This window comes from Vombatus ursinus, unplaced genomic scaffold, assembly GCF_900497805.2.
Source record: "Vombatus ursinus unplaced genomic scaffold, bare-nosed wombat genome assembly UNPS02014198.1, whole genome shotgun sequence".
In the NCBI taxonomy this organism is placed as follows: Eukaryota; Metazoa; Chordata; class Mammalia; order Diprotodontia; family Vombatidae; genus Vombatus; species Vombatus ursinus.
Window position 1 is genome coordinate 217,879 of NW_020953976.1, and position 66,987 is coordinate 284,865.

The 66,987-nt window shown below is 55.8% G+C and overlaps 6 protein-coding genes across 7 annotated transcripts in view; 1 reads left to right on the forward strand and 5 right to left on the reverse strand.

Moving 5' to 3' along the window:
* Positions 1-12,277, reverse strand: part of SULT2B1 (sulfotransferase family 2B member 1) — a 23,574-nt gene extending 11,297 nt beyond the window's left edge. The window contains exon 1 of the mRNA XM_027860594.1: positions 12,090-12,277. Within this exon, the coding sequence (XP_027716395.1) occupies positions 12,090-12,148 (59 nt within the window). The 5' untranslated portion in view covers positions 12,149-12,277. The remainder of the gene's footprint in view (positions 1-12,089) is intronic.
* Positions 12,278-28,181: 15,904 nt separating this feature from the next.
* LMTK3 (lemur tyrosine kinase 3) lies at positions 28,182-42,046 on the forward strand. Its single transcript, XM_027860564.1, is given in 16 exon segments — positions 28,182-28,266; positions 29,294-29,427; positions 29,597-29,747; positions 30,012-30,088; positions 30,855-30,973; positions 31,426-31,513; positions 31,824-31,972; positions 32,366-32,450; positions 32,692-32,813; positions 32,897-33,046; positions 33,477-34,497; positions 34,500-35,874; positions 39,963-40,375; positions 40,746-40,875; positions 40,967-41,107; positions 41,943-42,046. Coding segments are annotated over 16 exon segments (4,242 nt in total). The 5' UTR covers positions 28,182-28,196; the 3' UTR covers positions 41,960-42,046.
* A 1,509-nt stretch (positions 42,047-43,555) lies between these two features.
* On the reverse strand, positions 43,556-48,454 carry CYTH2 (cytohesin 2). Of its 2 annotated transcripts, none has more exons than XM_027860588.1 (12): positions 48,361-48,454; positions 47,416-47,563; positions 46,980-47,046; positions 46,769-46,887; positions 46,596-46,676; positions 46,370-46,482; positions 45,993-46,141; positions 45,623-45,734; positions 44,841-44,917; positions 44,644-44,715; positions 43,979-44,133; positions 43,556-43,895 (listed from the first exon to the last, which is right to left on the reverse strand). In XM_027860588.1, exons 1-12 carry the CDS (start codon positions 48,377-48,379, stop codon positions 43,808-43,810), a joined length of 1,200 nt encoding a protein of 399 aa, XP_027716389.1. In that variant the 5' UTR covers positions 48,380-48,454; the 3' UTR covers positions 43,556-43,807. The 2 variants fall into 2 exon arrangements, with proteins under 2 accessions (XP_027716389.1, XP_027716390.1); XM_027860589.1 differs by having other exon boundaries at positions 44,841-44,919; positions 45,622-45,734; positions 47,416-47,554; positions 48,361-48,437.
* A 2,816-nt stretch (positions 48,455-51,270) lies between these two features.
* Positions 51,271-54,311, reverse strand: KCNJ14 (potassium voltage-gated channel subfamily J member 14). Its single transcript, XM_027860587.1, has 2 exons — positions 53,601-54,311; positions 51,271-52,497 (listed from the first exon to the last, which is right to left on the reverse strand). The coding sequence occupies exons 1-2, from the start codon at positions 54,309-54,311 to the stop codon at positions 51,895-51,897; spliced, it is 1,314 nt and encodes a 437-aa protein (XP_027716388.1). The 3' UTR covers positions 51,271-51,894.
* Positions 54,312-56,619: 2,308 nt separating this feature from the next.
* Positions 56,620-60,253, reverse strand: GRWD1 (glutamate rich WD repeat containing 1). Its single transcript, XM_027860556.1, has 7 exons — positions 60,091-60,253; positions 59,834-59,951; positions 59,455-59,614; positions 59,132-59,345; positions 58,848-58,990; positions 58,258-58,458; positions 56,620-57,316 (listed from the first exon to the last, which is right to left on the reverse strand). Exons 1-7 carry the CDS (start codon positions 60,251-60,253, stop codon positions 56,996-56,998), a joined length of 1,320 nt encoding a protein of 439 aa, XP_027716357.1. The 3' UTR covers positions 56,620-56,995.
* A 1,930-nt stretch (positions 60,254-62,183) lies between these two features.
* The window catches only part of GRIN2D (glutamate ionotropic receptor NMDA type subunit 2D), a 23,859-nt gene continuing 19,055 nt past the window's right edge, over positions 62,184-66,987 (reverse strand). Inside the window, exons 8-13 of the mRNA XM_027860576.1 lie at positions 66,339-66,464; positions 65,811-66,040; positions 65,542-65,702; positions 64,889-65,076; positions 64,495-64,727; positions 62,184-64,401 (exon numbers count right to left, since the gene is read on the reverse strand). Coding sequence (XP_027716377.1) covers positions 63,121-64,401; positions 64,495-64,727; positions 64,889-65,076; positions 65,542-65,702; positions 65,811-66,040; positions 66,339-66,464 — 2,219 coding nt within the window. The 3' untranslated portion in view covers positions 62,184-63,120. The remainder of the gene's footprint in view (positions 64,402-64,494; positions 64,728-64,888; positions 65,077-65,541; positions 65,703-65,810; positions 66,041-66,338; positions 66,465-66,987) is intronic.

Consider the following 66,987-nt stretch of genomic DNA (forward strand, 5'->3'; position numbering starts at 1 on the left):
GAAGCAAGACCAGGCAATGCAAGACGACTCTGCGGGCGTGCCTTATATTCAGTCTTATACAAGTAGCATCAGAAGTACTAAAAACCACAATTAGCTGAGGATGACAAGGGAAGCTAAGTGTAATTTTTAAAAATCTTTTTTTTTTCTAAAGCTACATTGATAGAAAAAAAAAGGAACTTTGCTTATGGTAGATGGGACTGCTTAATTCTTTATTTTTTATTCTTGCAAAGGAGAATGACCTTAGCATTGGAAATAACAGAAAAAAAGGCCTAACAGGGAGGTGACACCACAGAAGTGAGGAGATAGCAAGAGAATCCTTGGTTGTCCTTGAGGAACTCAAATCACAGCCGTGATGAATTACACCCCCTCACTCACCATTCACACTGGTGGGTGTATTTGGGGAACCATTGATGGTGATAGTTGAAAGATCAAGGGAAACCAAAGAGAAACAAGGAGGTTGGAGAAGGGCAGATGTCCCAGTTTCCAAAGAGGGAAGAGAACAGAACTGTAGGCCAGTGAACTTGACTTTGAATTCTGACAAAATTCTAGAAGGGTTCATTAAAGAGACTGTTGGGAAGGGAAACAGTGATTCCAAAGGCCCAGCCTTGCTTCATCAAGCACAGGTTATGCTGGACCAACCCCGTTTCCTTTTTGGGAATTATTAACCTGGTAAATGAGGAGAGTGTTATGGATGCAGTTCATCCAGATTTTAATAAAGCTTTTGAGAAAGTGTCTCCCACCTATTCTTGTGGAGAAGATGGAGAAAAGTGGACTAGTTAATAATAGATCCAGGAGTGGTTGGATAACCAGATTCAAAGAGCACTCTTAATGGTTAATCGTCTGCATGGCAAGAACACTCTAGGGGAGTGCCCTGGGGACGTGTACTGGTCTCTGTGCTGTTTAACAGGTTTATTGACGACTTGGGCCGAGGCACAAATGGAGCGCACATCATATTGACAGATGGCACAAAATTGGAAGGGATATTTAGCAGAGTGGATGACAGAGTCAGGATTCAAAAGGATCTAAAGATGAAATTCAATAGAAATCAGCAAAGATTACAAAGTAGGAAGAAGCAGCATAGCCCAGCTACAAAGCTTAAGGAAAATTGCCTGACCAAGACTGAGAAATTCAAGGAGATTGGATGGAAAATCTCCCCTCAATGAGTCATATTTCTAGCCCAGGTCAGCAAAAGGATGTAACCAGAGGCCTGGGGTTAGTGGGAAGGGAGTCCAGTCAGGAAGGCCCAGGTAGAGCCTCCTTCCAGCTTGGGCACTGGGCTCTGATCACTAACCCAGCATAAAGGGACCTAAGGCTGTGCAGCTGGGTCCTCCGACCCAGAAGTCTGACGTGGACTGAGGAAAAGGTCACAGATGAGCACAATCAGGCCTAAAACTAAGCATGGAACAAAGACCAGGAAAAGGAGGCAGCTGCTGCTGTTTGGCTATGACCTCTCATGGAGCTTGCACATTCAGTCTGGCAGCCTCGAGCTGAGTGCGCAGGGCAGCTAGCAGAGACCAAGGCCAGCTTGTGTTCTATCACTCAGCCCCTGAAACCCTTCTAGCTAGCCGGCAGGGCCTGGCCTGGGGCCAGCAGCATCTATGGGTGCTCCAACTCTGGGCCAGGCTAGAGAAGTTTCAACCAAACCCAAACTTGGGTGAGGAGCCTGCAAAATTCAGCCTAGGAAGATAGTGATCAAACATCTCCCTATATAAGACTGCTTAGGCTACACTGAAAGCTTGTAGGGGCTGAGCCGCTCCTTATATCCTCGAGGAACAGAGAACTCAATACCCAGCAGGACCCATCGAGACCCAGGCATCCCTTCCATAAGAGTGCAGAGCCTAGCCCTAACCCAAACTCTCAATTCTGGAATTAAAGATAAAAGAATGAGAAAACAAACAACCACGGTAAGACACCCACAATAAGATCCATTATGGAGCCAGGAGCTCCCAATCAATGAAATGAGATCTCCTGTGGAAAGAATTTGAAAAGAAAGAAGAACTCTAGAGGTAAGTCTTGGAAGAATGAACAGATGAACACAAAAGGTACAAAACCTAACCTACAATAGATTCTGTGAAAATTAGGATGAATAAAACACAAATGAATGACTTCATGGAACTAGAATATATGTTAGAAGATGACCAAAAGACTTAAAATAAGAAAAGAAAAAGAAATATAAGATACTTCTTATCAAAACAATTGACTTGGGAAACAGGTCACTGAGGGGAAAAAAATCTAAGAACCATTGGATTACATGAAAGCCAAGACCAAAAAAATTAGTTTGGATGCCGTATTTTAAGAGATCATAAATAAAAACTTCCCGGGCCTATTAGAAGCAGAAAGCAAAATGAAAATCGAATTCACTGATCACCTCCTGAAAAAAAAAGTCTAAAACGAAAAGTGCCCAGAATGTCATAGCCAAAATCTAGAGTTTCCAAGTCAAAGAAAAAATTGATGCAGGCATCCTGAAAAAAAACAAAATAGGTCAAACATTGTGGAGCTGTCTTCAGAATCGCACAAGATTTGGCAGCTTCTATACTAAAAGAGAGAAGAAAAACAATATTCCAAAAGGCAAAATAAATAGATTTAGAACAAAGGCCAGAAAAATAGAAAAGGTAAATACATTGGAGCAAATAGAAGGGATTAAACAGGAACGACGCATTTACATATGACCCTGGGCATTTACTTAATGTTTCTCAGTGTCAATTTCTTCATCTGTAAAATGGGGGAAATACTATTACCTTCTTCACAGAGTTTTTGTGATGATCAAATGAGGTAAAATGTAAAACTTTGCAAACCTTAAAGTGCTATGTAAATGTTAGTTATCATTGTTATTATTATTCAATAGGGACAGAAGAAACAAGTGCCTTCACTGACATTTTTATGTCCCAGTTCTCAGCCTGTCAATTTCCACTAGAAACGTTAAAGACTGACCCACACCAATACAGTCCGCCAGTGAGCTGAAAAGGCTACACTCCATTTATTTTATTAGAGCTATTGAATTAATAAATAAAACTAAGAAATTTTTTGAAGCATCAATAAAATAGATAAATCATTAGCTAATTTGATTTTTAAAAGGAGGAAAACCGAATTACCAAAATGAAAATAAGAGAATTAACAATGCTGTCCACAGACAGCTGGTGACATAGTAGATAAGAGTGCTAGTCCTGCAGTCAGAAAGAAGACCTGAGCTAAAATCCAGCCTCAAATACTTAATAGCTATGTGACCCTGGGCAAGTCACTTAATGTCTGTGTCAGTTTACTCAACTCTAAAATGAGAGTAAAAAATAGCACCTATCTCCCAAGATTGTTGTGGGGATCAAACAAAATAATATTTCTAAAAAGCACTTAGCACACTTCCTGGCACATAGTAGGCGCTATATAAATGCTTATTCCCACAACACATGAAGAGGAAATAAAGGAAAATATTAGAAACTATTTTTACCCAATTATATATCAATAAAATCAACAACTTAAATGAAATGAATAAAGATATCAAAATATATGTTACAAAAATATAAAATACCCGAAATAGCAGAACAAAAAAAAAGAGCATTTAAATAATCAATTTTAGAGGGGTGGGGGAGGTAACCAATTCACAAGTAAACTCCCAAAAAAGAAATCTCAGGACTAAATGAGTTTACGAATGAATTATTAAATATTTACAGAAAAATCAATTCCAACATTACAGAAACTATTTGCAAAAATGAGAACAAAAAGGACCAAATTACTTTCAAAAGGCAAGTAAGAATCCTGCTATGTAAACCAGGGTGAGCCAAAGCAGAGAGACTATAAACCAATAGCCCTAATGCAAAAAAATAAATATACATACATATATGTACACATATATGTATGTGTGTGTGTGTATATATGTATACATATAATCAAAGAGGCTTCAGAAGCATATCAAAAAGATAATATAACATAATAAAGTTGGATTTATACCAGAAATGCAGAGTTGGTTCAATATTAGGAAAGCTATAAACATAAAAGACTACATTAAAATAAGAACAACAAAAATCATATGATTCTATCAAAAGATGCAGGGGAAAAAAAGCTTCTGACAAAATATGAGTTTAATACCCATTTCTTTTCAGAACATAAAAATGCACTAGAATAAATATATCTTTCCTTAATAGAGTGAGTAGTAGCTATTAAAAACTGAGCCAATATAGAACCGGGATAAACTAGAAGCCTTTCCAATAAGATCAGGGGTAAAGCAAAGATGTCTATCATCACTACTGTTATTTGATACAATACTAAAAGTGCTAGCTATAGCAATAAGACAAGAAAAAGAAATTGAGGGAATAACCACAGGCAAAGGGGAACATAGTCACTTTTTGTAGATGATATGATGACTTAGATAACCCTAGAGAATCAAATTAAAAAATTGTTGAAATAATAACCAGCAATATTGAAGGATACAAAATAAATCTGCACATATCATCAGCACTTCTGTATATTGTCAACAAAACCCAGGAGGAAGGGATTAGAAAGAGAAATTCCATTTCAAATAACTATAGAATTTATTCTTTTTAAAAATTTGGTTCTACTCACCAAAACATACAGGGATGATAATGAAAACAATTAGAAACCTCTTTTTAGGGTAATAAAATCCAACCCAAATAACTGGAGAAATAGTAATTGTTCATGTAAACTGAGACAATATAATAAAAATGATAATACCATCTAAATTAATGTACTTATTCATTGCTAAGCCAATCAAACTCCAAATGATTATTTGACAGAACTAGAAAATACAATAAAATCCATATGGAAGCAAAAATATTCAAGATACTCAAGGTAAATAATGAAATACTCAAGGCAAATAATGAAAAAAATGGGAATGAAGGGTTTTTAGGTCTCAAACTATACTGCAAAGCAATAACCAAAATTATTTGGTACTGGTAAAAAATATAGGAAGACGGACAGTGGAACAGAGGCAGACAGCATATAGAAGCAAATAAACCTAGTAACCTTGTGTCTGATGAACCCAAAGAACCCAGGTCTTGAGGTAAAGACCAACCGACAGAAACTGCTGGGAAGACTGGTGAGCAGTCTGGCAGAAATTAGGATTAAATCAACACCTCACACCACATACAAGACAATCTACAAATAGATTAATGACCTAGATATGAAAGATCACATCACATGCAAATTAGAGGAACAAGGAAGAAACTACCTTTCAGATCTATGGATAGAAGAAGCATTTGTGACCAAACAAGGGATAGAGATAATCACAGAAGATAAAATAGTTTTGATTATGTAACATAGAATTTTTTTTTTGCACAAATAAAAACAATTCATTTAAAAATAGAAAGGAAACAGTTAACTGGGGGAAAATTTTTTTTAGTTTCCCTAAGCTGAAAAAAAAGGTCTCATTTCTAAGATAAAAATAAGGAGCTTGTTTAATAATGAGTCATCCCCCAATTAATAAATACTCTAAGGATATCAAAAGGTAGTTTGCTAAAGAAGAAACTCAAAAGTATCAATAGCTATATTAAAATGCTCAAAATTACTAATAATTGGATGCAAATTAAAGTAACTGTGAGAAACTCTCACCCATCAGATTGGCAATGATGACAAAAAAAAAAAGGAAAATGACAATATTGAAGGGGCTATGGGAACAGGTACTTTAATGCACTATTGATAGAGCTATGAATTGGTCCTCACATTCTGGAAAGCAATGTGGAACCAGGCTCTGCAAAGTCACTAAACTTTGCATACCCTTTGACCCAACAATACTACTATAGGTCTATATCCCAATTCAATTTTTAAAAAAAAGAGGAAAAGGATCCATATATACAAAAACATTTATAGCAACTCTTTCTTGTAGTGGTAAAGAACTAGAAATGGGGTGCCCATCTAGTGGAGAATGGTTGAATAAATTGTTGGAATAATAATATGCTGTAAAAAATTATTCAAGGAGTGATTTCAGAGAAACCAGGGAAGACTTGTATGAACTGACGCAAAGTGAAGTAGGTAGAACCAGGAGAACAATTTATACAATAACAACAGCACTCTAGAGACAAACAGATGACTTGGAAAGACTTAGGAACTTCGATTAATGTAATGACCGAGGTGATGTGACAGAGAGGAGACACACATTTCTCAATATGGCCAACACATGATTTTGTTTTGCTTGACTGTATATTGGTTAGAAAGGTTTTGTTTTCTTTCTTTTTGGAGGGGTGGGAGATGGGAGGGAGAGAAAATAAATTTTTGTTAATAAAAAAAAAGTTCGAACAAAAAGAGAAACTCAATAGGGATAAATTTAAAGCCTCGAACATGGGTACCAATAAATCAGCTCCACAAGGATAAAATGTTCTGAAAGAGATCTGGAGTTTTTAGTGGACCACAAGCTCCACATGAGTCAGCAGTGTGATATGGTAGCCAAAAAAAGAAAAGCTACCATAACCTTAGGCTGCACTAAAAGGGCCATCCATAGCTTCCAAGAACAGGGAGGTGACAGTCCCATTGTGCTCTGTGTTTTTCAGACCTTATTTGGAGTATTGTAGTCAATTCTAGGCTGCATGGTTGAAGAAAGACATGTGTAAGCTGGGGAGTTCCAGAAGTAGGAAACCAGGATAGTGAAGGGCCTTAAGCCCTTGTCTTATGGGGACGGGGAAGGAATTGGGCATGTTTAGCCTGAAGAAGATTAGACTGGGGAGGGCTGGGGGGCATGAACAGTTATTGAATAAGGGAGGTAATACACCAGAAGGAACTGGAGGGAGTTGACAAGAGAAAAAAATCAGGCTGGCTGTCAGGAAAAACTTCAGAATAATCAGGACAGTCCCAAGTGGAACGGGCCACTAGGGGGTGCCATGGTGCACAGAGCGCTGGGCCCAGTGTCAGGTCTTGAGTTCAAATCCAGCTTCAGACCCTTACTAGCTGTGTGACCCTGCGTAGGTCACTTAACCTGCTTACCTCAGTTCCCTCATCTGTCAAATGAGCTGGAGAAGGAAAAGGCAAACTATTCCAGTATCTTTGCCAAGGAAACCCCAAATGGGGTCACGGAGAGTTGGACGCTACTGAAAAATGACTGAACAACAAGAAAAGTAGGACATCTTCCCTCCTTGTAGAGGCTGGACCTGCACTTTTCAGATACACTAGAGTTGGTATTCCTTTGCTGTACGGGTCTGCTGAGGTCCCTCCTGACTCCCAAATTCTGTGATTGTGGGAGAGAAGGGGCGCCTTGGATGACAGACCCAGATTTCAAAATCATCATTTCCAGAAGCCAAAAGGACCTTGGATATAAACAAATGTTTGTTGAATTGAACCAAATTAAGCTGGAGGGAATCCTCTTGGTGTATTTAGATGGAGGAGCAAGGCCCAGAGAGGGGAGAGATCTTGCTGAGAGTAACACAGCAAGCGTAGAATGTCAAGGGCTTTTCCAGACCTGAATTCAACCTTTTCATTTGACAGAGGAGGAAACCGAGGTCTGTAGAAGCCCAAGGCCTTGTCCGTAGTCACACAAATGACAGGGCTGGAAGCATAGCCACAGACATCTACAGCAATTAGGACAGGCTAGGGCAGATGGTTCCCCAAGGTCCAGTGTTCTGCACCTGGCCCCTCCCCCACTCCAGGCCCCTAATGCTTGAAAGAGGAGTATTTAGGCCAAAACTGAAGTCTGACTTCACACACCAGTAACCTCTCCGAAGCAGGAGAGGCTGGAAGCAGAAATAGCTTCAAAACAGATTCACTGACAGACAACAGACCCAAAGTGGGTTATTAAAGGAGACCGTGCAGGGGCCGGCGCTCCCTTCCTGCCTCTCCCCTGGGCCTGGCTCTGGGCTCCTGGGCCCACGGGACCCCTTCCCACTCCTTGCCCTGGGCCTGGGGTGGCTGAAAGCCCTGGTCTCTGTGTGCAGATGGGCCAGGGGCCAGGGGCCAGGGAAAGAGGTTACAGGAACCCCAACAGGCAGCGTCTGGCTCTGCTCTGGACCTTCCAGTGTCTATGGGAAAAGCAGAGGGCCCCAGCCCCTGATCTGCAAGCCAGGACACCAGACTAGATAAACCCTGGGGTCTTTTCCAGCTCTGACCTGACAACAGTGTGATGCTATTGGCCGGTCTAGAAGAGCTCTCATCCCCACGCCCTCCTTTAAGGCCAGTGCCTAGCTGATGCAGCCCCCTCTTCCCATAACCCCACAGGGGCCTGAGGATGCTGGTGGCCTTCTGACCTCCAAAGCAGAAGACCTCAGAAGCCTGGGCTCAGATCCTGGCTCTGCTGTTTCTGACCTGGGTGACTTTGGGTGAGCTAGTTCCCTCTCTGGCCATCCTCCGTCCAAGGAGGGGGGCAGACTAAACTCTCTTCGGTCTCTTCCAATGCTAATTCCTAACACTGAGATTTCAAGCATCCAAGGGAGCCACCACGGCCCCGGCCGGGGGGGGGGGGGTGCAGTATGGATAGAGCACCAGACCTGGAGTCAGGACGACCTGAGTTCAAATCTGACCTTAGACACTTACTAGTTTTGTGACCCTGAGCAGGTCATTTCACCTCTGTTTTCCTCAGTTTCCTTATCTGTAAAATGGGGATAAAAATAGCACCTACCTCCCACGGCTGTGAGGATCACATGAGCTAATAATTAATAAAGTGCTAAATAAATATTATTCAGAGGAAGGATGATATTACTGTGCTTGGAACCAGGGCTTGGCACAGTCAGCTCTAGTGGGGGGAAAGTCAGAGCAGGCAGATTCCAACTCAGTATAAAGGCATGTCTCCTAGCAATCACCTGGAGACTGTGAGATGCAGGGTTTGTCCCAGAAGAGGTTGAGTGACCTCTTGCTGGAGGACATTTCAGAGCAAGCTTTTGGGACTGGAGGACTAAAGCCCTTGGTCTTTTCTGAGCTACACCTTGCACCTCTGAACTTCCAAGGTAAATATAACAATGCCACGTTGTTGAGGGTTAGCTGCTGTCCCTTTGGCCTAGGACAACAAGAGATCAAATGCCCCTGGGTCCCACGAAACAAAATAACCTAAGAGCAACACAAGTAACCTAGAAGGGGGTTAGTGAAAGACAGCAGGAGCTTGCTGGATTGAGTAGACTTCTGTACAAGAAAGCTCCCTTGTGGGGGTCGGCCCCCTCTGCGGCAGGAGTACAGGAGCTGTCCTGGGCTGTAGTGCTGAGCCTGTTCCTCAGTGTGACCTTGGATTGCTCCCTTTCTCCAAATGGGCTCACGAAGAGTCAGACTGAAAAACGATCGAGCTGGGGAAGGTCTTTGCCTCCTCCCATGTAGAATGAGAGGATTGGACTCTACGGGTGAGCTTGGGTCCACCCCTAGGTGGACTGAATGAGCTCGTGGAATACACCCAGAGAACAAAGGTAACTGGGTGAGAGGTTCTTCAAACAAGCTTGATCCCCTAAGCCATCTCTTGGGCTTCAAAATTTGAGCTCACAGGACTGCCATGGGTGGCCTGGTGGAAATCAGTCAAGGTACCCAACCAGCATTGCTGCTGCTGCTGTTCAGTTGTGTCTGACTCTCCGTGATCCCATTTGGGGCTTTCTTGGCAAAGATATTGGAGTGGTTCGCCATTTCCTCCTCCAGCTCCCTTCACAGATTAAGGAAACTGAGGCAAACAGGGTGAGGTGACTTGCCCAGGGTCACACAACTAGACGTGTCTGAGGCCAGATTTGAACTCAGGAAGATGAGGTCTTCCTGACTTCAGGCCCAGCGCTCTATCCACTAAGCCACCTCGCTGCCCACGAGTATGGCAAGGGCCCACAGATTTAGTCTTAGCAGAGCGACTAAACTGCAGAAGTCTGGAAGGCACATTGATCATCTGGAGGGCAGTAAAGATGGTGAGAGGGAGGCCTAATGCTCTATGGTCATTGAAGGAACTTGGAGGAGGGAAGAGCTTGTGTGGGTTTGGGAAGACCAATTAAAGCACTCAAGGACTTTCTGAGATGCCAAGTGAAAAGGAGATGAGAGGACCATCTTTTACCTTTCTTTGTATCCCCAGCACCTTCCACAGGGCCTGGCACACAGTAGGTGCTTCATAAATGCTTGTTGGCTGACTGACTGAGAGCTGGAGGGGGGAGGGAAACTACGAGATTACAAGTTAATAGAGAGATTTAAGGGAGGAATAAAAAAAAGTCACAGGGACAGTGTGGGGAAGGAATCAGAGATGCCAAAGGAAAGGATCACAGGTGGGAACCAGAGATCACGGGAAGGAAGAAATGACAGTAGATAGAGATCAGAATGAAGAATGGGAGGTGACGAAGTGATCAGTGTGGAACCATGAGCCATGTAAGGAGTGGGACACTTGGAAAGGCTAACAGCGCATGGCAGATTCTCGTGGAGATCTGGGAGAGACCGCAGGCAGGTGGAAACCCCTGGGAGATCTGAGATAACAAAGAGAAGGGAGTGGGCTGGGCCTGGGGAGGGAGGGAGGGAGGGAGGGAAGAACCGGAGATACCAGAGAGATCAGGGCAGGGATCACCTTAACAAATCAGGAGATAAGGAAAAGAAGCGGGGGAGGTCTCCACTGTCCTGAGGAGATCTGGGGAATGTTGGTGAAGGCTCCCATCCCAGGACTGCTGCCACTCTTTCCTCCAGTTACTTTGTGTCTATGCCCTACATGATGTATGCCTGTCCTTCTTCCTGTGCCCAGAGTGAAAGCTTTCTGAGGGCAGACAGGGGTTTTCTTTGTGTATTCTCAGTGCCCAAGCCCAAAGCAGGCATTTAATAAATGTTTATTACTTGAAGAGCCCCTGGGGAAGAATTCAGAGACCAGAGAAGGAATCAGGGCTTACAAAGAGATCAGAAGGTGATGGCAGAGATTGGAGAGTGAAATCAGATATAGTGAAAGGTCAGGGAGAAACAATAATCAGAGCTCACGGAGAAGACTGATCTCAAGAATCAGAAATCATGGAAAGATCATGATTGGGAGAAATCAGGTGATGGTGTTGGTGGGGGGGGGAAGGGAAGTGGACAGAATCAGATATGGAGACAGAAGGGGAAAAGGATGTGCCACAAGTGATCAAGAAGAGGGCTCAGCAGTCATGGAGACTCTCAGAGCTGAATGGAGTGGCTGGAAATCAGGAGGACCTGGGTTCAAATCCTGCTTCGGACACCAGTTACCATCTGGTGTGACCTTCCTTCACCTTCCTGCCACCTGTACAATGACAGAGATGGCCTGTGAAGTCCCTGCTCTCTCTCAATCCCTAAACCCAAGATCTCGGATCCTTCCCAAGATCTCCTCCTTCCTCGGAAGGAACTAGATCATGGGGACACAGAGGAGAAGAATCAGAGATGACAGAATAAAAAGGTTGAGAAATCAGAGACCTTTGCCCAGAGATAAAGAAAAGGTCAGAGGGAGCAAAGAGAAATCATGGAGAGACTGGAAGAGACATGGGAAACATTCAATCTCCTGGGGGTGATCAGAGATCACGGAGAGACTGGGGAAGACTCCGAAAAGTCAGAGGGTTGTGGAAGAGCACCAGGACCCTCATCTGGCTACTTTCTTGGACAACGTTGGACCAGGTACCTGGACTTCCAAAGCCTCAGTTTCCTCATTTGTTTTGACCTGGATTCTCCCTAAAGATCCACTCCAGCTCAAAATCCCGTGATTTTCTAGAAGCTGAAGGAGCTGTGGTGGGAGGAGCGAAGGGGCTGGGGGGAGATAGGAGGCAGACAAGGGGCCTTGGGATTTGGTGACCTATAGACGTAGACTTAGTAAAAGTCAAGAGATTGAAGGAACGAGAGATTCAACTCGATTCAGGCAACAAATAATGGGGAGGCACCCACTAGGTGCTTCTTGGTCCCCCTGGGTACCAGGGAACTGGAGACCCTCGGGGAGAAAGAAGGGAAGGACCCTGAGATCTTCGGAAGAAGAGAGCAGGCCGTGGGGAGGAGAGAGAGGGATAGGCACAGAGAAGTCGGGCCAGACTTGGGAATGAAGAGTGTGGTGAGCCCTGCGGGAACCCCAAGACAGGCATGCATTGTCCTCGGGAGGCCAGTGGGATGAAGTGAGCAGTGTGGGTGGGAACCCCAGCAGGGGGAGGGAAGCCAAGAGCTTTGAGCTGCTGGACGGCACCTCTTTCCTCGGGCCCCCAGCCCAGCCTCCTCTCCCTCCCCTCCCCAGCTCTCACCTCAACTCAGTGATCACCTCCTGCAAGTCAGGCATCTGGGGTGCCATAATTCCTTCCATGGTGGAGGGGGGTCCCAGCTGACTGACAGAGGGAGGCGGTGGGACAGCCAGCGCTCAGCACGTCTGCTGTTCCCCAGGAGGGCCAAGTGCAGGATGCCTCCCTCTCGCCTGGCAGTCCACTACTGCTTGAACTCAGGTTGGGCGGGGTAAAGCTCAGCCGGTTCCTCTGGCTGCTACCCACGCCATGCCCCGCCCCTGGGCACCTCTGGGGAGGGGTTGGGGCTGGGTATCTCTGAACTGTGCAGAGGCAGGGATGGAAAGGGAGATGGGCATAAGCACCCAGCCTCCAAGCCCCTTTCCCTCCTAGGACCCCAGGCCTCCCCTCTCCTCAGAGACCTCAGAAAGACAGGTCCTCCAACCCCCTCCCCACTCAGGGCCCCAGGGGTCCAGCCCGCTCCTCTCCTGAGTGCTCAGCATCTGCCCTTCCCTGCCCTAGACCCTGCTCGAGTTAGCCTACCCTTTCCAAAGTCATCCCACCTTTGGAGGGAATGCACCTTAAGCAGCTAGGGTAATGTACTGGAACTGGAGTCAAGAAGACCTGAGTTCAAATCTGACCTCAGATGCTCTGTGACTCTGGACACAGTCTGCCTCAGTTTCCCCATCTGCCAAGTGGATATGACAATAGAATCTACCTCCCAAGGTTGCTGGGAGAATAAGATGAGATAATACTTGTTAAGTACTCTGTGTAAATGCTACTATTACGGAGGAATCTCTGAGACCTCTGGTAGACATTTTGGGGAGAGGGGCTTCTGGGATCCTGAGGAATCAAAGGGGGCACTGTGGGTAATGGAGGAAGGACCCAGGTGTCAGGACGCCAGGCAGCAAACGCTTCCCTCCCTGCCCCGGGGCCTGGGCCCAGTGCCCCGCTCCTTCTCAGTTAGTCAGCTGGCCCTCCCGGTCTATTTCCCTGTTCTCTGACTCTATCATCCTTCCTTCAGGTCTCCTCCCCATCCTCCCCCAGTCAGGAATCTCCCGACGATGAGGGTAGGAGGAGGAAACTGAGGTACAGGGAGTGCATAGGTCTGTGTCGCCAAAGGAAGCTATGGACCTCACCGACTCCAAATCCCCAGCTCCCTGAGGGAGCCTGAAGACCTCTCTCTAAGAGAGTGGAAGAACTTGGATCCCCAAAGGAAATGGGAGGGGGGTGGTTGGAATTGGGAGCTGGAAGGCGGGGCTGCCAGGGTGGAGAAAGAGGAGGGGGCAGAGTGGGGGAGCCAGGCTGAGGAAATAGAGAACCTGGGCTCCCCAGAGGAGGCGCGTTAGGGTGGGGACAGGCTGCGGGCAGGCCCTCCAGCCCCGAACCCCCCCCACCCCCGTGTCCCAGGGAACACATCACCTCCACCCTTTGCGCCCTGAGGGCCAGCGCTAGACGAGGTTGTGCAAAGACCCAGCGAGCACAGTCAGCCCTCCCAGCCGCTGGGGGAGGGGAGCCCGGACACCGGGGCATCTGGTTCTTCAGCACCCCCTCCCCCAGTCTTGGATCCCCAAGGGAACAAATGTGTGGAGTCATTCCCCCCACTCAGCGCTTAGACCTTCAGATCAGGTCACAGGTCCAGGCTTGCCTCCGGCCGCATCCTCGGGCCTCTGCCCTACAAGCCACTAATCGTCCAGTCCATCCCGGGATGCAGAAGGTGGGCTGGGGCCAGGGATCGGCAGGTTCCTGGGTCCCTGCCAGGGCTGGCACCCAGCATCTCCAGGATTTGGGGGAGGTGCTATGGGGTCCAGATGCCCCAGTGAGTGCCCAGGTTGGGGAGGCCTGAAGGTAGGCCTCCTCCACCCTGGCAGGAGGTCCTAATCGGCAAGGGCATCAAGGGGTGTGGGCCCTCGCAGAAACCTTGCATCCAGATCCCCACCCCTATTACTCCATACTCCATGGGGATCCTGCCTCAGGCCCGATACTGGGCCTGCCCCAAGCCGCACCCCAGATGCTGCTCTGCCTGCTGGATGCCTGGACAGAGGGCTCCCGAGGGTGGGGTGGGGAGTGGTGCTGAGGAGGGGCTGGCACACAGCTTCCCAAAGGGAAGGAAAGCCTGTTCTGTTTTGTCACTTCCGCTGTCCCTGTCCCTCTCCCCACACCCTCACCAACAATGGGGAGACCTCATCCTTCCATCCTGTCCTAGCCTCCTGTCCCAGCCTTCTGTCACCAGAGTCTTCCAACCTTCTCCTGAACAGGAAGCCACCCCCAGCCTGGGAGTCAGGGGTCTGGGCTTGGATCTGCGGCCTCGGCAAGCCCCTTCCTCCTTGGGGTCCCCTAGAAAGGGAGGTGCCTGGCCTCGGTTATGTCAAAGGCTGCTCCCTGGGGAGATGCCACGTTTGGCCCTGGGTCACCTCGGCGCTAATGATCTGCCCGGCTACCAAATGACCCTGCCACTGTTCATTCATTCATTCATTCATTCATCCAAGGTTGTTGAAGGTTTTACTAAAGCACCCACTATGTGCCAGTCTTCCCTTCCATCTCTGTATCCCACCATTCCTGACTCAGAGGAGGTCCCTAAGAGATGTCTGTCAATCAACCGCAGGGTTTGGAGTCCAAAGACCTAGCTCGGGGTCCTGCCTCCGCTACTCGTAAGTTGCATGAACAAGTCAGTCTCTTTTGCTACGTGTGCCTTAGTTTCCTCATCTGTAAAGTGCCGCCATCGGAGACTGTCAACTACCAAATCCTACAGTCTCGCCATATTTTGTGTCTCCTTCTCTCCAGTTCTCTCTCAGACCTGCCCTGGTCTCTGTCTTTCTAGGCCTATGATCTGGTATCTTTGCCTACATAGCACAGCCAGGCTTTACACAGCCGAAAAGGGCCCTGGAGACCTGGGGGGGGGGGGGCTTTGCAGACTGCCCCTCTCCCCCTCCCTTCTCCTTTCACTGCCTGAGTTTCTTGGGGGAGGGGAGAAAGCCGGGGGCTTGGGTTTGGCTCCCAGCCCTCCCCTCTGCTCCTTGGGTGACCTTGGGCAGAGCTGGCCAGGCCCTCCAAATGAACGGGTTTGATGGGAGGATTCCTGTCAGCTCCAAATCTGATAATAGCTGCCATTCATACAGCATACAGAGTGTTACAGACATGACCTCATCTAAGACTCACAACGCTCCTGGGAGATGGGTGCTATGATCATCATCCGGGTGTTAAAGACGAGGAAACCGAGGCTCCAAGGCTTCCAAGGTCACATGGTTAGGAAAGGTGAAGCCCAGCTGGGGAGTGTGAGGGAGCTTGGTCCATCTGCCTCCTGTCAGCCTGACTTTCCACATCACCCCAGAAGCAAAGGCCTGAGTCCTTTGAAAGCTCCTATTTTATGAGTGGGGGGCTCTCTGGAGGCCCGGAGAGGGGCAGGCCCTGAACCCCAGGTCCCAGAGCGAGGCCCAGAGCAGAGCCTACCCCATCATGGCAACCCAACCAGCCAGAATGCCACTCCTGTTGTGGGCCAAGCCCTCTGTCATGGCCCCAGGAAGCAATGGCCCAGCCTGGGGCCTTATTTGAGGGGGAGGGGCAGTTTACAAGGGAGAAGGACCCAAATGGGGGGGGCCGGCTCTGCCCCCTCTTTTCATCTCTGGGTGGGGAGACTTTACGGCTAACCCCCTCCCCCCAGCACTCCTTTCTGGCCCCATTCCCATTTCTGTTGCAATGTGAGGCTTGGGGACTGCTTTGGTGACCAGCCCAGGCAGGGACAGAGGAGGAGAGTAAGGTTCCCAGAGGCACCCTGCCATGGCCCTGGCCACACACACACAGACACAGATACACATGAAGAGATTTACCTTTGCCCCTTTTTTGCCAAAAGGAATTTGGCTCCTTGTTTACAGTTCCCAGAAAAACCTTAAAACTTTGAGATTCCTTGTAGACTCACGTTATCTCTCTTAATTTGAAATCTTATTCAAATGTGCTTTCCTTCCCGGCCCCAAAAAGAACCTGGCTTCTGTTTGTCTCTCTTTATCTCCATTTGAAAGGAAACTTCCCCCCTTTCAGCTCCCTTCAGTATCTATTCTCATTGTTTATTACCTTCCAAACGGACCCAACCAACCCCCTTCCTCTGGCCCCTCTTAATCCTAGCCAGGCGCCACAAGGTCCAGGACCCAGGTGTTCTGCTCATCCCAGCTTACTAAGCCACTCCCATCCAGATCTCCTTAGGCCCCTCCTCCCGTCACCCCAAACTACTTGGCCACTCCCAAGATCCCTCCCCCCAATCTTTCTGTACTTAAGACTAGCCTTTCCCCCATTCTGATGCTGAGCTGTCCTCAAGCCTAGAGGCTGAGGCTCTTGCCTGCTCGTCCTCACGGGATTCATGTGGCCTATCCACCCCAGGCCCCACTCAGACGCTGAGCTTTCCTCACACCCAAGAGGTTGAGACTGCCTCAAGCCCCACCTGACCACCTTAACCCCCATTTAGATCACTGATGTTTGGGTTTCTTGGAAGTCTGGCCTATATGCATTATCTCTAATAAACTTTTTCTCTGTCTGGAAGAAGATCTGAGTTGAATTTATTCAGCCAGATCCATACCATGATCTGGGCTTTTTCCCGCGATCTTGTGCTGCCTCTGTGCATCTAGGAGCACCCCAAAACCCCCACTCTCTTCATATGGTTCCCTGACCGGGAAAATTGCCCATCTCAGACTTCTATGGCCATAACAGTACGTAAATCCCCCTCTCCCCAGTTCCCCATTGTGTGTAACGGGGAGGGGGATTTTCTAAGCAGCTAGCTAGCCTTGCCGTGGAACTGCTTTTCGGACCTGACCTCTTGGGTTCTGCTGGAACCTCCGCCTGTGATGCTCTCAGGCTTCCCGTCCAAGTGTTTCTGTGTGAACGCTAGGACCTAGGTATACCATCCCTGGCACAGTGGACAGACCCCCTGTCAGGAAGCGTATGGTCCGGTTCTCTCGGCACTAGGGAATTGAGAAACTGTTGGATTTTTTTTTCCTTTTCTCTTTTTTTTTCTTTTTTTTTTCTCTTTTTCTTTTTCCCTAAGCCCACCATGGGTCAATCTTCTTCAATTCCCAAGAATTCACCTTTGGGCTGCCTTTTACAAAATTGGAAAAATTTTAGCTTTTCTAAAGGACTTAAAAAGAAAAAGCTGGTGTATTTTTGCAACACCATTTGGCCTCAGTATCACCTGGAAAATTATGAGGCATGGCCCCTTTTTGGGACATTACAGGTAAGGACCCTCTCAGAGTTAGAAAAATATTGTCACAGAGAAAGAAAATGGGTGGAGATTTCATATTTAATGGCGTTCGTTGAACTGTCACGAGACCCCGTTCTCAGAAAAGACTGTAAGATGCTCGTAGCTGGAGCCACCCCACTAATGGGGAGTGGGGATCAAATAGACCTTTGGGACGATCCCCTTCTTGTGCTCCTAGGGCTGCGGCACCTCCCCTCCCTCTTCCCAACCTCCATCAGAACCACCCCCCCAGCACCTATCTCCACCCCCTTCTCCTCTGGCCTCCCCGGCTGTACCGGACCCCTCCTTCTGCTCCCCATTCTCCCGTGATCGCTCCCCCATTTCCCTGTTCTCCCCTGCCACCCCTTGCTTCCCATGTCCCCACTTCCTTGCCCGTTTCTTTCCCATGCTTTTCTTTTCCTTTTCCTCTGGCTCCCCCATTTCCTCCCCAGACCCCTGCTCTACAGGCCGCCCCCACCCAAGCCTTCAGCAAAGGCCTCGCTCCGGTCTCATCTTCCAAAGAGACCCCTGCTCAAGTTCCGGACAAGATTTCTCCTCCCCAGACCTCTACTTCTGACGGGACCCCAGCTAAGGCTGCAGGTAACAGTCTGGCATTGGCGTCTCCTCCCCTGACCCCTCCCCCTCCTCCAGCGTCAGGTAAACTCTGCCTTTGCCAGCCAGACCCCTCGGCCTTGCCAGTCCAGCCGGCACTCCCCGGTCCCTCACTCCCGAGAAATGGGACTTCTTCTCCCCCTCCCCCTCAAGCCCCTGCTCCAGCAGGCCCTTCAAGGCTCTTTTCTTTAAGGGAAGTACATGCCTCGCCTGACGGGACACTTAGGAGGCACATTCCATCCTCTATCTCAGACCTGAAGCAGATTAAGGAAAGGCTGGTCGGTACTCTGAAGATCCCACTAAATTCACTGAGGGCTTCGGGGATGTGTCCCTGCAATTCGAACTTTCTTGGGGTGATCTGCATGTCCTCTTCTCCACCTGTTGTACCACTGAGGAGAGGAAGAGAATCTGGGAACAAGCTCAGAAATTTGGGGATCGTTTTGCTAGCAATGAACCTACAAAACAGCCCCCAGGAACAGCTGCTGTTCCCGCTGGTGATCCGGGGTGGGAATATCAGAAGAGTGAGGAGAGGGGAAAGAGTGATACGTGATAGTTTGCCTGTTAGAAGGCCTGAAAACAGCATTTCAAAGGCAAGTAAACTTTCAGAAGATTAATGGAATTACTCAGGGAGAAAAGGAAAACCCTGCCCTTTTCCAAAATAGGCTAGTAGAAGCCATTAAAAAGTATACAAATTTAGATCCTGACTCTACTGAAATGGCAGCTGTCCTTAGCATGTATTTCATTAACCAGTCTGCCCCAGATATGAGGAGGAAACTACAGAAATTGGCAATGGGACCCCAAACACCTCAGGCCCAGTTATTGGAGACCGCATTTGGAGTCTTTAACAACAGAAACCTAATGACAGTAAAGGAGAAAGAATGCAGTCAGGGGGTTAGAGACAAAGAACACGCTGCTGCCATGGTTAGGAAAAGACCCAAGGATTCTCCTGGCAACTTGGGCAGTGGGAAAACCTGCTTTCAATGCCACCAGGAGGCTCACTGGTCCAAGGAGTGCCCCTCCAGGGAGCCCCCTTGGAGGAAGCCCCCAAGCCGGACACCTCCAGGACCTTGCCCAAGATGTGACCAGGAGGGACATTGGAAGAAGGATTGACCCTGAGGTAGGAGAAGTGGTAGAGCAGCCCCCCAGTGCCCTGTCCTCCAGTCTTCTCAAGACTGGGGAGGACAGGGGAACCTGGGTCAGGGCAACAATCCCACTTTTTCCATCTCTCTCGCCAATCCCTGGGCAGGAATCAAGGCTGAAGGTAAGGTTACCCACTTTATCACGGCTATGTTCTTTGCTTTAACCAATTGCCCCTTGACCCATCCGGTCATGGGCTATGAAGGGAGAACTAAGGGATGTCTCCAGACATACCCTCTCCCCTTCCTATTTGAAAATCTGTTGTTTAAACACTCCTTTCTTATGCTCTCCTCTTTGGGAGGGAACCTGATGGAGAATTTGGGGAAATTTTCTGTAGTTAAGCCTCCTATCTCCCTTTTCCCTCTGTGTACTAGACTTCCCCATGTTCCCCTGGAAGTGTGGGAGACCATTTGGGATCAGGGAACTCCTGGGTGAGCTACTCTTGCCACACTCGCCGTTGTTCACCTCTGAGACCCTAACCATCGCTGTATTTGTAGCCCCACCCAGGAGGTTTCTTTGTCCACTGCCTCAGGAGTGCTTAATTTCTTGGGAACTCAAGGCTATAGGGTCTCTTTGAACAAAATCCAGATAGCATGCCAGTCTGTTAAGTATCTGGGACATGAATTAACACCCACCTCTCGCTCTCTAACCTCAGAGAGGAAGAAGACAATTCTGTCTATCCCTGTCCCAGCCACTAAGAGACAACTTAGAACTTTTCTAGGCATGGCTAGATTTTGCAGACTCTGGATATGTAGTAATAGTTTTATTGTTAAGCATGCTCCTCTGGGCCCAGACTCACTCCCTCAGGAGTGGGGCTCAGACCAGGCAAAAGCTTTCATGATTTTAAAATCTAAATTGACCACCACACCCCAAACCTAGTCTTTGGGACCTGACCGTAGCCAGATTGCTTGTTTTACTCTTTCTGTATTTACACCTTGCTTCTCTGCAGAGGAATATTCCCTTACTTGGGGGACAAGCTCTAAGCCGCTAGACAAGTTACCGCCCCTGTGAAGGAAGGGACTGTAAGAGTTTTTACTGATGTTTTGACTTGCACTTCAGTCTGTACAGATAGCATTAGTGACAAGAATTTTGGGGAAAAGGTGAAAATGAGTGCCAACAAGTGGCAAGATCCCAGAACTACTGTCTTGGTCACCCAATATTTGACACCCTACAATGGGGTGTGCACCCTCCGATTTTTAGCACCCCCTTTCTCCATTTTCAATGCCACACAGCCCACAGTCTCTAACTTAAGGGCAAAACATGGATTTTGGGGAAATGTCCTCTGGTCTCTTAAAAAGGGAGCAGACTATCTGATGCCCTGGTATAACCTACAACACAAACATATTCTCTCTAACCTTATAGAGACTATTTACCAGTTGGCAAATGTGACAGCTTATGGTCTCTGGGAAATCCAGCAATCTTTAGATTCCTTAGCAAAAGTAGTTCTAGATAATAGAATAGCCCTAAACTACTTGCTTGCCTCTTGTGCTTTAGCAAACACATTTTGTTGCATGTATAACAACAACTCTGGGCAGGTAGAGTTCTGCACTGCTCATATGTTGGAAAAAGCTAGTTGGATGCAAGAAATTCACAATAATCTTAGTGCTCCAAAATCATCTTTTTCATGAGAGTCCTGGCTCCTTTCTATTTTGGCCCCTATTTTTACTACCCTACTAATTAACACCTCTCTTGTGTTTGTTACTAAATATTCTTGCTAGATTTCTTTCTCCTAGGGTAGGAGCCATCAAATTCTAGATGACCGCTCAGGCTGTGTACCTGAACCTGGTATCAGCCGGGTTTTGAAGTTTCACCCCTCCAACGGGACCCAGAGAGGCAGGGACAGCTCTACGCCCTTTGCCAGCAGGAAGCAGTTTCAGAAGCCGAGACCTTCGCCCCTTATCCCAAAGGAATTTGGGTTCCTATTTGTTTGAGGGGGAAATGAAGAGGTTTACCTTTGCCCCTTTTTTGCCGAAAGGAATTTGGCTCCTTGTTTACAGTTCCCAGAAAAACCTTAAAACTTTGAGATTCCTTGTAGACTCACTTTATCTCTCTCAATTTGAAATCTTATTCAAATGTGCTTTCCTTCCTGGCCCCAAAAAGAACCTGGCTTCTGTTTGTCTCTCTTTATCTACATTTGAAAGGAAACTTCCCCCCTTTCAGCTCCCTTCAGTATCTATTCTCATTGTGTATTACCTTCCAAACAGATCCAACCAACCCCCTTCCTCTGGCCACCCTTAATCCTAGCTAGGCGCCATGAGGTCCAGGACCCAGGAGTTCTGTTCACCCCAGCTTACTAGCCACTCCCATCCAGATCTCCTTAGACCCCTCCCGCTGTCACCCCAAACTACTGTGGCCTATCCACCCCAGCCCCCACTCAGACGCTGAGCTTTCCTCACGCCCAAGAGGTTGAGACTGCCTCACACCCCACCTGACCACCTTAACCCCCATTTAGATCACTGATGTTTGGGTTTCTTGGAAGTCTGGCCTATATGCATTATCTTTAATAAACTTTTTCTCTGTCTGGAAGAAGATCTGAGTTGAATTCATTCAGGCAGATCCATGCCACGATCTGGGCTTTTTCCCGCGATCTTGGGGTGCCTCTGTGCATCTAGGAGCACCCCAAAACCCCCACCCTCTTCACACACACACACTTAACACACACTCGCACTAGAGTACACACTCCTACACAGACACACACGAGTGCACACAGACACACATGCAGACACACACATGCATACACTCACACCTACCCACACTCACACATGTGCACACAGAAACACATGCACTCACACACACACACACACACACACTCACACCCAGGGAGGGCAGCTGCTGAGGCTCTTTGCCTCTGTGCTGGCTCCCCAGGAGCTCTGGGCCTGGGGCCTCCAGGTGAGGGCTGCTCCCCTGTCCAGTCTGTGGCCCCTGAGTCCCTACTTTGAGCCTCCAGCTCTTGGCTCTCTCTCCTTCTGCTTCTTGGGATCTCTGTCTCCTAGGCTGAAACATCCGCCGCCTAAGGGCCATCCTAGTGCCTACAACTCTGCTCTCGGTCTCAGGACCGGGAGCATTCACCAAGGCTGACTGCAGGACACAGTATACAGGATACGTGCTATTATAGAGATCATCTCATCTGGCCCTCACAACAATCCTGTGATCTAGATGCTGTTATTATCCCTGTTGAACAGATGGGTAAACTGAGGCAGGCAGAGGTGAAGGGACTTGGCCAGGGTCACACAGCTATTACCTGTGTGAGTCTGAATTTGACCTCAGGTCTTCCTGGCTCTGGACTGGTGCTCTATCCAGTGTGCCACCTTGCTCAATTACTTGGGAACAGATCCCAGATTGTGGTGACACCTTTCGGGGACCCCAGGCAAGTACCTTCCCTTCTCTGGGGCCTCTGTTTCCTCCTTTCCAAATTTTGGAAGGTTTGGTTTCTGAGGGCCCAGCGCTCCATCCTCTGGGTGCTGTGGCACCAGCCGGACTTTGGCATTTACTAGCTGGATTACCACGGGCAAGGCAGTTAATCTCCTTTATCTGGAAAAAATGAGGCGGAGGAGCAGCTTCAGACTTGGTCCCCAGGGCCCTTCCACATTATCCTACCTGGAAGGGCTCCACCCTCCACCCTCCCTGCCTCCATCTCCTCCCCCTAGACTTGGGACACTGGGGTTGGGTTGGAAGAATCTGAAGTCTTGGAGAGACTAGTGGCAGTGTGGAGAGAGTGCTGAACAGTCAGAAGGGCCTGAGATTGAATTCTGCTTTAGCTGAGTCACTCAATCTCACTCTGACTCAATTTCCTCATTTGTAAAATGAGAATCATGCCAGCACTTTTTTTTGCAAGGCTTAAAGCCCTCTCTATAAATACTGGCTATTATTATTAATCTTTTCCTCATTGTCTCCATTTTTCCCCCTTTGTCTCTCCTGCCTCTCCCTAATTCCTTCCCTCCCTCTCTTCCTCCCCCTCCTTCTCTTCCTTCTCCTCTCTCCCCCTCCCTTCCTCTCTCCCCCTCTCTTCCCCTCTCTCTCTGTTTCTGTCTCCCCCTCTCCCTCCCTCCCTCTCTCTCTTCCTGCCCCTGTCTCTGTCTTTCTCTCTCTCTCCTTCCCTCCCTTCCCTCCTCTCCGTCTGTCTCTTCCTCCCTCCCTCCCCCCTCTCTGTCTCTGTCTCTCCCCCTCTCTCTTCTTCTCCCTCTGTCTCTGTCTCTCCGGATTTCTCTGTCTTGGCTTCTCTCTGTCCTGCTCTAAGTGTCCATCGGTCTTTGCTCTCCTCAGTATCTCGTCTCTGTCACCCCTCCTCTCAATGTCTTCTCTGGCCTCTCTCCATTTCTGTCTCTCCCTTCATCTCCCAGGGTCTCTCTCTGGGCCTCTCGCCTTCTGTTCTTTCTCTCTCTGTCTCTCCTGCTCACAGGCTCTCACAGAACCCCCGCCACTCATGGGTCCTGCGGGGTCTAGGTGTAGTGGCAGAGGGGGTGGGGGCCTCAGGGAGGAGGGCTCTCCGCTGCATTGACAGGAGCCTGCCCGGTGACCGGTGACGTCATAGAGCCTTAGCTGGGCCTGATTGGTCCCAGCTCCTGCAGCGAACAGAAGGCAGGCAGCCCGGGGCAAGGTTGCGGATTTGGCCGGCGCCAGTCACTCCCCTCCAAAGAGCCCCGGGCCCCGAGGAGACCAGGGAGCTCTGGGTGGCGGGAGGTGGGAGGGCAGTGGGGGGAAGGAAGTGTCTTAGCTCATCTGGTCCAGGGACCTTTTTTTCAGATGTGACAATTGAGTCCCAGCCACGAGAAGGGACTTTCCCAAGGTCACATGGTGATTCTAGAATGATAGACTGCTAGCTCTGCCAGAGAGCTTTGAATTCCTTTAGAAGGAGAAAATCCCATCAATTAATCAATAAACATTTATTAAGAGCCTACTCTGTTCCCCCACAGGCTAGCAGGAAGAGCCTGCTGAGTGCTGCAGGGCGAGAGCATTGGAGACCCAGCTCTTGGTATACCTTATTTCACACAACAGAAATCCCTTTCAATTTCTGAGCCTCAGTTTCCCTCTCCTCAAAATAAGGGTATTGGACTCATCGGTCTCCAGAGGATTCCTAAAGGTCTTCCCAGTCCTAACTCCTAGAAACTTACGCCATTCTCAGATTTGTTGAACCCCAGTATTAGTAGGTTTTGAGAGCCGGAGGAAAGCAGCAGTCCACCTGGGCTGCCCACCTCTTGCTTCTGCTCTGGATATCCCTGAGGGTTGCCTAACTTAGCGTCTCCCAGCTGTCACCTTTGCGGAGGTCCCTTTCAGAGCCCAGACCCCCATCTTCCATTCCTCTCCCAGGCTCGGTGGTCCCCAGGAGGCATCTCTGCTGAGGTCCATCACACAAACAGTCCTCCTCCTCCCCCTCCTCCCCCTCCAGCTTCCCATTTCCTCTGGGATTTGGGTGTCTAAAACTCAGAATCACAGGCTCTCCTGTGTCCCCTAAGGGGAGCTGAGACTTCTGCTTGAGAGGCATGACTTTGGGGCAAAACTGGCCCACTCAGAGGGCCTCAGAGACCCGAGGAGCCTCCTTTCAGCCTGGAAGGCTCAGCCTCCTGACCGTGGAGCCCAAATGAGAAGCGCCCAGGCCGTGTCCAGCCTTGGTCTTGCCCTCGGAGGAGGCACTTTGCAGCAGCTCTCAGTGTGAATTCTTCCTGACATCCAGCCCAAATCTGCCTAACTTTTCCACTTTCTCCCCTTGACTTCTGGGCCTGTCTGTGAGGACCGGAGAGCAGTCTGATCCCTTCAGATAAGAGGTTCCACGGAGTGATGTTTCGACTTTAGAAGGTAGTCATGTGGGCCAGTGTCCGCTCAGAGGGAGGCTTCCAGCTTGGCAAGTCAAGTCAAGAAGCATTCAGTTTAGCTCCTACTGAGTGCTAGGCACTAGGCTAATCCCCTCAAGAAGCTCCCAGTATAACTGGGGAGATAATCAGCCAACAGCTATGAACAGAAGACACAGACAGAATAGATCACAGATAATCAGAGGGAAGGCACTAGAATTGAGGGGGATCAGAAAAGGCTTCCTGCAGAAGTCCTGGGGATGGGCACAGCCAGAGCGAATGCCTAGAGACAGGAGACGGAGACTCCTGTGCAAGGAAGAGCCAGGAGGCCACAGCCACTGAACCACAGAATACCTGGGGGAGGGCAAAGTGTGAAATTGGAAAAGGACTCTTCCAAGGCTGTTTCACAAAGAGGCTAAAGTTCTTCCTCTCGCATTGTGCCACTTGTCAGGAGCCATCAACCTGCTTCTGATTGGGTACTCTGAGCTCAAGGGAACTAAGTCCCTTTCTCTCTCTGCCTCAGTTTCTCCATCTGTAAAGTGAGTGGATGAAATTCCATGAAATTCCTTTAGGTCCTGCCCAGCTCTGGAACTCTGTGCTTTCTGAATTCACACAAGGAGCCACCATCTTCATCAGACTGGAGGCCAGGAGTCTCCACTTCCATCAGACTTTTCAACCTCCTTCCACCCTACCCCGACTGGCTCCAGTTTCTCCAGATAGCCTACAGCCCATCCTCCCTCCCCACCCCAACCTTGCCTACTCACTGTGCCTCAGTTTCTGCAACGAGGTCTTAGGGTCCCAGGTATCTCATTCACCCCTTGCAATCCCTCACGGAAGCTTTGGACTCTTTGACCAGGATTTTAGCTGGAAGTTTCACCAAGGAAAGCAGAAGGAATCTCTATTTAGGTGTGTGCAAGTGAATGATGAGTGAATTTCTGAGGGATGTGTGTGTATTTATTGTTCAAGTATTTGAGTACCTACAGTGTTACCTGGGTCTGAGGGTGTGATTTAACCAATCAACCAATCAATAAACATTTATTAAGCACCTACTTTGTGCTAGGGATTGTGCTAAGAGACAAAAATGGTCCTACCCTCAAGGACCTTACAATCTAATGGGAGAGACAACAGGCAAACAAAAATAGGTAAAGCAAGTTATATAAATAATAAATAGGAAATAATTAATAGAGAGAAGGCATTGGGATTAAGAGGGTTGGGGAAGGCTTCCTGTAGAAGGTGAGTTTTCATTTGGGACTTAAAGGAAGCCAGGGAAGTCAGTAGTCAGAACAGCCAGGAGGCCAATGTCACTGCATCCAAGATTAAGTGTTGGAGAGTAAGATGTAAGAAAAATGGAAAGGTGGGAGTGGGGGAGGTTATGAGGGGCTTTGAATGTCAAACATAGCATTCTGCATTTGATCTTAGAGGTGACTGAGAGCCACTGGAGTTTCTTGATTAGGGGGTGACATGGTTGGACCTTCGATTTAGGAAAGTCAACATAGTGGCTGAATGGAGGACAGATTGGGACGAGGGAGAAAATGCAAGCAGGCAGACCCTCCCAGCGGATGTTGCAAATAACCCCAGCAGGAGGTGATGAGGGTCTGCACCAGGGTGGAGGCAGTGTCAGAGGAGAGAAGGAGATGTATACAAGAGATGTTACAAAGGTGAAATCGACAGGCTCGGGCACCATATTGGATCTGGGGGTGAGAGTGAGGAGTCCAGGATGACTCCTAGGTGGGGGCCTGAGGGACTGGGAAGGTAGGTGTCCTCCCCAGTAATAGGGAAGATAGGAGGTAGGGGAGGGTTTAGGGGAAAGAGAATGAGTTCTGTTTTAGACATATTGAGTTTAAGGGTCTACTGGACATCCAGTTCAAGTCATCTGAAAGGGTTAGGGTTAGGGTTAGGGTTAGGCGATTGGAGATTCACATTGGAAGTGTGAAATTGGAGGTCCATCAGCAGAGAGATTGGGGCAGGATGGGTAGATTTGAGAATTATGAGCAGAGATGATAATTAAATCCTTGGGAGTGATGAGATCACCAAGGGAAATAGTGTAGAGGAAGAAGAGAAATGGACCCAGGAGGCAGAGCCTTGAGTTAAAGGGCACGTCTGCCTCCATGTGTGATACATGAGTATGTATGTCTGTGATGTGTGCAAGGAGTGGGAAACGTTTTCTACTGGATTATGCTTATACATATAGATCTGTGATGTGAGCACATATATGCTTGTGTGTGTGAATATGGGGGCATATGGAAAATATTTGTGCTGAGTCTGTGGGATCTGGGTGTCTGGTGCGTGTGTGTGTGTGTGTGTGTGTGTGTGTGTGTATGTGAAAGAAAGAGAGAGAAGAGAGAGAAGAAAAGAGGAGAGAGAGGAAGAAAGGAAGAAAAAGAGAGAAAAAAGGAAGGAAGGAGAGAGAGAGGAGAGGAGAGGGAGAAGAAAGAAAGACAGAGAGAGAGGAAAAAGAGAGGAAGAAAATGGAGAGAGAGAGGAGGGAAGGAGAGGAGAGGGAGAAGAAATACAGAGAGAGAGAGGAAAATGGAGAGGGAGGGAGAGAGAGAGAGAGAGTCTGAAGCATGTGTTTGGGCTACGTCTGTGAGAAGTGAGTACGTGCATGATGTGGGAATGAGTATTACTCTATGGTATATCTCTATGACATGTAAGGATGCACATAAAGGCCTTCAGTCTATATGCTATGTGGGAATGTGCATGTCTTGTGTATGTCTGTATGGTGTGTGCATATGTCTGAATGCATGTCTGTCTGGAACGTGTGCATGTGCCTAAGCGTGCATTCTCAGGATGGCTGGTGTGTAATGCAGGATGTGTGTATGAGTGGTGCGTGGATCTGCATCTCCCTCTCTTCTGTATCTATCATTCTCTTCCCCTCCCCGCCCTGGTTGCTGATGCTACCCAGAGCTGGTTGCCATGACAACTCCTCCATCCTCCCTCCATCCTCCCGCCTCCTACCCTTCTCCTGACAGGCTCTCAGCTTCCCCAATCCGGGCTGCCGTCGGGGGCGGGGCCCCCATCCATCTGCCCCCCACCCCCCCACAATCCCACCCTCTCTCCCCCCCACCCCAACCACCCCAGCTCCCTGGCTCCTCTCCTCCGTAGGTCTCTCCCTCCCCCTCATCCGGCTGTCCCTACAGAGAGGGGGGGCCTGTGGCGGCCTGGGCTCATACATCGAGCCCTCCCTCCCCCAGTCCGGTCCCTCCTGTCCCCCTCCCCTGGGCCAGGGGGAGGTCAGGGACGCCTGAGTCCCCATGGCTGGGGGCTGAGGGACCCGTCTCCCCCCCTCCCCTTCCTCCCTCCCCAGAGCTCCGGGGACCCCCCTCCCTCCCCAGCCACCACCACCTCCTCCTCCTCCTCCCTTCCATCTTAGACAAGATGCCTTCCCCCAGCCCCCTCGTTCTCCTGGCTCTCTCTGCTTCCTGCCTGGCCACCCCGGCCCACCCCGGTGAGTCTACTCAGCTGTCCCCTGGCCCCTTCCCCATGGATCTATTTGTTTCCACCCAGCCGTTCATCCCCCAGCTCCTTCTCCCTCACCTGTTTGTCTTGGAGCCAGGGGCCTGGGGTGTGCGGGTAGAGCCTAAGGGGTGGGGGTGGGGTGGGGGGCCCAGCCTTCGGGAGGGTTCAAGTTGGGGGGGCTTTCTTGATAATCTAGAGGTCACAGAAAGCCACCGGCCCAGCTGCCCTAATGCAGAGGCCTTCAAAGGCAGGGTCCAGGACCTGGGGAGGAGATGTCTTAATTTGGATGGAGATGGGCCTGGCCTGCTCCCCTCTTCCCTCTCCCCGTCCGTCCTCTCTTGCCTACCCCAACACAAATAGACACCAGACTAGAGTCTGAGGGAGGATGGGACCTGGGACCTAGGATGGGGAATCTGAATGAAGATGAGGGCCCCCCCCCCACCCCAGTGCTGCCCCCAACCCATTCACCTGGGGAGGCTTGAAACTACAATTCCCATGATGCCTGATGCCTTACTTATGCTCTGCTGACTGGTTACTGGCTCCACGGTACCATGGGAGTTGTAGTCCCCAGATGGACATCAGCTGGGAGGGTGGGAAAGTGGACACAAGATGAAGGGGACAGGGTCCGAGGTGTGAAGGGGCTAGCCTTGACCCCTCCCTGTCCCTCACTAGTCCCCTTCCCCAGAACGTGCCAGCTTCAGCGGGAGAACTGGTGTGTTGGGGGGGAGGGGGAGGCAGGGAAGACCCCTTGCCCCACGGATCCAACTGGGGATCTGTTCGTCTCTGAAACCTGCCACCTGATGAGACCCCAGACCCCGGCTCCCACAGTACCCCTGGCTATTCTGCTGAAGGGCCACTGGCCCCACTGCAGTATGGGAGTTGTAGTTTGTACCTGGGCAGCAGCTGGAGGAGGGTAGTACCAGTGGAAGGAGAAACGTGTCCCCTACCCACCCCTCCGTGGCCGGGGAGCTCTGGCTTCTGACCTTTTCCTTCCTCCTCTCCCCCTTCTGTCCCAGATGGACTGCTCCCAGGCCAGGGTCCCTTGGCTCCGCCCTATGCTGTGGTTCTCATCTCCTGCTCTGGACTCTTGGCCTTTGTCTTCCTCCTCCTCACCTGTCTCTGCTGCAAACGGGGGGATGTTGGCTTCAAGGTGAAGAGGGTGGGGTGCAGAGGCCCCCTGCCCTGCCTTGAGGACCTGAGAGCCTGCGGAAGGGCGCGAGGGTGCTCCTCCTGGAAGAGGGTGGAAGTATCCCGAGGTGGGCAGTGCGGGATCCCTCAGGGCCCCATGCTTACCTCTGTCCTATGCCCTCGGACCCCAGGAGTTTGAGAACCCGGAGGGAGAAGAGTGCTCGGGAGAGTACACCCCCCCCGCGGAGGAGACTTCTTCCTCTCAGTCACTGCCCGATGTCTACATCCTTCCGCTGGCCGAGGTCTCCTTGCCGATGCCCGCTCCCCAGCCTGCCCGGTCAGGTAACACAAAGAAGGAAGGCGATGGAATAGTGCCCAGTGCCTAAGGCTAGAGCCGAGGCCAGCCAGCAGCTGAAGCTGCGGCCGGTCGGGGAGCCAGGGCTGGATTTGGCCCGATAGGAGAGCCTGGGGCTGGCCGGGGAGGGATCAGGAAGATCCTGGAACAGCACAGCTGCTCCTCGGGATTTCTCCTCTTCAGCGGGGTGGGAGGTAAGCAGGGAAGTCCTGGGGGAGTCTGGAGCCCCTCATTCGCTGCCTTTACCTTAGACCTGGGCACCCCTCTGGGCCTGAGCCGTCAGCACCTCAGCTACCTGCAGGAGATCGGCAGCGGCTGGTTTGGGAAAGTGAGTGAGGCCGGCGAGGGCTGGGGTGGGGGTCCCTCCGAGCCCCCTCTGCTCACTCTCCTCTGGCCCGGCATCCAGCTCCTCGCCATCCCGCCTCTCACCACTTACCATCTCTGTCCTGCTGTGCACCTCCGCCTCCCTCCACCCCTCTGTCCCCCATCTCTCCGTGACCCCCATTTCTGATCCCTGTATCTCTCACTTCCCAATCTCTATCCACCTAGCAGGATCACAGGACTTTAGAGCTGGAAAGGCCGATCTAATCCAACCCCTTAATTTTACAAAAGAGGACCTGAGGCCCAGAGAGGTCAAGGAATGTGCCCCATCTCCTGCCTCCTGACCCAGGGCCCTTCCCAGCCTTCCCATTGTCTCTCTGTCCCCCCCCCTTCCCAGGTCAGGGTCCAGCTTCCTTCTCCTGTTCTTCCTCTTCCCTTCCGCTCATCCCATCCCTCCATCCCCTCATCTGTCCGTCAGCTCCTCCCTCCATCCCTCCATCGGCTGCTCTGTCTCGCTGCCCAGCTGTCCACACGTCCGTGTGCCCATCCCTCCATCCGTCCCTCCGTCCATCTGCCTCTCTGCTCGTGAGTCTTTGGCTGGGTGGTGGGAAATGGGGTGGGTCAGTAAATCTTGAGTGCCCACTATGTGCACGGGCATGGGAATGGCATGAGACACGGGGCCGTGAAATTAAGGGGTTTCATGATGGCAGGGGGAGGGGCTGTGGGAGAGGAGAAAGGGAACCTAGGGTGATGGCCACCTCCATCCCACCCAGGTCATTCTAGGGGAGATCTTCGCAGATTTCAGTCCAGCCCAGGTGGTGGTGAAGGAGCTGAGGGTCAGTGCTGGACCACTGGAGCAGCGGAAGTTTCTCTCAGAGGCTCAGCCTTACAGGTAACACGGCTTGAGGGGCCAGGTTCTGGATTCCATGGCTTATGGTGACCAGGGAGCTGAATGTTGGGGATGCTAAGGGCCCTGAGCAGGCAGGGGTTAGGGGGAAGTCCACTGCCCTTCGGAGGGCGGGAGACTCAGTCACACAGGGCAGAGAGCTAGGTGGTTGGGTTCCTGGCTGTGGACAGGGGCTGGACATTTGGATCTGGTCAAGGAATGAGAGCCAGTATCTGGATCCTTGAAATGTTAAGTCTCAGACCTAGAGCTCCAGAGGTCTGGGATGGGGGGGGCGGGCGAGAATTATGTGTACCCTGACCTGCCCCACATCCCACACTGGGCCAGGGCAGGTACATTCAGGCTTTTGTATGCTGGAAGTGGGGCCAAGGGAGCTGCCTGCTGGCCCCAGGGGCTGGTGAGAGCCTCGGGTGCCCCCTGACCCACGGTCTGACCCCTAGGAGCCTGCATCACCCCAACGTCCTCCAGTGCCTGGGGCTGTGTGCCGAGACCCTCCCCTTCCTTCTCATTATGGAGTTCTGCCAGCTGGTGGGTTCCCCTCTTGTATCTCCATTGAGGCCATGCTGTAGAAACTTGGGGGTCCCTGGGGGTGATGACCGACGTCATCCCCCTTCTTGGTACAGAGCAGGAGCCTGGGACCCAGAAAAGTTGGGAGACTGGTCTGTGGTCACACAGCTCCCTCCTCAACTTTCAAAGCATGCAGTTGGCTGACAGTGGGGAGGCGGGCAGGGGCTCTCACTGTCCAGGGACCAGGGCATCTCTCACAGAGATGATTGGAGGGATCTCTGGGGGGGCAGGGGGAACCGGGCTGACCCTGACCCCTTTTCCTATTCACCAGGGAGATCTGAAGCGCTACCTGAGGGCCCAGAGGCCCCCAGAGGGCCTCTCCCCCGAGCTACCTCCCAGAGACCTGCGCACCCTGCAGAGAATGGGCTTGGAGATCGCCCGAGGGCTGGCTCACCTGCATGCCCACAACTACGTGCACAGGTGAGGGGAGCGGGAATGGGAGGGGTAGGCAGGAGAGCCGGGGAACACGGGGTGGGGGGTGGGGGAAGAGAAGAGCGGAGGCAGGAGAGCAGAGGAACATGGGAGGGGGAGGAGTGAGGGTCTAGAGGAGGGGTGAGACTGGATGGAGGCATTGGTTTCAAATTATGTCTTTGATAATAACTAATTGTGTGACCTCAGGCAAGTCCCTTTACCTGGGGCCTCAGTTTCCTCCTTTGTCAAAAGAGGAGGTTGACCTGGGAGGTCTCCAGAGCTCCCCAGGATCTAGGGAGGGATCAGGGGCTTGGGGGGCTGACTCAGGTAGAGATTGGGGGAGGGGTTACGGGGAGGGTGGGGAAGGGGCTTCCTTATTCCTTTCTCCCTTCCCCTTCCCAGTGACCTGGCCTTGAGGAACTGCCTCGTGACCTCCGACCTCACGGTGCGAATTGGGGACTATGGTCTCTCTCACAGCAATTACAAGGTGTGTGGGGGCATGAGGATTTGGGGGATCCCAATCAGGCCCGATCGGGAGCCTGACTTGGGGTCTTGTTTCTTAGCACAGTGCTTGGTACATAGTAGGAGCTTAATAAATGCTGGTTGACTGTCTGACTGACTGACTGTGACCTTGGGCAAGGCCCTTCAGGGCTCCCGGGACTCAGTTTGTTTATCTGTGAAATGGGAGACTTGGACTTGGTGTTCTTGAAGTCCCCCTCCCTCTCCAGGAAGACTATTACCTGACCCCTGAACGCTTGTGGATCCCGTTGAGGTGGGCCGCCCCCGAGCTTCTGGGGGAGATCCACGGGACCTTCATGGTGGTGGACCAGACCAAGGAAAGCAACGTCTGGTGAGCGGCCAGCGGGCGGGCAGGGAGGGGGTGCCCGGCACCCCTTCCGGCCCCTGCTGACCTCGGCCCCGCCACCCCCCCAGGTCATTGGGGGTGACGCTGTGGGAGCTGTTTGAGTTTGGGGCACAGCCCTACCGCCACCTGTCTGATGAGGAGGTGCTGGCTTTCGTGATCCGGCAGCAGCACGTCAAGCTGGCTCAGCCCCGGCTAAAACTGCCCTATGGAGACTACTGGTGAGTAGGGGCCCGGGAGAGCCCAGGGCTCAGCCCCTGTGTCCAGTGACTTAGGAGACCTGACCGTCTGATCTGCAGACCCTCCCTGGGAGGGGGTGCCCTCACACTCCCCCCTCTCTCATCCTCCCCCTTTCTCCTCTTGGCCTTCCCTCTCTCCTGATTCCCAGGTCCCCTGTCTGACCCTGAGCCTCTCTGGCTCTGCCTCTGCCTCTGCGTTAGTTTCCCTGGGTCCCCTCTCTGAGCCGTTCATCTCTCTGGCTCTGATTCTGTTTCCTGGTTTCCCTCTCTGGCTCTGCCTTGGTTTCCCTGGGTCCCCTCTCTGACTTGCTCATCTCTTTGACTCTGCTTCGGTTTCCCTTTCTGATCTGCTCATCTCTCTGGCTCTGCCTCCGTCTCCCGTCTACCTGGGTCTCCACTGGCCCCTTCCCAGGTATGATGTCCTCCAGTCTTGCTGGCGTCCCCCTGCCCAGCGACCCTCAGCCTCTGACTTGCAGCTGCAGCTAACCTACCTTCTCTCTGAACGGCCCCCTAGACCTCCGCCGCCCCCGCCGCCCCCCCCACCCCGGGACGCGCCCTTCCCCTGGCCCTGGCCGGCCCCCCCTGCCCCGCCGAGGCCCACAGCCCTCTCCTCACCCTTCCCCCTCCTCGATGGCTTCCCGGGGTCTGATCCTGACGACGTCCTCACCGTCACTGAGAGCAGCCGCGGCCTCAACCTCGAGTGCCTGTGGGAAAAGGCAAGGCGGGGGGCCGGCCGTGGCGGGGGTGGCGGGGCGGCTGCCTGGCAGCCAGCCTCTGCCCCCCCTGCTCCCCAGGCTGTCCCCTCGAACCCTTTCTATGAGGCCCTGGCCACCCCCAGTGTCCTGCCGGTTATCAGTGCCCGGAGCCCCTCCGTAGGCAGCGAGTACTATATCCGCCTGGAGGATCACGGCTCCCCCCCAGAGCCCCTCTTCCCCAATGACTGGGACCCCTTGGATCCGGGCGTCCCGGCCCCCCAGACCAACCCAGCCCCTGCTGAGGTCCCCCAGCTCGTGTCGGAGACCTGGGCCTCCCCTCTTTTCCCCCCTCCACGGTCATTCCCCCCGAAGGCATCAGGTAGCTTCCTGCTCAGTGGTTGGGACCCCGAGGGCCGGGGAGCAGGAGAGACCCTAGCTGGGGACCCTGCAGAAGTGCTGGGGGAGCGAGGCACAGCCCCCTGGGGGGAGGAGGAGGAGGAGGAGGAAGGGGAAGAGAGCTCCCTGGGGGAGGGGAGCAGCAGCGGGGGGCGCCGAAGCCGCCGGGGCCCTCTCCCCTGCCCTCTCTGCAGCCATGAGGGGCCTTGCTCCTGCCTCCCACTCCAGCGGGGGGAGATGGTGTCTGGCTGGGGGGGCCATCCGGCCCTGGGCTGCCCCAACCCCCCCGAGGATGACTCCTCGCTGAGGGCTGAGCGGGGGTCATTAACTGACCTCCCCCGCCCCCCCCCCCCTCCGCGCCCCCCCCCGCGTTCCTGGCCCCCCTAGGGGGGGCGGCGGCCCCCCCGCCCCCCGGGGGGGGGCCCCCCCCGCCCCCCCCCCCCCTGCCGCCGCCACCTCCCGCCCTGCCCCCTCCTCCTGCTCGGGCTCTCCCAGACCCAGCAGAATCACCCGATGCCCCCTCGGGACTTGGCAGCCCAGGATCCGGCCTCTCGTCTCCGGGCCCCAAGCCGGGGGACAGCGGCTACGAGACGGAGACCCCCTTCTCCCCCGAGGGGGCGTTCCCAGGTGGGGGGGCGGCCGAGGAGGAGGGGGTCCCTCGGCCCCGGGCTCCCCCCGAGCCACCCGACCCGGGAGCCCCCAGGCCACCCCCCGACCCGGGCCCTCTCCCAGGCTTCCTGGTGCAGGTGAGCACAGAGCAGCTCCTGCTGTCCTTGAGGGAAGACGTGACCCGCAACGTGCTGGGGGAGAGGGCAGCCCCAGCAAAGGCAGGGAGGGTCCTTCAGGGCCCCCAGACTGTAGGCCAGGCAGTCCCAGGAAACACGGAGAAAGTCCTGGGCCATGCAGGAAAGGCAGCCCCAGGCAGCAGGGAGACGACGCCAGAGAACGGGGAGCAGAGGCCCCCCGGGAGCGAAGACACAGTGCCGGAGAGTGGGCGCCAGAGGCCCCCCGGGAGCTGGGAGACACTGCTGGAGAACGGGGGCCGGACACCCCCAGGAAGCAGAGAGACAGTGGTGGAGAATGGGGTGCAGGGACCCCCCAGGAGCGGGGAGAAACCGCAGGAGAATGGGGTGCAGAGGCCCCCAGGGAACAGGGAGAAAGTGCTGGAGAATGGGGGACAGAGACCCCCAGGGAATGGGAAGAAAATCCCCGAGTGTGGGGAGCCAGCCCCAGGGATCCAGGAGGAGAGAGCCCTAGGGAATGGGGAGAGGTTCCTGGAGAATGGGGATCAGCAAGTCCCAGGGAGCCCGGCCAGGGCCCCGGGGAACGGCGAGCCAGTCCCCAGGAGTGGAGGGCAGGCTCGAGGGAGCGGGAAGAGAGCCCCACCCGGGCCTGGGAGACTGGGCCCCGAGAATGGGCTCCAAGCTCTGGGGGGCCAAGGGAAGGCCCCAGACGCAGGACCCGCAGGCGGCGGGGGCGGAGGAGCCGCGCCCCCCGGCGAGACGAGGCCGGAGCTGCGGAGGCCGGAGCCAGCTCTTCCCCTGCCCCGGGAGCCAGCGGCACCCGCGGGAGACGCCGGGGACCCAGGCGCCCCGGCCGACGGCGCCGTGGAAACCGGCGGCGACGGGGACCCCCCCACTCTGGGGAGGAAGGGCCCCGAGATGCCTCGGCTCTTCCTGGATTTGGGCCCGCCGCCGGGGAGCAGCGCACAGATCAAAGGTGAGTGGGGGGGGGTGACCTTCGATGCGCTTGGCATGGCCCATCTGTTAGAGACGCCCAGACTCTCCCAGCTGGAGGGAAAGGGTCTCAGAAGGCCCCTTACCTGGCCATTGTCCTGACAAGGTGGTCCTGCATTCTTGGCTTGAAGGCCACCCACTGGGGGAAAGGGCCTCTGTCCAGTCCAGCCGTCAGGGCTCCGATGGACTGGAGAGGTCGAGGAGACCACCCTCCCCTTTACAGAGGACAGTCGCAGGCTAAGGGACTTGCCAGCTAGCATGAGAGAAGGCAGCGGGTGTGGCCACTCTGCCTTTCCTTGTGCCCCTCCTCAGCTGCTCTCCCCTCTCTCTTGTTCTGCCCCAAGGGGCCAAGAAGAACAAGTGGGACCTGGGCTCCCGGGGTGGCGGGGAGCAGTCCCCGAGGTCCTTTCCACTGTAGCTGGGAAGGACTTGGAGGTTCCTGGGATCAGAGATTCTCAGCCAGAGCTGGGCAGAGGGAATTAGGTCAACACCCTCCTTTTACAGATGAGGAAACTAAGGCCCAGGCAGTGAACTAACTCTTCCCAAGGCTGGTTCTTTGGCAGAAGGCATGGATGTGGAGAAGGCTGTAGGGGGCTTGCTGGACACCAGGGAGGAAGTGAGGCTAGTGGGGTTCCCCAAGGATCAACAGCAGGGCAGCTCTGATAGAGGCAGTTACTATAGCAGATGAAAGAGGGTCCAGAAGCATCTGAAGAGGCTGGATCAATAGGCCAAATCCACTAAGATGAAATTTCATAAACCGATAAAATCAACTTCCTATTTACATCGTGGGGAAGGCAAAGCTAGACACAATTCCCGTGACCAAAATCTGAAGGTTATAGTGGACCGCAAGCTTGGTGTGCATCGGTAAGGCTAGAGGCAATTGAGCAGGCATTTATGAAGTATTTCCCACCTGCCAGACACCGGGAGATGCCAGGACAGAAAGGAAATAGGCCCTGCTCGCCCAAAGGGGTCTCTGCTCTGTAGGGAGGGACTGTGCATCTGGGTGGCAGTGTCTAGGCATACGGGCATGCATGTGGACGCTTCTAAGCATAAGTGCATGGAATAGAGGTTGTAAGTGCAAATAATGTATCTGTAATGTAATGCACACGTGTGTGCAACACACATGTAAACATCCATGTAAGTGTGATTTACCTGTAAGCATGTACACGTGTGGTGATAGACATATAAGCACATATAAAATGCAAATAAGTACACATATGCTTACAAGTGTATATAATAGACATGTAAGTTGATACACACACATAAGCACACATGATATACATGTAAGTAGATATACATATAAGTGCATATGTGTATATAATATACATGTAAGTAAATATAAATACAAGTAATATACATGTAGGTAGCTGTGCACATACAAGCACACATGATATACACATAAGTTATATAGCATATATAACAGAATATATAACATTACATATAAGTGCATATCTATAGCAACATATATAAGTGTATATATGCAAAAAGTGTATGTAATATACATAAGTAGATGTAAATATAAGTAACGTACATGTAAGTAGATATACACACATTATATACAAATAAATACATACATGCATATAAATGTATATGATATACATGTAAGGAGATATAACTATACTATACACATAAGTAGATACACACTCTAAATACATGTAATATATATATATAATCACTGTATATAATGTATATAATATATGCACTCATACATACCACTCACACATGCAGATAAGTAACTCCAAGATAATTTGTGAGGAAGGCACGAGTAGAAAAGGCTTCATTAGGGATAAAGTGATGGAACTAAACTTTGGAAGGAAACTTAGGAATTCTAAGATGCAGAGATGAGAGGAGAGTGCATTCCGGGCATGAGGAACAGCCTAGGCAAAGACAAAGTGGTGGGAGATTGAATGTCTTGTGTGAAGAATGGTAAGAAGGCCACGTTGGCTGGGCCATCGAGTGTGTGAGGGAGAGTGATGTATGATGAGGCTGGAAGGGTAGCTTGGGGTCAGGTATTTGATCATAGTACCTGGCACATAAGAACAGATTGATAAATGGTAGTTGACTGACTGACTGATCTTAGAGGTAATCGGCAGATGTTGGCATTTAGTGAGTTGCAGAAGACCAGCTAATCAATGAGGAGACCATCGCAGTGGTCCAGGGGAGAAGTGTTGAGAGACATGGCCTCAGGTGGTGGCTCTGTGAGGGGGGAGATGAGGATACATAGGGGTTTGTTGGGGCAGGTTAAAAAGGACAAGATTTGGTGACCTATTGGATGGGAGCAGGGCAGGGAGTTAAAGTAGGGCGTCAAGAATGACTATTAGGATGGTAGAAGGGAACTTAGAGACCATTAAGTCCATTTTCTTCATTTTACATATGAGTAAACTGAGGCACGCAGAGGTTAAGTGACTTACCTAGGGTCACATAGCTAGTAAGTGTCTGAGGTGAGATTTGAACTCAGATCATATGGACTCCCCAGTCCAGTGCCTCTCAGGAACAGTTCCTGAGGTTGTAAACCTGGGTACCTGGAAGGATGTTAGCACCCTCCTTGGAAAAAAGGAAAATTAGGAGAAGGGCAGGTTGAGGGGGGTAGTTGAGGTTGAGATTCCTAGGGAAGGGAGATCCAGTTCAAAATGTCTAACAGACAGTTGTCGCTGTGGGGCTGGCTATATGAATCAGGGCGTCCTCCGAGAGATGGTGACTGCTTGGTGGGAGCTAACGACATCGTTAAGCAAGAGTCTAGAGAGGGACAGGGAGAGTCCAGGAAGGAACATCACCAGTTAAGGGGGGGTGAGATGGATGATGAGCCAGCAGAGGAGAACCAGGAGAGAGTTGTCATGGGGGAATGGTTGGGGCCTGGGGGTGGGGGGGAGCGCTGCCCTTGGGTAGGTGGGAAGGGAATAAGCCTTATTAAGCACCCCAAGTATTGGGCCAACAACCATTTGATCTTCACAACAACCTGGGCGGTCGATACTATTATCCCCATTTTACAGATAAGGAAACTGAGGCAGATAGAGGTTAAGTGACTTGCCTGGGGGTCACACAGCTAGGAAGTGTCTGAGGCTGGATATGAACTCAGGTCTTCCTGACTCCAAAGAGTTCTCTGCACTGTATTACTCTACCTAGTACTGTGTCCATTTCTGAATGAATGCTACCATTTGGAAATGACATAGACCAATGGGAGAGTATTGACAAGAGGGTCACCAGAATAATGAGCGGGGCCCTGTTGGGGGGTTGGTTACAGAAGCTGGGGGGGAGGGGCATAAGAACTATTTTCCAGTGTCTGAAGAGCTGTTGTGTGAAAGATATTGGATCTGTTCTCCTTGACCCCAGTGTGGATGGCAGTGCTGGGCCTGGAGTCAGGAAGACCAGAATCTGAATCCTGCTTAGCTTACTAAGTGACTGAGGAAGTCATTTCACCTCTGCCTTAGTTTCCTCATCTGTAAAATGGGGGTGATAATAATAGCTCCTTCCTGCCTCACAGGATTGGTATGAGGATCAAATCTGTCAGTCTACAAGGCAGTCAGCAAGCATTTCTTAAGCATCTACTATATGCCAGGCACTGTGCCAAGGTCTGGAGCTGCACATTAAAGCAGAAAGTCAAGGTCTCCCGTCAAATGCTATTGTGTGTGTAAACCTTCGATGTTAGCAGCATTATTCATGGCTAGCCCCGGGAGCCTTGGGTAGGAGTGCAAGCCTTAGGATCCCTTCGCAAGGAGAGCTGCCTGCCCCAGAGTGGGTGAGCTCTGTCGGGGTGGGGAGGGAGCTTTGCTCTGAGAGAAGATGGGCTAGCTGGCCCCCAGGTCTTTCCAGATCGGAACCAGGGTAACGTGTGTGGAAGGGGCAGTGGGAAGAAAGCTTGGAGTCAAATCCTGGGCCTCAATTTCCTCCTGTGTAAAATGAGGGGATTGGACGGGCTTATCTCTGAGGGTCCCAGAAGCCCGACTGGGGTCGGGATGCGGGGACGTGTGTGTGTGTGGGGGGCGGGGAAGGTCGGTCACAGGGGTATCTCTGTCTAGTTCTCTATCTCCCTCTCTCTGGCCCCCCCCCCCCCCCCCCCCCCCCCCCCCCCAGCCAAGCTGTCTCGCCTGTCGCTGGCCCTGCCTCCGCTCTCTCTTACCCCGTTCCCGGGGCCGGGCCCTCGACGGCCTCCCTGGGAGGCTGGGGACGCCGGGGTCCCTGGCGCGGAGTCCGGCGGCCCGGGGGCCTTGGGGCTGGTGGAGGACGGGGAGGACGAGGAGGAGGAGGAGGACGACGGGGCGGCCGCGGGGGAGGGCGAGGAGGCGGCGGCCCGGGGCCCTGGGAGGGGCCGGGCAGCCCCGGTGCCCATCGTGGTGAGCAGTGCCGACGGGGACCGGAGCCGGCCACTCCGGGGGCTCCTCAAATCGCCCCGAGGGGCCGACGAGGCCGAGGAGAGCTTGGAGCTGGACCGGAAGCGCAAGATGGTCTCCTTTCATGGGGACGTGACCGTCTACCTCTTCGACCAGGTGTGCCCCGAGGGGGAGGAGTCAGGGAGGAGTCCGAGGGCCGGCTGGGCGGGAAGGGCGAGGGGTCGACCTGGCGCAGGGCTTGTAGTCCCGGCCCCGGGGTTCAAATGCCTTCCACCCCATACTTATTTGTCTGATCCTGCGCTTAAGCTCTCTGCCTCAGTGGCCTCATCTGTATAGCGAAGGTGTTGCCTCGGATGCCCCCTGAGATCCCTTCCCCGCTGAATAACTGGGGAAGGGGTGGTGGCCTTGGCTATGCCTAGGGTTGGGAAAGTTGGGGAGGGTGCCCCGTGTTAGGCAGGAGGGGTGGTGTGTGCGGTTCCGCTGAGGACGGATGTCCCTCTGACCCGGGCCCGCATGCCTATTCCAGGAGACCCCGACCAACGAGCTGAGCGTCCAGGCTCCCCCCGAGGGGGACCCGGACCCTTCGACACCCCCAGCCCCGCCGACACCTCCCCATCCCCCCAGCCCTGGAGATGGCTTCCCCGACAGCGGCTTCGGTGAGGGGGAGAAGACAATTGGCGGGTGGGGGAAACGGGTGGGGTCGAGCCTGAGAGTTTGAGAAGACTAGATCTCTTCTCCAAAATTTAGGAGGCAGTTTCGAGTGGGGGGAGGATTTCCCCCTGCTCCCCCCACCAGGCCCCCCACTCTGCTTCTCCCGCTTCTCCGTCTCACCTGCACTGGAGACCCCAGGGCCGCCGGCCAGGCCCCCCGACGCCGTCTGCCCCGCAGGTACTTTCTGCTCCGGGACGTGCTGTAGACATGGACGGCCACACAAGCAGCATGGGAATGAGGAGAGCAGAGTGGGAGGGCCAGTCTGGCCAGAGCTCACGGAGTAGCGGGCCCTGACCGGGCCTGTGGCTGGCCGAGGGCCTTGATTTTGAGCCTGAAGAATGTCTTGGAGCGGAGGATTGCTGGGCTTGGGGGTGCAGCATGGCTGGGCTAGCTGGGGAAGGATGGGACAGAGCAGTGAGTGTGGAGATGGGGCCGTCCAGGTGAGAAGAGGAAGGAAGGGAGGGTAGGGAGCTGGAGACTAGAGGAAAATCAGCAGGACACCTCAGCTGGCTGGATGTGGGTGAGAGGGTGTGGAAGGAAGAGTCAAAGGTGACGCTGGAACTCACCGAGGAACCACCATGGAGCCTCAGAATGGAAGGGGACCTTACAGATCCAGCTGGGGACGCTGAGGCCCAGAGAGCATAAAATCCTGTGTGCCTTCACAAGCATCAGGGGACAGCCCGGATGGGAGGCAGCGTGGCAGGGCTGGAGGCTCCTCGGGGCAGGGTCCCGAGTTCCCCCGGGTGGGGTGGCCATAAGGAGATAGGGGTGGAGGCCTGGAGCTCGGGAGGAGTCAGGACTGGAGGTATGGGAGGTATCTGGAGTCACGGGGGGAGAGCGCCAGCATGGGGCCAACGGGCTGAGTCTGGGGCCCTGGAGAGATGGCACCAGCTGTCTGGGTGACTTTGAACGTCTTTGACTTCGTCTGAGCCAGTAGGCTGGTTGTCCTCTGCTTCTCTGGCCCAGTTCTCGCCTCCCTCGGTCACCCATCCTTCATCCCTCTTGCCTTCAGGCCCCGTGGAGAACTGATGCCTCGAGGCCCTCACCTAGCGGGCCCCCACCCACCAGGCCCCCCTGAAGAGGGGGTGAGAGGAGACGGAGACAGAGTCACTGAGTTGGGAGAGGCTCCCGAGGCTGGACCCCAGCCCTCATCACCTGGATGCCAATCGGGAGGCCGGGGCCCACTCCCCCCCAGCCCTCCAGAACTTGTTCCCCCACCCAGTGTGCCTCAGCCCCCTGGAGCTGAGTGAGAGGAGGAGGATACCCAGCCCCATCCCCCAGCCCTCAGGACTCACCTGCATCTGGGGTCTGGTCCCAGCTCCACCCCAGGGATAACAGACTGACCCAATGGGGCACCTCAGGACTTGGGGGACTACCCAGCCCTACCTCCCCTCGGGGCACGGAGGGGCCTAGGCCCCTGCTCCCCCCTTGCCTCATTCCTCCCCCCTCCCCCGGCCCAAGGCCAGAGATGTCCGTTTTCATGTTATTTAAACACAGACTTTTTGGAGATTAGGCTGAGCTTGTGTGTGTGGGGAGCTGATGTGGGAGGCGGGGGGCGGGGTGGGCTGAGTGATCGTCTGTCCTTGTCCCCATCTGGGGTTCACGACTCTCCCTGTCCATTCACTCCTGGATGCCATCTGTGTCCCTGCTCTCTCCTCAATTCAGCGTGCCACCATTTTGCTCAGGTCTCCCCACAGTTTGACAAATATTCACTAAGCGCCTAGTGTTCAAAGTACCAGTCTTGGGGCTAGAACCAAGCAGTCCTTGCCCTCAACACGCTTGCTCTCCCTGGGCCTTGGAGCTGAGGGCACTCTGGTGAAGAGTCTCTGACTCTGCCACTGGGCGCCCGTGGGCCCTGCATCCTGCGTGTGTGCTCATGCCTGGGTCTCTCCGGTCTATGATGAGGCCGCCCCAGAACTCAGGGGACCCAGCTCTGAGAGCTACTGCCCTTTCTCCCACTTTGCCAAAGCCCTTCCCAGTGACCTGCCTGGTCCCCGGGGTGGCTTCCTCAGCTGGAGAATCAGAAGCCGCTGAGACAAGGTGTGAAGCCCCCCTCCCCCAGCTTCCGGGAATCCTCCCTCTTCCTCTCTTGGCGGGTGGGCGTCTCCAGGGCCTCACGTATTGAAAAGGGCGCTATGCTTAGGTGAGGGGCTGCCCGTCTGAAGGCACTGGGGCCCTGCACGAGGGGAAGCCATGGGACAGGAACCCAAGTGAGCACACGGGGCAGTGGTGTGGACTCCTGGCTGACCTGGGAAGTCCCCCAACACACGCCCATGAGCTGCCTTCTCTTCCTCCTTGGAGAAGGGTGTTAGAACCCAGGGAGAGCACAAGGCCCCAGCCCCTGGACTGTGGCTGGGAGGCTGGTCCACCTCCACAAGGTGCCTCCTGCCCCCCGAGGCCCAGATCTGGCGCAGAGGCTGCTGGGAGGCAGAGGCTGGCCAAGTGTTCAGGCGGGCCTGGACTGCTGCAGTGCCAGAGGGCACAGGGGCAGCCATTGCTGGGCCTGCTCCCGCCCCACAAAGCTGGGTCACAAAGCTGGGCTCTCCTGCAGCCAGCTCCTGGCCCTTCCCCATCGCGCTGGCGCAGGCTGGGTTCCAGCTTAGACAAGAACAATAATGACCATTGCCATATTAATAATAATAATAATGATAATAAGGAATTAATTACAAAGAAATGAAGAGAAACCACGAGTAGAAAATTCTCCTTTGCCCCAAGAGAGGGCGTTGGGGCACCCAGGGGTCCGGCCCCTCAGCCCCCAATAAATAAGTAGAAGGCAGGGCCTGGGGCCGGGTCGGGGCAGTGGGGTTATTGCCTATGGGGAAGACCGGGGGTCAGCACGGGGACAGGCAGGGGGGCTGGGCCAGGCCCCTGCCCACATCAAGCCTGCTCCTGTTTCTTCTTCACGGAGATCCTCTTCTTTCGGGCCGCCAGCATCTCATAGAAGGGATCCACGCTGACGGCAGCCCTGAGGAGGGGCAGGCAGAGATCAGCAGGGGCCAGAGGGGCCTGCCCCGCCCCCCTCCAGCCCTCCCCACCAGGGACCCTCACTTGATGGATTTAATCCACTCATCCTTCTCCTCCTGCGTTGGGGCAGAGATGCGGTAGACCATGTGGTTGCCCTCCACCACGCGCCCATCAGCCTCCGTCTTACAGGCCTTAATGAGCTGCCCCTTGTTGTTTGGGATGTAGAGCTCAAAGCAGTTCTGGGGGAGAGAGAGGGCTCAGGTTAGCCCCAGGAGCAGAAGGGGGACCCAGAGGGGCAGGAGTAGCCAGGGGGAGGCCCTCAGAGGGGTGGGGAGGAGGGACCGGGAGCCAGAGGGACACACTCAGAGGGGCAGGGGGGGGAGGGACCCAGAGGGGCAGGGGGGAAGGACCCACAGGAGCACAGAAGGAGACACCCAGGCGGGGGGAGGGACCCAGAGGGGCATACTCAGAGGGGCGGGGAGGAGGGACCCAGAGGAACACAGAAGGAGACACCCAGGCGGGGGAAGGACCCAGAGGATCACAGAAGGAGACACCCAGGTGGCGGCGGGGGACCCAGAGGGGCATACTCAGAGGGGCAGGGGGGAAGGACCCAGAGGAGCACATAAGGAGACACCCAGGCTGGGAAGGGGGACCCAGAGGGTCACAGAAGGAGACACCCAGGCCGGGGGGGGGGGGGGGGGCCCGGAGGGCTGGAGAGACAGAAAGCAGGGAGGCTGATGGGTGCTCACCGGCTTTCGAGGGTCCTCTACCTCCCGGATACTCAGATTCTCCAAGGGGATGATTCCCCGGGGCTCCTTGTCCTGTGGGCCAGAGGAGTCTCAGCCCCGGGGCACCGGGCAGCCACCTTGGCCTCAGATGCCTCCTTCTTCTCTCGGCTCCCACCCGCAGGGTCCCCAGCGTCCCTCCCCCCAGATGGCGCCCTCACCGTCGTGTACTCAAAGTAGTAGAGACAGTTGTCAGTGAGGATGAACCAGCGCCGTTTCCAGGTCTTCACCCGGCCCCCTGTAAGGGAAGGAGGGGGCGGGGGCGGGCTCAGCAGGGGGGGCCAGGCCGGGCCCGAGGACGGGGGCTGGAGGGGTCTGGACAGGCATAGGTACAGGCAAAGGGCAGAAGAACAGAGCCCTGAAAAGGAGGCAGGGATAGCGAGGAGAGGAGGGCGGGAGGGGGGGAGGCCTCCCTGCTGCCTAGGCCCCAGATATATCTAGCCTTCCAGCTCTGCCTTCTCTTTGGGACCCTGACAGCAACCCCTCCCCCAAAGTCTCCAAAGCAGGGCCCGAGCCGCCTCTCTGGCTACCACCGCGTCCCGTCCATCCCGTCTCACCCGGGGGCCGAGGGCAGGGGAGCAAGAAGCAGACGGGTACCTACCTCCTGGGGGAGAGGGCAGGAGAACAGGCAGGACCAGGCAGCAAGGAGAAGGAGGCCAAGGGTGCCAAGAGACACAAAGAGAAGCAAAGACCAAGAGACAGACAGCCATCGACACACACACGACGAAACGGACGGGGACGGGAGAACGCAGAAGGCCCAGGCCCAGGAGGGAGCGACACGGCAGGGAGGAGGGGGAGAGAGATGAAGAAAACGAGTTACATCCAGACGAGGAGGGAGGCTGCCCCAGACCCCAGAGCCCCTCCCCGGCCCGGCCCCCTCCCCGGCCCTGGGCTCTGGCTACCTCCCCCCCGGGGCTGGTCCCCTCCCGGGGCGCGGGCGTACCCAGTTTGAGGAGCCAGCCCTCTCGGTCAGGGTTGAAGAAGGTGTGCGTCAGGTCATTGCCGTCGTCCTCAGGGATCTTAAACGGCTCGTTGCGGATGCTGTCGTACAAGTTCTGAGACAGGAAGGGGGAGAGTGTGTGAGGGCCCCCAGCTGAGAGACACCCTGATAATGTGGGAGGGAGGAGGGACACCCAGAGGGGGGGACCCGGAGGGGCAGAGGGGGGGACCCAGAGGGGCAGAGAAGAGGGACCCAGAGGGACACCCAGAGGGGGGGACCCGGAGGGGCAGAAAGGGGAAGGGCCCAGAGGACCGAGGCCCTGGGGCCACAGGCTGGCCCACGGCCATGGACTCGGGCGAGGGGGCAGCCTCACCCTGAGCAGCTCCTCGGGCAGGTCCCCGCCGTCGTTGATGCCACGGTTCATGGTGATGAACCTTTCGACGCCTGGCTTGTCACGCACGTTGGGGTTGTGCAGGCTGGTGTTGAGCATGATCACGGCAAACGAGAGGACGTAGCAGGTGTCTGCGCTCAGGGAGGGGCACAGGGAGAAGGGGACGGGGAGCTCACTACCTTCTTCTCTGGGAATTCTAGGACAGCAGGGAAGCGCCTAAATCTGCCTCCCTGAACCCGGTCCCCAAGGCCTGCTCCTGCCCCACCCCACCCGCGCCCCTGCTGGCCCTGGCCCATCCCGCGCCTGCCTTTCTCTGCGTGCAGGCGCACGACGTTCTGACCGCCCCAGGCCAGGCCCACCTGTGGACTGGAAGACCCCAGGGTTGCACAGGCAGTAGCGCTGGGCGAAAGCCTCCATCATGCGGTCGATCTTCTGGGCCTCCCCAGGAAGGCGGAAGCTCCACAGGAACTGCCTGAGGTGGAGGGAGGCAGTGAGGGGGACGGATGGCGGGGAGGGGCCCGGGGGGGACAGCCAGCCACGGGGATGGAGTGTACCCGACACCCGTCCAGGGGCCCTCGCGGTCACCTCAGCGCCTGCACCAGGTTGAGGTCGGTGAATTCGTGCAGGTCCACGAAGGCGTGGAGGACAGCAAGGTTCAGCTCCTCTCTGGGGGAGACACAGAGGATGCCGTGAGCGAGTGCCGGGACGGGAGCCCTGCCCGCACCCGGCGCCCACACCCGCCGGCTCTGGGCCCGTACCGCTCCCCCAGGTAGTCGCCGATGGCGGTCTTGTTGAGACCTTCACCCTTGTACAGGAAGCGGGAGATCTCCTCGGGCGTGTTCTGCAGCAGCTCATTTTCCACCAGGAACTGGATTCCCTGGGAAGGCATCAGGACGGGGGCCGGGAGTGAGGCGGGGACCCATGGCCCCCCCTCGGCCCACCCAGAGCCCTGCCCCCAGCCCCTGGCACCTTCTTGGGGTCCATGTTGAACTTCTTCCTCCCCATGGCCATCTTGCGATTCCTCTGCAGGGTCTTACTGCAAAGGTGAGACGGGGAGCCGTGAGCAGCTGGGGAGCCTCCCACCCACCCACCCGGGGCTCCCCGCTGGGGCTGGGGTCCTGGGCTCCCTGCTGGGGCTGGTTATGAACCCTTCTCTGCCTCTGAAGGGTGGCACAGTGCAGACAGTTCCCTAGCTAAATCAATAAGCATTTATTAAGTACCGACTACACGCCCTGCACTATGCTAAATTCAGGGGACACAAAGGGGGGTGAAGGGCAGGGCCTGCTCGCAGGGAGCTTATAGTCCAAAGGAGCAGAGGAGACAGGACCACTACGGATGGCTGGGACGCAGGCGGCCGCAGATGGGGCTGAGCAGGCCCCCTGGGCCCGGGGGAGCTGCTGCCCACCTGCCCTCGTTGGCTTCCAGCCCCTCGACCTCGCTCATGGCCTCGCTCAGCTCATCACGGAGCCGCTGGATCTCCACCAGCAGCTCCTGCTTGCGTCTCCGGATGCTCTCCAGCTCCAGGCGCTCCTCGGGGGTCAGGTCTGGGGGAACTGGGAGTTACAGTGTGGACTGAGGGCTGGCCGCAGGGGCGGGGTGCACGCATGTGATCACATTATATGGCATCCTATAGTTCTCTGCATATGTAATTGCATGTATGCGGTGTGCGGTGCACATATGTGACCACATGTGTATGGCACACTACATTTGTGCGCTGTCATTGCATTGAGTGGTGTGTGATTACGTGTGTACGTGTGTGATCACAGGTATACGGCACACTACATTTGTGTGCATGTACACGATTATGTGTGATCATACGTATATGTTGTGTGCATGGGTGTAACTGCATGTGTGCTGCATGCAACGCATATGTATATGTGATCACATGTTTGCGTGCACGTGTGTGCTGGGCTCCTGGGTGACTTGGGTCCCGGGACACTTGAGTGCCTAAGGTCTGGGGAAAGGTATGCAAAGGTCTCCCGGGGAAACTGAGGCAGAGAGTGCAGATAACACTAAAACTAAGTTTGGGAACAGGGTAGGGGGAGAGAAGGCATGACCTCTTTCCCCTCATCTCCACTAAGTTGCCACCCCAAACTCCGCTCTAGCCTTCATTCTTCCCTGGGATGGTTCCCCCTTCTAAGAAAAATGGTCTCTCCCGATCCAAGGGAGCCCCCCCATGTGCGCTTGGGATAGTACATCCCACAGGCAGGAAATGGACTCGCCCAGGGAATGGTTTCGACCACGCCCCCCTGCGCTGGCCGGAAATGGTATCGTCCTGAACAATGGAATGGAACGTCCCGTCCCCTCCCAGCCCCCCCAGCCCCCAGAGCTCACTCCGCGCCCGCCTCACCATAGACTCCGTCTTCCATGGTGGCCAGGGCAGCCCGGCGCGGGCCCGTAGCGTGGCTCGGGCCGCCGGTTCTTCGCGGGTCCTTGGGGCTACGCTCAGCCCCTTCGGCCGCTCCCGGGGCCGCCGCCGCCACCGCCTCCGCTCTCGCGTGGGGCCGCCCCCGGCCAATGGAAAGCCGAGCTTGGTTTCCGTGGAACCAATGGGCGTTGAGGGGCGGGTTGCCTGGGCCAATGAAGCCGGGCGGAGGCGGGGCGTGAGGCGGCCGCGTTGCCTCGGTGGACAAGGGGAGGGTGGCCGAGCGAGCCAATGGAACTTGATGGAAGGCATTCAGGGCCCCGCCCCCCACGCTGGACCCAATGAAAGTCGGGGCCCAGCTCAGCGGGGCGGTGCGCACAGAACCGGGAGCATCAGCCCCCGAAAAAGTGACAGGGAGCAGACAACGAAAGGCTTTGGCTTGAGATGGGCAAAGGTGTTTGCGCCTGCGTGAGAAGGTCGAGAGACAAACGGGAGGGGGCGTAGCCTCTCCAAGCCAGAGCGTTGCTAGGGGGCAGGCCCGTTGCTAAGGGGTGGCAACAGAGCTCAGGCCCAGAAAGGAAAAAAAAAGTTCCGTTGCTTAGCGACAGCCGAAGGTGTGTTGGAGGGCGGTGTTTCTGCGGAACCCGTCGTTTCCTTCTCACCAAACGCTTTCCCTTCTCCCATGGACTCCTGCCCTGTCCTCTGGCTCCTCTCCTTTCCCTGACTTCTCTCCATTTCCTCAGATCCTTCCCTCTCAAACTCCTCCCTCTGCTCAGACTCTTCCCCTCAGACTCCCAGCCTCACCCTGGCTCCTCCCCTTCTCTGTCCCGTTTCTCCCCCCAAACATGGACTCCTCCCTCTCTCTCCAGACTCCTCCCCATCTCCTTTGACCCGTCCCTCTCTACCCAGACTCCTCCCCATCTCCATTGACTCCTCCCTCTCTATCCAGACTCCTCCCCATCTCCATTGACTCCTCCCTCTCTATCCAGACTCCTCCCCATCTCCATTGACTCCTCCCTCTCTATCCAGACTCCTCCCCTTCTCCTTTGACTCCTCCCTCTCTCCAGACTGCTCTTCCCCCGGAGGTGCCCCGCCCCCCTCTCCTCCTGCCTCCTCTCTGGCTCCTGTCCTTTACCACGTCATCCCTAGTATGGATTGAGTTTCTAACTTGCCACTTCCTGCCTGGGGAACCTTGAGCAAATCACCTTCGGATCTGTTTCCCCATCTCTGAAATGAGGGAGTTGGCCCAGATGATCTCTGACCTCCTGCAGATCTAACTCTGCCCTTGGGTGCCCTTTCCCTTCACAGGCCCCACCCTCTAGTGAGAGGGGACCTTTGACCTCTAATCCAGTTCCCTTGTTTTACAGATGAGGAAACTGAGGCCCAGGGAGGTTGTGACTGGAACTCAGGTCCTCTGAGTGCACAGATAGGGCTCTTTCCTCTGTGAGAAGATAAACGAGGTGATGACCTTGCTGTGGTCCCCCTCCTCACCCCTAGGTGACAAACCTGAAAGGCTGGGTGGTGCCGGTGCTTCAGGACCAGGTTCCTCAAGGGATTAGCCATGGAAACTGTTCCTGCCTCTTAATCCCCTCCCTGTCCCTGTTCTGACCTTCAGGAACTCTGAAGCTCCCATCCCTGTCCTGGTTCCCAAGAAGGGGTCCTAGCATTTCTGCCATGCCCTTCCCCCCCAGGCCACCTCCTGGTCCCACTTGGGCATCCTCTGCCCCCTCCCCCAGCCTCTAGGCCCCAGGTCTTCCCTCTCCTCCCCCTGCAATCCTGTAGCTGCCTGGCTAATTAATTCCATCCGGTCCTTATTAGGGTTACTGATGGATAAAGGCCACAGGCAGGGGGTGGGGTGAAGGGGGGGATGAAAGAGACCTTAGGAGGCTGGGGAGAGGGTGATGGGGCCTCTGGAGGATGGGAGAAGGAAGATTAGGTCCTCTGGGCAAAAAGAGCCATGAGGTCTCTGGAGTATGGTGGGATATGGGAGAGCTGGGGCCTGGGAAGGGACCCTGGTAGAGGACGGGCTTGGGAACTCGGGAGGGAGCCCGAAAACCTGGAGAAAGGGTGAGGAGGGAAGGACAGAGCCCCGCATTTGGGGCTGGAGGGCCCAGTGGGGCTCCTGGGTGGCTTCCACCCTCTCCCTGGGCTCAAGCCCTCACTGCAGGCTGGCACCTCTCCCTGGGCACACTCATGGAAATGAGGCACTGGGCCAAGGGCCAGGACTGAGAAACAGCAGCCACCCCCTGCCGCTCCCACCCAGGCGCGCTCGCGCGCACGCACACACACACACACACACACACAGGGCTTCACAACTCTTTATTCTGGGGGCAAGGGCAAGCCAGTTCCCTCCACCCCCAGGCAATGGTGGAAAGGACCCCAGGGTCCTTCAGTCTCCTCCACACTTGCCCCAGAGCCTAGGCAGGGGCAAGGCAGGGCAGCCCAGCCCAGGGCCTGGGCCCTTTGCCGCAGCTCAGTCTAGGGTGACTCATGCTGCAGCCTTCCCAGTGTCCAGAGGCCACGCCAGGTCCTAACAGAAACACCACCTGCTTTGCTCTAGGGCCTTCCAGAAAAGTCCCAGTGAGCCCTGGAAGACCAGCCAGCCTGCCTGTGGTGCCACCTCCCAGGGCCCTGAGGTCATAGGCTCCCCAGCTGGCAAAGCTGAAGGGGAATACATTCCAACCCCCTGTGGTTAACAGGAGAAAACAGAGGGGAAAGAGGCTGGCCCACTGTCACATGGGGCACAGGAAGCCAAGCCAGGATTCCAGCCTGGGGCATCTGGCTCCAAAGCCCATTTCCCCTGCCTGCCCAGAGGGACCTCCCTCCTGACGCCAAGGCCACGCTTTCTCACCCCTTCTGCAGCAAAACCAGGAAAAATTCGGGAGAATACAGATATGTAGATATGTATAGATAGGTATATATGCACAGCATTCTGGAGAAAGTCATTGGCTACTTGGTGGCCCTGTGCATCCAGGATGCCTCCTGCTCAGCCTGGAGGCCAGGCCAGGCTCCTCACGACCCCATGGGCCCACAGCCCTCCATGGCTTGTCCTGTCTGCAAACTGGGTCTGAACCAATGGGCTTCCTGGGTCCCATTCTCTTCTTGAGGGTAGGGGGGTCTAGAACAACCCCGGCCACCCCCTGCCTCTTGGACTCCAGGCAGGATTGAGCCCAGAAGGAAGGGGCTTGGGAGGAAGAAGAGTGCTGAGGGTAACAATAGGGCAGAAGGGAGGGGGGCCCTCATTCCCCCTGGTTGGGAAAGTGGTGAGATGGAGCTACCCATTCAACTCATCCAGAAGGTTCCACACACAAAGCCACCTCCCCCATTCCTAAAGTCCACGGTCCAGGAAGCATGTACTGCCTGGCTATGCCCCAGGGAAGGGGCTCGAGGCCTGCAGGCAAGTCCCTGCGCCCAGATTCCAGGTCCTTCCCCACCTAGGACTACCGACCACATCCCCTGGGGGAGGGGTGGTGACATGGTGGGCCCCTGAGGCAGTTCCCCAGCCCTGCTGGTCTTCCTTCAAGGGGGTGGGGCCAATTCAGGGGACGGGGCCAGGGGCGGGGTGGAGGCCTTGGAGCTGGCCTCCACCTGGGCTTCACCCCTCTCCTCCTCCACGTCGTCCTCTTCCTGGCAGCAGCTGAGGGCCACCTCATTTTCATAGCAGAAGGCAGCCAGGGCACCGGGCAGGCCCCCTTTGGGCCCAGGGCTGTCACTGTCCCCCAGGGCCCGTTGCTCATCCAGCTCCCGAGCGCTGCAGATGGGGGTCCCTGGCACCTCATAGGTTCGGTGAAAGTGACGGTAGTCCACTTCGTAGTGGGCCCCTCTCTGGAAGAGCACGGGCTCGAAGCGATGGCCCCACAGAAGCTCCCCAGGAAGATAGGAGGAGCGGCATTGGGTGGTCATGGCCGTGGCCTCCACCATGCCCTCCAGGATGACCACCAGCTCAAAGTCTGCCCTGGCCAGTTCGGCCCGGCCCATCTCATACAGAGGGCTGGAGGCGTCGATCTCGTGGACGATGGTGATGGGCGACACCAGGAAAATGCGGTCTGTACCCCCGTCAAACCCCACATCCACATCCTGGTGATCGAGGGGAATGTACTCGCCTTCTGGGGTAACGCGAGGCTGGGAGAGGCACAGGACAGCCGGAGACAAGGCAGAGAGGTGGGCGCGGGATCACAGAAGCAGGGACACAGACACATAGGAGATAAAAGGAGACGGAAGAAAAGGTGACATGGGGATGGAGAGAGTGACCAAGACACGACAGGCAAGCAGAATCAGGCCAGTCCCAAAACAAAAGAGAAGCAGAAAGGGGAAGCAGTCCGCACCAAGAGCCACGCAAAGACGGGAGCCGGGCGGGACACAGAGATGGAGAGAGAGAGAAATGATCTTCACAAGGAGACCCAGACACCTGGCCCCTAGGGACTATGGGCAGGTGTCCTCCCTCAGACCCCACACAAGGTCTCTGTCCCCCTCCCACAATTCCTTTTGGCCAGTGTTGAACCACTGCCCCAGGGTGGCTGCAGGAACCTGTGGCCACGGCAAAGTAGGGTCAGAGTTGAGACTAGAGGTGGCCGGGGCCGTCCACAGAAGGGGAATCTACAATGAACGACTACACCACCTGGGTCCGAGCCCCTCCATGGGCCAGAATTTTTAAAGGAACTACTATACTACACCACACCGGGCTCTCTGAGGGTCAGTCTCCACCCAGGGGGGCCCAGCTGGCCTTGACTGAGCCTGAGGAAGCCACAGTTCCCAGGAACTCTGGGATTTCAACCAAAAGGGGAAGAGAAACACTTTCCTTCTCGTGAGCCCCTGGGGTGCTCCTCTCCTCCAGACTGGGGGAGGTCAAGGCTTCTTCAGGGAAGCCCTGGTTCCCATGAGTGCTGGAGGCTGCTGTCCACAGATGACAGGAGGATGCCCTCCCTGCCCCAGAGGGTGCTGGCGGCTGAGGTCCTTAGACACTCAATCACCCAGAAGCTCCTGGGTCTCCAGCCCCAACCCAAGGGCCGATGGGATGGGGAGAGCCCCAAACCCAAGCGTTGCTGGGAATTATGGCTTCCTAGTTTCCCTGGACAGGAAGACGGCACTGTCCCCACAAATGATCGGAGCTCCATGCAAAGGTCCACGGGGAGTCACTGCCCCTTATCTCCCATGCCCTTCAGATTTGTGATTTGTGTGCCAGTCCCACCCGAGCAGGGGCCGCCATCGGGCTCCCCAGGACTCACCTGAAGTATCTGGGCTCGGACGTGGGCCTCCACCAGGTGGCTGCGCCGCAGGTTCCCCACCCTCCACATGAGGCAGAGGCGGTGGTCGCGCAGTGCCACCACGGCATTCTCACTGAACACCAGCGTCTCATTACGCTTCTTGGGTTTGGCGATCTTGGCCATGATGGCACCCACCACAAAGGCGTCCAACACGCAGCCTGCTATGCACTGCAGGACCACGGCCACCACCGCGGCCGGGCACTCCTCCGTCACACTGCGCACCCCGTAGCCGATGGACGTCTGGGTCTCCAGGGCAAAGAGGAAGGCGGCCAGGAAGCTGCCCACCTGTGAGAAGCACGGCGCGGGCGGCGGGGGTGCGGCCAGGTCCCCGTGCAGGGAAGCGATGAGCCAGAAGGCCAGGCCGAAGAGCAGCCAGGAGGCCACGAAGGAGCAGGAGAAAAAGAGACACATCCAGCGCCAGCGGACGTCCACGCAGGTGGTGAACAGGTCGCTAAGGTAGCGCGCCCCGTGCTCCCCCAGGTGGACAAAGCGAACATTGCAGTGGCCGTCCTTCTTGACAAAGCGGCCCCGGCGCCGGGGGCCCAAGCCCACTTCAGCGCCCCCGGGGAAGCGCCCATTGCGGCAGGCTGCCAAGCCGCCTCCCTCACCCTGCTCCTCCTCTGCAGGCGAGGGGACGCCACTCAGGCGCCGCAGGACGCGGGACACCCCCATGGGGGCTAGCAGGTGGTAGGGCACCTGTGGAGGAAGAAGGGGGACGGCGGCCAGTGCGCTCTTCTGAAGAAGGGGGATAAAGACCACGGTCTCCCACCCCCATGACCCCAGGGGCTCTCACAGGCTGGCCTTGGGAAGGGGCGCTCGGGGCTCTGCCCCTAGACGATGGAGGGCTGGGACAGGAAGCCCTGGCCCCTGGGCCCAGTCCATCCTTCCCTCCCTGCCTTCCACGTCTCCCCAGAGCAGCTCTGGGCCTTGCCCCTTGACCCCCCCTCTGCCCAGCACAGGAGCAGCTTATGTTTCCATATTCAGCCGAGACTCGGCTTAGGGGATGACAATTTCATGTCAAAGTCAATATCTAATCTGGAGACAGGTAGCCTTCTTCCCCCCACTCCTCCCCCCGCCCCCACCAGGCAGAGATGGTCAGAGACTGGCTCTCAGAGGGAGAGAGATGCAAAGAGAGACACCAAGGGTCCCAGAGATGCAGGGTGAGATAGACAGCAAGGTGCCCAGAGATGACAGGGAGAGATGGTCTGACTCTCTCAGAGACAGAGATGCAAAGAGACAGCAAGCAGACCAGAGATGACAGAGAGATACAGAGAGGGACAGTAGGGTGCTCAGAGATGACAGGGAGAGATGGTCTGACTCTCTCAGAGACAGAGATGCAGACAGACAGCAAGCAGACCAGAGATGATGGAGAGATGCAGAGAGGGGCAGTAGGGTGCCCACAGATGACAGGGAGAGATGGTCAGACTCTCTCAGAGACAGAGATGCAGAGAGACAGCAAGCAGACCAGAGATGATGGAGAGATGCAGAGAGGGACAGTAGAGCGCCCAGAGATGACAGGGAGAGAGGGTCAGAGACACAGTAAAGCAACCAGCAATGACAGGGAGGAATGGTCAGATTGCTTCTGAGACAGATGCAGAGACAGCAAGCAGCCCAGAGATGACAGAGAGATACAGAGAGGGACAGTAGGGTGCCCAGAGATGACAGGGAGAGATGGTCAGAGACACAGCAAATGGCCCAGATGATAGGAAGAGATGGTCTGAGACAGCAAGGGGCCCAGAGATGACAGAGAGATGCAAACAGGAACACTAGGGAGCCCGGAGAGATAGCAAAGGACCCAGATGATAGGAAAGGATGGTCAGAGACAGCAAGGGGGCCAGAAATGACAGGAAAAGATGGCCAGAGACTGGTTCTTACAGAGTTAGAGCTGCAGAGAGACAGCAAGGGACCCAGGGATGTCAGGGAGAGATGCAGAGGCAACAGGGAGACAGTCAGAGACTGGCTTCTACGGCTTGAAACACAGCGAACAGGGTAGAGACAAGAACAGCCTCTTGAGACAAACAGGAACGTCAAGGGCCAGTGTCGCTGACCACCTCTCCAAGGTGGGCAGAGCCATCAAACTGGACCATCTCCCCTGCGACAGGAGACAGAGTGGCCTAAGTGGGCCGGGTACAGGCAAACAGGTGGGCAGAAAGGGAGAGGAAGATGGGCAGAGCCAAGGACGGACAGACTGACAGGTTGTGGGGTCAAAGAGCCTCCTCCCTGCCCCCTCAGGGGCTTGAATCCCCCTTACCTGCTGGGGCCAGCGGCCCCCATCCCGCTCAGCAGGATCTCCTGTGTCCCGTGTCAAGGGCCCCGCTCCCTTGAGGGAGAACGTCTGCGTGTCAGGGAGGGGGCAGGGGGGGGAGTGTCCAGGCACCAGCCCTCGGTGGCTCTCAGGCGGGGATCAGAGCAGCCTTAGGGGGGGGGGGGGGGGGGGGGGGCGGGGCCAGCTCAGAGAGCCGCAGAGGGGGAGCCAGGCCAGGGGGACGGGAGGCCGGAGCTGGCCCTCGGCCCAGTCTCCTGAGAAAGTTGGAAGGGACAGAAATGAGACCAAGGAGGCAAGCAAAAGATGGGGTCAGAGGTGGGGGTGAGGAAAAGTAATGCCCCAAAATGGGGAAGAGGAGAGATGACAGATACCCAGACACATTGATGTCAGCAAAGAGAGACTTGGAAACAGAACACTGTGACCTCTGGAGACAGAAAGAGGGAGAGAACAGAGGAAGGGGGGAGAGAGAGATGGAAAGAACTGGGGGAGAGAAAGAGGGACAAAAAGTGGGTAGACCAGAAACAGGGATGAAAAGGTGCATAGCTAGAAAGAGGGGGCAGAGAGGGTGAGGAGCAGAAATGAAGAACAAGGGAGAGAAGAGGGAGAAAAGGAAAAAGTGGCACCAGAGATGGAGGGAGGCAGTAATAGGAGAGGCCGAGAGGGGAAGAGGCTGGGAGGCCACTGGGGCTGGCCAGAATCACCTCACACCACGGCTGTGTTCCCTTGGCTTTTATTGATCACATCCACACCCATCTCCAGTGAAGCCGGCCCTCCTCCCCTCCCTCCTCTCAAGCCTTTGGGAAGACAAGACCCACCCACGCGCACTGGAGGCTGGGGGGAACCAGTCCATTCCTGAAAGCAGCTGGGCCAAACCACACCCTGGCGTGGGGGGCCAGGCTGAGCCACCTCCCATCTCTGAAGGCAAATGTGTCCAACCAACCCCCCCCAAGGGAAAGAGGCTGAAGCAGGTCCTGTTCACTAACAAGTGAAGAGGACAGGCCCCTTCGTGGCCAAGCAGGGCACCCCAGGCCGTGGCTGGGGAGCAGGGGAAGGGACCAAGGCGGCCCAGACGCCTCCCCAGGTGCAGGCTTCAGACGCTGATGGTGCGGAAGACCGTGAAGCCAGACAAGGCCGTGCTGATGAGGACGCCCGGGCACTGGGGGTGCCAGTGCAGCTCCTTGATGTCCGTCTCCCCTTGGTGCACGAACAGCAGCTGCTGGGGGAGCTCTGCCACCAGGGGATCCCCCTCCTCTGGGCTGCCCATCTCGGGGTCCCTCTCCACAGCCAGATCCCACTGGGTCAGCTGGTCATCTGCCCCCGCTGCCGCAAAGACCCCGCCATCCTGGGGGTGCCACTCCACGGAGGTCACGGGGGCCACATGCTGCTTGAAGGTGGCCACTGGGGAGCTGCTCTGCAGGACGAGGTGGGGCGTGAGCCACACAGGGTTTGGAGAGAGCCCAGCCCCAGAGCTTGGGACCCCTCGGGAAAGCCGTCACACCCCGTGCCTCAGTTTACCACTCTGTACAAAGAAGGGACTGGACTGGAGGATCTCTGAGGGCACTCCAAGATACTGTGGCTCTCTACCAGGGTCAAAGGCTCCTTCCTCTCTGGGCTGAAGCTTCCCAGCAATAAAATGAGGAAGCTGAACCTGATCCCCGAGCCCCCAGGTTTAAGAGTCTATGGAGGGGCAGCCACATGGCACAGTGCATAGAGCACTGGCCCTGGAGTCAGGAGTTCAACTGAGTTCAGACACTTGGCACTTACAGCTGTGTGACCCTGGGCAAGTCACTTAACCCCGCTGGCTAGTCAAAAACAAACAAAAAAAAGGAGTCTGTGGAGCCCACACAGAAAAAGAACCAATGGCAACTCCCAAGTCTTGGTCCTGAGGGCCAACTAAGCACCAGGAGGCTGCTGAGGACTGAGAATTTACAAATGGACCACTGAGTCTACCTTCCCGTGTCTTTACAGCCAAGGACACTGAGTCCCAGAGCAGTGGGAGTGGTCACAAACCGAAATGGCTGCTGCACTCCAGAAATCTGCGACAGCAAGGGACTGTCTCGCGCACACACACACATATATGCGCACGCACACATTGCATACACATTCCTGTGCTCACATGATCTATGCACACGCAGTATACGTTGTACATGTGCACGTACATAGGCATTCCCGTACGTGTGCATCAAAATCACAGAGATGGAAGGCCCTCACCCGACATCTAGTCTAAGGAATGCCCACTATGTCCCTGACACGTCCTCCAGCCCGTGCTTATAGGCCTCCCCTACCCACGGTCCTCTAGGTGGTCGTTCTATGTTGGGGCAGCTCCTGGATTGGCCCAGGGTGGGGGCTCACCGTGAACTGCCTGAGATCCCAGACTTTGAGGGCACCATCATCACCTCCGCTGAGCAGGAAGGACGTCTCCCGACGGCTCCAGCTGATGACATTGACATCTGCGTCATGGGCAGAGGGGGCCGTGAGCATGCAGGCCCGGTTTGGCGCTGCCCGGATGTCCCATATTCGGATGGAGGCATCGGCTGAACACGACGCAAACACCTGAGAGCAGTGGGAAGACCTTCATTGTTGCAGGTATCCATCCCCACAGCCATCTCCTCCACAAGGGCAAGTCTAAAGGCCCAGCGCTCTATGCACAAGGCCTAGACCTAAATTCAAATCCAGCCTCAGACTCTTACTAGCTGTGCAACCCTGGGCAAGTCAATTCACCTCTGCTTGCCTCAGTTTTCTCAACTGTAAAACGGGGACTGTAATAGCATCTGCCTCCCAGTGTTGTGAAGATCAGACGAAATACAATTTGTAAGGCACTAGTACACAGTGCCTGGTATACAGTAGGCACGTGATAAGCACTTGTTCCCCCAAAAAGGACCCTATCTGTGGCCAGCCTCCCAGTTCCCAGCATCTCAGAGAGCCCTGCCTGGCAACCTCACCGTGTCCTCAGTTGGCGACCACTGCAGATCCTCCACAGAGCGGGAATGAGCAGCAAATGGCCGCTGGTCCACGTGCCAAGAGCCCCCATCGGTAGGTGTCCAGAGGTGAATGTTTTTTTGACAGTCACCAGTCAGCAGGCGACCTGCGTTCCAGACAGACTGTCACATACCATCCACTGCTTGGGAAAAAGATTCTTCTCGGTAGTTTTCACCCCCGCCCCCCAACCATCGTTTCCACCTCTCTCCAAGCCAAGTCAAACCCTCCTTCCTACTCAGGGCCTCACCGGGCACCCGGGGGGACCAGTCCAGGGCAAAGCCCTCAGCCATGTGGCCAGCAAAGGCAAACAAGGGCCGGGTCTGGGCCTGCTCATCCCTCAAGAATGCTGCCAGGACCTGGGGGTCATCCACTGCTTCCAGGGGCCTACGTAGGGAAAACACCTCCACCTGGCCTTTCTCAGACCACACCCCTGCCACAGGGGTCTCCCCGAGCCATGCAACCTGAGGGAGAGGGAAGGGAAGGGCAAGAGAACATGATTAGGCGTCTGGCCGTTCTCAGCAGCTGCCCCAGCAAGGAGAACCAGGCTCCCCCACGTGACACGTCAGTTACCCGGACACGGTTAACGGCTCCGTAGTGGGGGACCATGGCCAGCTCCAGCTGGGGCTTCTTCTCATCTTCTTCATCTTCCTCCTCGCTCTCACTCTCACTGTCCTCAGAGGCCTCACTTTTCGGGGTCCCGTGGAGGTTATGCATTCGCATCACCATCAGCCTGGAGGGAGAAGGTGGGATTCAGAGCTGGGGGGCCAGTCCCGGCAGGGGGAGAAGAGGGCTGGGAGAGGATGGAGGGGTGAAGAGGCTCCAAGACCCCCGCCCGCCCCATCGACCTCAGGCTCTTACAGAGACTGGGGGGTGGGAAGGGTCAAGAGAAGTCTGCCTAAAAGCGGCCCCCCCAGAGGATGGTGGGGGGGGCCCAGGGCTCCCAACACACCTGTTGCTCTGAGCACTGGGCGCCTGGGTCCCGGCACACAGGTACAGGCACAGGGGAAAGTCGCTGCGGGAGTCCCCGAGCTGGTCTCGGACAACGTCGAAGCTGAGGCATGGCGAGCCTGCCAGGGAGGGGGGAGAGTGTCCCAAGGAGCGCCCCGCCCCTCCCCCTTCCCCCACCTCTTCCCCCCTCCCCGACCTTCCCAACGTCCCCTCCCCCCCGGGTCTCTCCCCCATCTCCACTCCTCTCTTCTCCCGCACCGGTCTGCGCGCGGTGGTACAGCACGTAGGCCTCCTGGTCCCGCACCAGCTCCTCGTCCTCCTGCAGCGGCGGGCCCCGGCCCGGGAGGTACACGCGCGGCGGGCTGCTCGGGGTCTTGGCCTTGCCTTTACACGTGCGACCGGAACCCTTGCGCGCCGCCATCTTGGAGTCTGCGCGCAGCGGCCCGGGCTCCGCCCCCTCCGCCCGTCACCATGGCGACGGCCCTGTCCGGCGAGGCTCCGAGGATTGGCTGGAACGCGCACGGCATGCCGGGAGTCGTAGTTCTGAATGAGAACGGACCGGCCCCGCCCCCCTTGAGTATGGGCAGAAAGCCTGGGAGCTTCCCCAGGGGAGGGCGGGCCTGGCGCCCTCTCCTGGCTTTCTTCTTTCCTAGGGATCCGGACTAACGCCTCCACTTTCTCCTCTCACGCCCTTCTATCTGACCTCTGACCCCATCATTCCACCCAAACTGCCCTCCCCCAAGTGACCAGTGATCAGGCAGTGGCCAAATGCAGCGGCCTTTCCTCTCTCCTCGTCCTCCCGGGCCTCCCTGTGGATGCCCCTCTCCCCCTGGATGCCCTCTTCTCTCTGGGTTTTCAGGACCCTCTCCCGGTTCTCCTCCTCCCTCCCTGACCGCTCCTCCTCTCCCTCCTTTGCTGCATCCTCCTCCAGACCATGCCCTCTCCCCAAAGGTGGCCTTCAGGGCTCTGTCCTACCTCATTTGGGGATCTCCTCAGCTCCGTGGATTTGCTGTGGTGGTGGTGCTCAGTCCTTCATTCTCAAAGGGGACCATGACATCAGGAAGGTGATGCCATGACTTGCATTGAATTGGATTGAAGTGAGGCAGGGCTGTGCAAAGGCCCCAGCCTCCATGTCTCCTCTGGAGCCATCAGGTCCAGTGGCCAGATACAGATCAGGGCGACTGGAGATGGCCCAGGATGCAGTGGGGGCTCCCACGGATTTAATGACCATCTCTGTGTTAAAGATTCTCAAAGCCTGCCTCTCCTGCCCCAATTTCTCTGCTGACCTCCAACCTCATATCCCCAACTGCCTTTCACACATTTCCAACTAGATGTGTCCAGTAGATATCTTAAAACTTAATACGTCCAAAACAGGACGCCTGCCCCATCTGACGTTCCCTGTTACTGTAGAGGGCGACGCCGTCCTCCGACTCCTCGCTCTCTCTCATCCCCCACATCCGATATGGTGCCAAGGCCCGTCGATTTCACCTCTGCAGCATCTCGGGAATACGCCCCACCTCTCCTCTGATGCCGCCCTTCACCCTGGCGCAGGCCGTCACATACCTCATGCCTGCACTAATGGTAAGAGCTTGGCCGGGTGGGGGAGGTTCTCTCCCACCCCAGTTCATTCTTAGACATTCAGAGGCCACAGTGATCTGCCCAAGTCTGACCACGTCACCCCCGCCCCCACCCCCAGCAATTCCCTATGACCTTCAGGATGCCAAAATCCTCTGCTGGGCATTCTGAGCACTTCATCACCCACCTCTAACTTACCTTTGCCTTTTCTCGTGCCCTCTAACCCAGCCAAACTGCCCTGGCTGCTCCTGTCCCATCTCCTATCTCCTGGAGCCCCTGGCTTCCCTCAAAGGTCTGCTCAGACGTCCCCTTCCACTGGAGGCTTTTCCTCATCCTACACACCCAAATGGCTGTGGACTTCCCAGTGCATTACTATTTTCGAGCCTGTTGTCCTCCTGTGCAGGGCTAAGGTCTCTGGCCTGAGGCACGTGGAGCCTTGTCCATGCACCCAGCCCCAAAGCCACGCCACGGAGGCCCGCTGACTGTGCGTGCGTGTGCGTGCGTGTGTGTGCGTGTGTGTCCCTCCCTCCCCCTTCTCTCTCTCTTTCCTTCTCTCTGTCTCTTTCTTCCTCCCTGTCTCTGTCTCTGTCTGTTTTTTTCTTTCTCTCTTCCTCTGTCTCTGTCTCTCTCTGTGCTTTCTCCATCTTCCTCTATCTCTCTCTCTTCCTCTCTGCCTCCCCCATTCTCTGTCTCCTTCTGTCTTTCTCTCTCTCTTCCTTTGTCTGTCCGTCTGTCTGCTGCCTTCGGGTTTTGCTGCCCAGTGTACAAGATGAGGAGTCCGGGGCTCCGGGCTGAGGAGGCATAAAAACTTGGTTTATTCCATCGGGGTTGGACACCTGAGCCCCCACCCCCCAGGTCCCGCCCCTGCTGCAGGGTGGGGCTGGGTGGGCTTCTGGGGCCCAGGCCAGGTTCTGAGGTTGGACACTGGAGGTCAGTTAGGGAGTGGGGGAGGGGACGTGTGGTCTGGGAGGATGTCCAGGAGTACAGTGAAGGGAAGCCTGGGGTAGTTTAGGATTAGGGGTCAAAGAAGGGGGAGGATCAGAGTTCAGTTCGGGTAGACCCCAAGGTGTCTGGCAGAGATTGGGATTGGGGACGGTCTTGGGTTCAGGGGTAACAGTCTCAGGAGTCAGAGGCTAGGGATAAGGGGTCAGGCTCACAGTCTGGGGTCAAGGGTCACAGTCTCAGGGTCAGGGGTCACAGTCTTGGGGTCAGAGTCTCAGGGTTGGGGGGGGGTCACAGTTTAGCGAGCGGCTCTCACAGTTTTGTGTCCCAATGATGAAGGTTAAAAACAGCCCCCTCTCCCCTGGGGGGTGGTCCCTGGTGGTATCTGGGGCACGGGGAGCAGCACAGTGATGGTGCAGGAGCCCCACAAGATGGGGCTGGGGCAGAGGGGAGGGGTATGTGCTCAGTCAGACCCCCCCCTTCCCATGACATTAAAAAGCCCTTGTCAGGTTAAAAAAGCCCGCGGGGCTCAGGGACCCCTGTCGCAGCCCCCCCTGGCTCTGTCTCATCAGCGTCTGGTCCGTGGCCAGGCCGTGCTGGGTCTGTGGCCCCTCGGTTCCAAAGGAAAGAGCTGCCTGCCCCCGTTTCCATGGTTTTGCTGCTGATCTGTGGTCCTTGGCCCCGGGGCCCTCGCGCTGCATCCATCCACAGGCCGTCTGCCCTGGGAGTGCCTTCTCCATGCCGTGCCAGGGGAGGGGGGGACAGGGTCGGTCATACCTCAGACTCGAGGCTGGAGAAGTGGGCAGAGCCACGGCGGGTACCCAGGTCGCCCCCACGGTGTCTCCGGGGCATAGGGCCCCAGTGGGTAGCGTGGGGGCACCGGCGAGAGTGGCGGCTATGGACCGGGGCCGCCCGGGGACAAGAGCTCAGGTCCTCCAGGGAACGGGAAGTAGGTGCAGGTGGCGGGAGGTCCCACGCCCCTGCGTGGCGCCGCCGATGCGGGGCTTGGCCAGATCGACGGCTGGGAGCCCGGTGGCCCCTTGGGCAGCGGCAGCGGGTGCGTCGTCGGTGGGGCCCGGCAGCCCACGGAGGGGGCGGGGGGTGGGGTGGGGCCCACCAGCCACCATCCAGACCATCGTGGGAGCAGCTGAGGTGGCGTGGAGGGGGGAGCAGCTCCAGGCTGGCACAGTGGCGACAATGCCAGGCTGCTGGGCCAGGGCGAGGGGGCAGGTAGTCCCAGCTGCCTGCCCGCCAGCCCCCCAGCTTGTCAACAGACCAGTAGCGACCCAAGCGGTCGGCATACGGATAGAAATCGGGGACCCACCAGGGCTCTAGGCCAGCTCCCGAGCCGGCCCCCAAGCTCTCCGAGTCATCGGAGTCGGACAATTCGAGGTCCAGGTAGGGGCAGGGTGGGGGAGGTGCTCGGCAAGGTGGTGGAGGAGGAGCTGCAGAGCCCCCCCCGCCACCGGCCCCCCGAAGCAGGGGCTGGCTCTCGGGGTCCGAGCGGGGCCAGCGGGTTGGGGCCGGGGGGCTCTCATCCTCGTAAGCCAGGTGACAGAGCGGGGCGGCGGGTGGAGCAGGTGGGGAGGGGTATCCAGCATAAGGGGCAGGGGCTGGTTCGCTAGGGCCCGAAGCCTCCTTCTCTCTCACAATGGCAAAGTAAGAAGGAGGGGGCTTCTGGGGCGGAGGAGGCGGGGACATGGGCCGGGCCAAGCGAGATGCCCGGGGCTCCCCCAGGCCCTGTGGCTCAATGGGCCCATAGTAGCGGTGGAAGCTGTCGGCCATGGCTCCTGGGAGGGGGGCACGAGGGGGGCCTGAGGCCTCAGGGGTGACCGGGACAGGTACGGGCCCAGCCCCAGGCCCCGCGGATGGCTTGGGCCGGCGCCAACGGTCCACCGCCACCCGCTCCCGGGGCAGGAAGGGGCCGGGGGCCGTGGGTGCCGGGGCCGGACGGGGAGCTGGGTAGGCTGGGCTGGGCAGGGGCAGGGGCTGGGGGGGCAGGGGCTTGGCGGCTGGAGGGGCAGCTTCGGCGCTACAACAGCTATACATGCCCTGGAGGGGAGAAAGGAGAGGGAGCCCCCTCAGCCGGTGCCTGGCCAAGGCCCGTCCCCGCACCCCACCCCCGTGCCCCGGTCCCAGGCTCACCCTGGAGAAGGCCAGCAGGAAGTCCAGGTGGTGGGTGGGGCCCAGGCAGTGGCGCAGTCTCCAGTAGACCAGGTGCTCCCAAGCAAAGACCAGCAGGGAGAGGCCCATGGCCACAAGCAGCATGTAGAAGACCCCGGCCATGTTGTCAATGTCCAGCTTGCTGCTCATCACCTCGATCTTGTCATTGTGGCAAATCCCAGACAGCCACAGGCGCTCCAGCATCTCGATCTCATCTGTAGGGCGCCTGGGCTCAAGCCCAACCCAGCCTTCCCCAGACCCTCCACTCCCCGCTCTCCCCTCCCTCCCCCCCCTTCCCTCAGCCCTCACCCCTCTGAGACCCAGAGGCCCAGACCCTCCACCCCGCTCTCCCCTCCTCTGCCCCCAGGCCGCCTACCGTCCCCTAAGAACTGCAGCAGAGCCAGATCGATGGGCCGCTTCCAGCGGGAGCCCTTCTGCAGGGCGATGCCATAGCCCGTGGTGGCAAAGACCTTGCCCGAGCCAATGGTCACCAGTTTGCAGCCCTCGTCCTTGCGGGCCATGTAGTTGAGAACCGCGGCGTCGTAGATGAAGGCGTCCAGCTTCCTGGGGGGCCGGGCCGAGCCAGGGAGGACGGGTCAGCCCTGGCACCTGGAGATGGCTGAGCCCGTGCCCACACCTGCCAGCAGCCATCATGGCACCAGCTAACCTGGGCAGAAGGCTCTCCTGCCTCCAGGCCATCTCCCTAATATACCCTGAGCCCCACGAATCTGACCTCATCCTGATCCCCCACTCTCATGGACCCCAGTAGTCCCCCAAACCACACTGTCCCCTCACTGCCTCTAATGACCCCATCGACCTTCAACCCCTCTAACTCTGCGCAGTCACCCCGTCCTTCCTTCAAGGGCCCTCCCTGACCCTCTTGCCCTCTCCTGGACTCCCACTGGCCCCACAGCGGGCCCTGCCGACCTCCCCAGCTCTCACTGGTCTTCCTGACCAGCCCTCGCCGACCTGCCTCTCCATGCTGCCTGGGCAGCCCCTCCCCAGCCCCGCCTCAGCCCAGCCGCGGACCCGGCCTTCAGCTGGATCAGCGCCTCCTCCACGCGGGGCTGGTTGTAGCGCACCATGTAGTTGTACATAGCCTCGTAGTTGCTGCGTATGTTCTTCTCCGTGGACCCGTTGGGTACGGTGCCGAACCTCAGGGGCGGGTATTGCTCTTGGGGCCGCTGGAACTGGAGGCGGAGGGAAGGGGGGGGGCGCCTTGAGCAAGGCTTGGCCCCAGACCACCCAGAGGGGCAGATGTGCCCGGCCCCCCGCCCCCACACGGGCTCCGTGCCCACCTTCCGGTCACTGAGCCCAGACACGGTGTCTACATACTCCTCTTGGATCATGAAAGCTGCCAGATTGGCCGTGTAGCTGGCCAGGAAGATGACGGCAAAGAAGGCCCAGACCAGGACCATGATCTTGCTGGTGGTCCCACGGGGGTTCTCCACAGGCACAGAGTTGTTGAAGACCAAGGCCCAGAGCAGCCAGATGGACTTGCCGATGGTGAAGGTGGAGCCACCAGGGCCTGAGAGGTCGGGGGACGTGGGGAGTTGGGGCCCTGAGCAGGGCTGCTTACAGGCTAGTGGCCAGAGGCTGAGAGGTTGGGGGATGTGGGGAGTTGGGGCCCTGAGCAGGGCTGCTTATGGGCTAGGGGCCAGGGCCTGAGAGGTCGGGGGACACGGGGAGTTGGGGCCCTTAGGGGCCAGGAGCTGAGGTCTATGAGTGAGCCCCGGGAGAGGGAAGGGAGGTGGCCTATAGCTTGAGGCTTGGCCCAGGCCATTGGCTGGAAGGGGAGGTGCTGGGGGTGGGGCAGGAGCACTCACGCTTGCCGGTGGCCAGGCTGCGGTTGTAACCCACAGGACTGAGGTACTCAAATATGAAGACAGTGACGGCCACCACGGTCAGACACATGACGAACATCATGACCCAAACGGCTGGACTGTAGGGCTCTGCAGGGCAGCAAGGGGGAGGCAGGCGGTCATAGCATCCATTGCCCTTCTGCCTGGCCCCCTCGCTACTGGATCCCCTGGGCCCAGGCCCCGGGACACAGCACAAGCTTCAACCCGGACAGAGTGTGCGCACAACACACACACATATCCACACGTGCGCATAAACACACATGCACGTGCACACATCCACATGCGCGCATGAACACATACATACACATGGGTACACGCTGCACACATACACATTGTGCACAACACACATGCACACACAAATCCACACATGTACATGCACGCACACATGCAGATGCACACACATGTCCATACAGGCACACACGCTGTGCACACCGCACACACATGCACACACTGCAAATCTACACACACGCATGTACAGCCCACACATGCACACACATAGAACACATGTGGGCACACGCCCACATACACAATCCACACATACATGCACATGCATCCACACCCACATGCGACAGATGCACACACATGTCCACACATGCACACACTGCAAATCATG

Excerpts from the sequence above, each read along its gene's own strand:
- CYTH2 (XM_027860588.1), bottom strand. Across the intron at positions 47,047-47,415 it reads CTGGAAGCCAACGAGGGCAG|TAAGACCCTGCAGAGGAATC; the intron begins GTGGGCAGCAGC and ends TCACCTTTGCAG. Across the intron at positions 44,134-44,643 it reads TAGAGGACCCTCGAAAGCCG|AACTGCTTTGAGCTCTACAT; the intron begins GTGAGCACCCAT and ends TCTCTCCCCCAG.
- KCNJ14 (XM_027860587.1), bottom strand. The coding sequence starts at position 54,311 with ATGGGGGTGTCCCGCGTCCTGCGGCGCCTGAGTGGCGTCCCCTCGCCT. Across the intron at positions 52,498-53,600 it reads TCCGAGCCCAGATACTTCAG|CCTCGCGTTACCCCAGAAGG; the intron begins GTGAGTCCTGGG and ends TGCCTCTCCCAG.
- GRWD1 (XM_027860556.1), bottom strand. The coding sequence starts at position 60,253 with ATGGCGGCGCGCAAGGGTTCCGGTCGCACGTGTAAAGGCAAGGCCAAG. Across the intron at positions 59,952-60,090 it reads GTACCACCGCGCGCAGACCG|GCTCGCCATGCCTCAGCTTC; the intron begins GTGCGGGAGAAG and ends CCTCCCTGGCAG. Across the intron at positions 57,317-58,257 it reads GGGATCTCAGGCAGTTCACG|AGCAGCTCCCCAGTGGCCAC; the intron begins GTGAGCCCCCAC and ends CTCGTCCTGCAG.